The sequence below is a fragment of the Nelumbo nucifera genome, chromosome 2 (genome assembly GCF_055504915.1).
Source record: "Nelumbo nucifera cultivar China Antique chromosome 2, China Antique-T2T, whole genome shotgun sequence".
NCBI lineage: Eukaryota > Viridiplantae > Streptophyta > Magnoliopsida > Proteales > Nelumbonaceae > Nelumbo > Nelumbo nucifera.
In genome coordinates this window covers 63,073,765-63,145,853 of record NC_142650.1, presented here as the reverse complement: position 1 = coordinate 63,145,853, position 72,089 = coordinate 63,073,765, and the positions used below count along the sequence as shown (strand labels likewise).

At 37.8% G+C, this 72,089-nt stretch overlaps 3 protein-coding genes across 8 annotated transcripts in view; 1 reads left to right on the top strand and 2 right to left on the bottom strand.

Annotated features, from left to right (window-relative positions):
* Window positions 1-1,506, top strand: part of LOC104607683 (ACT domain-containing protein ACR12-like) — a 20,651-nt gene extending 19,145 nt beyond the window's left edge. Inside the window, exon 10 of the mRNA XM_010273369.3 lies at window positions 1,179-1,506. Coding sequence (XP_010271671.1) covers window positions 1,179-1,241 — 63 coding nt within the window. The 3' untranslated portion in view covers window positions 1,242-1,506. The remainder of the gene's footprint in view (window positions 1-1,178) is intronic.
* Window positions 1,507-26,855: 25,349 nt separating this feature from the next.
* Window positions 26,856-32,727, bottom strand: LOC104607684 (protein ABSCISIC ACID-INSENSITIVE 5-like). Of its 6 annotated transcripts, XM_088899358.1 has the most exons (8): window positions 32,281-32,707; window positions 31,361-31,589; window positions 30,742-30,946; window positions 28,862-30,003; window positions 27,851-27,922; window positions 27,719-27,748; window positions 27,459-27,589; window positions 26,856-27,284 (listed from the first exon to the last, which is right to left on the bottom strand). In XM_088899358.1, exons 4-7 carry the CDS (start codon window positions 29,885-29,887, stop codon window positions 27,485-27,487), a joined length of 1,233 nt encoding a protein of 410 aa, XP_088755484.1. In that variant the 5' UTR covers window positions 29,888-30,003; window positions 30,742-30,946; window positions 31,361-31,589; window positions 32,281-32,707; the 3' UTR covers window positions 26,856-27,284; window positions 27,459-27,484. The 6 variants fall into 6 exon arrangements, with proteins under 6 accessions (XP_088755484.1, XP_010271673.1, XP_010271678.1 ...); XM_010273371.3 differs by lacking the exon at window positions 30,742-30,946 and having other exon boundaries at window positions 32,281-32,727; XM_010273376.3 differs by having other exon boundaries at window positions 26,964-27,589.
* A 27,204-nt stretch (window positions 32,728-59,931) lies between these two features.
* On the bottom strand, window positions 59,932-62,061 carry TBL36 (TRICHOME BIREFRINGENCE-LIKE 36). The gene is made up of 5 exons (XM_010273377.2): window positions 61,636-62,061; window positions 61,224-61,395; window positions 60,942-61,123; window positions 60,593-60,751; window positions 59,932-60,506 (listed from the first exon to the last, which is right to left on the bottom strand). Exons 1-5 carry the CDS (start codon window positions 61,962-61,964, stop codon window positions 60,206-60,208), a joined length of 1,143 nt encoding a protein of 380 aa, XP_010271679.1. The 5' UTR covers window positions 61,965-62,061; the 3' UTR covers window positions 59,932-60,205.
* Window positions 62,062-72,089: the final 10,028 nt, after the last annotated feature.

Below are 72,089 nucleotides of genomic sequence, written 5' to 3'. Positions count from 1 at the left end.
GGAGGTGTTTACCCACATTTAAAGCTTTCCCACATGTGCAGCTAGACATACATCTTCTACTTCCTCTCCCAGCATTTCATCTTCGCTCCAAATCTCCTCTTTCAACGTGTTTTGTTTCTCTTCTTCATTTGATGTTTTTTTCCTTCCCTTTTCTGCCTTTCAAAGCTGTGTTGGAGAACTCTTGAATTGCTTGAATAACCTTTATCCCAGCCCGAGGCCTTTCTTCCTTCCAGGAAACAGTTACATTGTTTCAAACCTTCACCAAAACACTCATATATTCCAACGTTCCTCCCCTTTTTATTCTCTCTCCTTTCTGCAACATATTTTCTTCCTACTTCAGTACGGTAGTTTTTTTGTGCTTTCGCCTGTGAAGAGTTATTTGCATCTTCTAGCACACCCCTGAACCAAAAACAGTTTTTTCTGGAAGGACGAGGGAAGCTCTTCTTAGTTCAACTATCTTCAGTGCTTGGGCTCCCCTAGTCCACACCTCCTCCATCACAAAGGTTTTTGCTTCGACTTTCGACATTTTCCTCCACCTTCTTGCCGGTGAGAACTCCTCCATCTTTTCTCTTTTGTGAAATAGTTTCTTCACATGCTCAGAAGACAACCATCTTCACCTTCAGACATTCTCTTACCAGCTTTTCTTTTTTCTTGGTTAACCAACCTGTTAGGGCATTTAATAAGTATCCTAGCCTAGTGTTAGAGGTTCAGGTCTAACTGTTCAATCCCAGTGTTAGCATCCTAGCCCGAAAGTCCAGAATATGTCTCTATAACGTATATATAAAACATTAAAACTCACATTTTGTATGGAAATAGATTTATGGATAGGTGAGATTGGGTTGGCTCAGGCTAACCCTTTTTTTTGTGTGTGTGTAAGAGGGCTCCTTACCCAACTTGAGCAGGGATCCTAATTTTGTAGTCCAGCCTGGAGATCAAGCCTATTCTGTGCAGAAGTTCAGGACGGGCTGGAGAGGTTTAGGTTTTGTTGTCAAAACAAGACCAATATCCACCCAGACTTAGCGGTACTTCGAACTTCTTTCGGATTTTTCAGGCTTGTAAAATTGATCTTGCCTAATTGATACATCCACGCCCCCTTAACCATCTCTATTAATAATTCAACTTGATAAGTTTATTTTTGGTCTCTCTCTCTCTCAGGGAAAACTTATTTGCTTATACAGGTTTTGGTGAACTGTTTGCGATACTATCTACGAAGGCCTGAAACTGACGATGATAGTTACTGACACCCGGCAGAGGGAGAACGTGATGACGATATCGTGATTCACCCAATGGTAAGCCACCTTTTGAGGTCTCCAGTGTTGTGTCGAGCCAAAGTTAAATGTTACCCATCCTAGTGTAGCTAATCTTATGTTAGCACTGTCTGTATTCATGATATAAGTTTGGAGTTTGGACATGCAGCACAATAATCTCTCTGTTGTCTATGTTAATCTGTATATAGAAATGAAACGTTGGGCCAATATTTCTTCTAATGGTTGGACTATTGTATTATCAGCATTACTGGTTGGGTAGGACTTTTTTAGCATTAAATTTGTAATGCCTTTATTTCTGAATTTGACCCCTCCTTTTACTGTGAGGGTGGAAAATGCAATTTAAATCAAGGTTCAAACTATCAGAATCACAAGTGTATTGAAGAGGCAATTTTAAGAGATGTGTGAAATAACGCTTTGGATATGTATGAATATAGATGAAAAATCGAGATATACATGTATGAATATGTTTTGAATATACATGGATATAGATGAAAAATCAAGATATACATGTATGAATATGTTAGGAAAATAATTTAATCATACAAAATTATATTAATAACAATAAATATATGTTTTATGTGACTATAAATAAGTTAATTAAACATAAAGAAAACATACTTTAAAGGTATATGATTTCTATTTAAGGTTTACAATTGGGAATCGTGGAAAAAAGATAGAAGAATATATATATAAATATTTGATAGGATTTGATTCATTTTAGTAAGAACAAAACAAATAAGATTGATTATGTATCACAATTTCATTGAAAGAAGGTTTTTTTAATTTATTTATTTTTAGAGCCCCACCCATTCGGATGCCCCTGCTTGAAAACTGATCCACACAGTAGCTATCTATACAATGTCATAATTGATCATATATATAAATATAAAGACACACACGTGTAATTAAGTATATGTGTTGCACGTGAGAAATTTTTCTTCATATTAATTATTTGAATTTTAGATATACCATAGTTAAGTTAGAAATTGAAAATTAACAAAAGCAACAATGTGATTAAAAATAAATTTAAATGCGTGTAGCAAATAACAATTATTATTATTGTTAATTTGTTATTATTATTAAATTTTGTATTCCATTTCTGTCATAAATAAAAATAACTTTTATTTTAACAATTATTTTTATTTAATATGATGAATATATAACACTAGAAATGTTCTCAAATGTTTGTGATAAAATTTTGTACATTTTCATTTTTGGTGTTTTATCTTTTTTCAAATATTTATTATTCAATTATGACATCATGGGTTTCTTTGAAAACAACTTTGCTTTCTAATTAGTTTAAAATTAGTCTAAGGTTGGTCCAGAAACCAACAAAAATTTGATAATCGGCTTTACATTTCAAATTATAAAAACCTTCGCTATGTTATTAGAGGCTTATGTAGCTGTTGCCAACATGGGACTGTTAATCCATGTTGGGCACTACAAAAAGCTTATATCGAAATTGCCCTTTAATGCTAGTTGATTGGAAAATAAAAAAGGGTTTTTAGCTTTTTCCGTTCCCTCCCTCCTCTCTCTCTATCTCCCTCCCACTCTCTCACTCTCACAGTTGTCTCTTTATTCAACGGTTGTGTGATTTGAAAATAAATCAAAATGTTTTGTGGTTTCTATATTTACATTCTCTATATCAATTTCTCTCATTCTCTCCATACCTATCATTCTCCCTCAATTTCTCCCATTCTCTTTCTCGGTCGATTTCTCCTTGTTCCTTAATTTCTATCGTTCTCCCTCAATTTCTCTCCCACTCCCTCTCTCGTTTTTTTTTTTATTTTTATTTTCTTACACACATATATGATATTAATCAGATTGTATAAAAAAACATGAGACGATCATGGTATGGTTCAAAAATCATTACACCAATTTGATAAAAATTTACAAGAAACTCTTGGCTATGAAATTTACACAAACTTGATATAAATTTATAACTTGATTGTACAAGTGGTTGATCTCTTTAGTTCTTTTATACGGTCTAACTAATATTGTATAAGTTTGTAAGAAAAAAAACGAGAGAGGGAGTAGGTGAAAGACTAAGGGAAAATGATAGAAATTGAGGGAGACTGAGATATTGATCGAGAGGGAGAGTGAGGGAGAACAATGAGAGAGAGAGAGAGAGAGTGAGAGGTTTCGATTTTGCCACAGACTGAAGTTAAGAGGGTGAGAGAGACAGAGAGCGGGAGATTGAGAGATGATTGTTAGAGTGAGAGAGAAGGGAGGGAAATCGAGAGACAAATGGGGTGGGAGAGAAACTGAAAACCTATTTTTGATATAGGCTTTTTGCTATGTCCAACATGGATTATGAGTAGAGGTGTAATGTGGGTGGCCCGTGCAAAAGGCGGCTCGTGCAGTGTTGGCCCGCGGGCCGTGCCGCCCTCTTTGGTGGAAATTTTGGGGGTCAGCCTGACACGGCCTGGGCCCGTGCCATACCGTGTTGTGCTGCGGGCTTGGGTTGTGTCGGGCTGTAGGCCGTGTCGGGCTTGGCCACAGGGCGGGGCCTTGGGCCTGGGCGGAACCAGGCTACACTATTTTTTTTTTTGTTTTTTTGAAAATTTTGATTTCTTTTCTAATTAAATAAAATTAAAAAATTTTACAATAATTTAAAAAAAATAAAATTTCTATACAAGTAGTCAACTTCATGAATCATGACTTTCATCATCTGTTTCAGGTGAAATATCCGGTGTAGTATCATGCCCTCCTTTGTCTTGTAATCTATGCTTTGCATCTAGCCAATCCTTGAAGCAGATGCACATCTTTATGCTTTCATCGTTCATGCAACTTCTCTTGTCATACAACACTCTGGTACTTGCACTAAAATAAAACTCCGATGGAACTGTAGACACTGGAGGGGTTAGTAGATCACGTGCCATGGCGACGAGAAATGGATAATTTTTTGAATGTTCACTCCACCAGGCTAAAATATCAAAATAATTTGATCTTTCACCCAAATTAGAAACATTTGCTTGTAAATAAAAATTAAGTTCAGTAAATGAACTTGTTGTAAAAGTAACAGATTTCTGCATTCTACTTATTAAATAAAAAAGTTTTTCTCTTCTACTACTAGGCTCAAGGTCAGAAGTAAAAGATCATGTACAAGTTGTAGGACTCAAATTTATATAAATTGTACATTTCAAATAACAAATTATTAATTTCTTTTTTTTATTTCCTATATCAATAAACATATTTTCACAATATGATTTAAGTAAAATATCTAAACCATTTTTCCTAATCCTAGGGTCTAATATTGTAGCTAAACAATAAATGGGAGAAATGTTCTTCCAATATTTTTTAAATTTATTTTCCATTATTTCAACAATACATTGAAATTGTGGATTATTTTTATATTTTGCAAAACAATAACTAATTACCATTAATCGATAAGGTAAATTACAACTAGCTGGATAATAAATTCCTGATAATTCATTCGTTGTATCATAAAAATATTTTAAAAAGTCTCATATACAGACTGCTATTTCCCAATCTTCCTCAAATATCATATCATTAGGCATATTTGAATTATAAAAATCAATAAGAATTTGTTTATGAGAAATACAACTTTATAGCATAGCATATGTAGAATTCCACCTATGTTTTACATCTAATATAAAATGTTTATATTTTAAACCATAATTTTGACATAAATATTTAAATTCTTGTTTTCTTGCCCCTGAACTTTTAATATATATAAAACAATTTCTAATTTTAGAAATATGAGTAAAAAAATATTCAAGGCATCTTGAATACATAAATTTAAGATGTGACATGCACATCTAATATGAAGTAATTTACCATTTAAGCATGGTCTTAATTGAAATTTTAAAATATTTATTGCAGAATCATTATTGTTGGCATTATCAAAACGAATAGAAAATAATTGTAGCAATAGCTGGTTCAATATGTGGCCATTCAAGACTAGTAAAATTTAAAATTCTTTTATTCAGAAGCCAATTTTCATTGATGAAATGGCCAATAACATAAATATAACTTATATTAAATTTGGATGTCCCAACATCCGAAGTAATTGCAACTTTAGAATTAAGATTTGATAACAAAGAAATTAAATATTGTTTATATGAATAAAAAATTTTTAAAGCATCCGACCTAATAGTATTCCTAGAAACCTTTTTATATTTTGGGTTTATAGAATTACGCAACCATTTTTCAAGCTTTGAATTTTCACCTAATATAAATGGTTGTTCTGCATGTACAATATACTTAGCTAATTCTTGCCTCATTTTTTCTTGTGAATATTTGAAAGTGTCAAAACTACTCCCCTTCCCAATTTGTGTTTGAATTGTTTCTCTCCCTTCATCTTCTTCCTTTTCATGTGTGAGTGAATGTTTGGTCAAATGACCTATACCACCCTTGCTACAATAAGTAAAGTCCTTCCTACATTTTTGGCAAATTGCCCTTTTCCCCTTCCCCTCAATATCCTCTACTTTGAAAAATTTTCAAACTGGGCTACTCAACTTAGAGGCCCTCCTTTTTCCCCTAGTATTAGTACCAGGGGTGAAAGTTCCACTTCCATCGATATCAAACGCATCAGTGCTAACACTATCATTATGCGGTTGAATATCATCAAATGTGAACATGTTGGGGAATCAGTTTTCGAAAGAGCTGACCGTTTTTTTAATTCTAAAAAGATAAAAATTAATCTAATTTGACTTACCCGGATTGCCGGTTCAAAATCCCAACTTAATTTCAATGGTTGAAGCGTTTTAACGTCTAAGCCTCCCAAATTGAGATACTTGAGCTGGTTGAGCAAGCCTTTTTCTTGTTGAAAGTTGAAACTTCAATAAAGTTGAGACTTGAGAATTGGAGAATGCAGAATAAGACAATCAGCTAATCAAAATTACTCAGATTGTAGAGAATTGAGAATGTGTGAGTATGAGAGAGAGAGAGAGAGAGAAGAGATTAAGACAATTGTTGAATTGGTGTGATGAGATTGGTGGATGATAGGGCTATTTATAGGAATTGAACATAATTCAATTGTCAAAAATACCAAAAAACTAGTTGTTATTTAGTTGTTGGGAGGGGTATTTTGGTTATTGTAAAGTTATTTATAACTTTACCCAAAATGCCCCCTTAAACTAGTTGTTATATAGTTGTCAGGGGGGGGCATTTATGTTATTTTTTCAACCCCCATAAGCAAAATACACAAATACCCCTCTAATATGGCTGTTTATAGCTGTTGAGGGGTATTTCTGTAAAGTCCCCCCCAAAAAAAGCTAAAACTAGCCGTTGAGGGAGGGGGGGGGGCAACGACTATATTTTGGACGGGCCACACAGCCAGCTACGGGCCCCGCGGGTCGTGCCGTGTTGGCCTACGGACTTCGAATCCCTGGCCTAACTGACATGGACCTTGTCGTGCTGGGCCACGAGCGGCTCGTCCCAATTTACACCTCTAATTACGATGAGTCCCATGTTGGAAACAACCACATAAGCCTCCGATGACATGGTGGGAGTTTTTATAATTTGAAATGTAGAGCTAGTTGCCATAATTTTTTTTGGTTTCTAGACCAACCAACAACCTAATTTTAATGTACAACTGGTTTTGATTATAATTTTCCCTTTAAATTATATATTTCATTTATATTATATAAAATAATTTTTACTTATCACACTTAATTTTTGTCTACCTATGATATCTTTTGACCTAAACCACTAACCCACCATCTAGAAAGAAAAATAGTTTGATTTTTAGGTTGACACTAAATTTTGTATTACACTTCCATCATTGATTAAATTATTTTTGATGCATAATACTTATTTTTGTTCAATATAATGAATGCATAACATTAGAAATGCACCCAATATTTTATTTTTTATAAATATATAACATTAGATATGTGCCCAAATTTGTCTCTATCTTTTTTTTATTATTTTTGTGATTCTTTGTATTTTTTATTTTTAAAAATTTTATTATTTGACTATGACATCGTTTCTCTTTTAGGTAGATTCTAAAATTGGCATTCCATTTTCATCATTAATAAAAATACTTCTTACATTTCATACTTATTTATTTTAATATTTTATTATTTAATTATGACATTATTTATTAATCCATTTGACCCAATGGTTGAATTGCTTGCCCACCATTGGAAGGGAAGAAAATGATTTTGTTTTCAAAATATTTATTTTTATATTATTAAAATTAATATTGTAGATTTAATTATAAGCATTTAATGATGAGGAAAATATATCTTAAATATAGGATTTAATGAAAGAGAATAGGAAGATATTTTTATTTCCAATTGGTTTTAAATTTTACATTCCATTTCCATCATTTATAAAACATTTCTTATTTATAATATTTATTATTGTTCAATATGTATGTTAAAAATGTTCTCATTTTTTAATTTCTATTTTTTTATTTTATCTATTTTTGAATTTTATTAATTGTGGCAACATTGATTGATTCATTTGACCCAAAATGGTTTATTTTCTTACCACCACCTAAATGAAAATACTATTTTTTCTAGGTTGATTTTCAAAGTATAATATGCTATTGGAATTATTAATTTATTAAGTATGAAAATGATTAATAAAATTTAATGATGAGAAGAAACAAAAATGACTTAAGTATATGATTCAATGAATATGGATACAAGTTAATAACTTAAATGTTGGATTTAATGAGAGGGAATTGAATGCATTGAATATCTTAAAATTACATCTTTTTCCACTTATTTAATATCAATAACCGATTGCCCTATTTTCCCTCATTTTTTATCAATAAATTTAAATATAGAGGGGTAAATTTTGTCCTTAGAAAATGAAAGAGAATAGGAAAATATTTATAAGCACATTTCTTATTTATAATATTTATTATTGTTCAATATGTATGCTAAAAATGATCCCATTTTTTAATTTCTATTTTTTTTTCATTTTATCTATTTTTGAATTTTATTAATCGTGGCAACATGGATTGACCCATTAGACCCAAAATGGTTTAATTTCTTACCACCACCTAAATGAAAATACTATTTTTTCTAGGTTGATTTTAAAAGTATAAGCTTGTATGCTATTGGAATTATTAATTTATTAAGTATGAATTTAATTAATAAAATTTAATGATGAGAAGAAACAAAAATGACTTAAGTATATGACTCAATGAACATGAATACAAGTTAATAACTTAAATGTTGGATTTACTGAGAGGAAATTGAATGTATTGAATATCTTAAAATTACCTCTTTTTACCTCATTTAATATAATAACCGATTGCCCTATTGGCCCTCATTTTTTATCAATAAATTTAAATTAGAGGGGTAAATTTTGCCCTTAGAAAATTCCAAAAAATATTCTTGAGGCCATTTGTGCTTTTTAAAGTAGTATAAATAGATTGATAGATATTATAAAATACATATTAATATGACAGGTAATTTGGATATGATATAGTGTTAGACTTGCAGTCATTTATGATGACTCACTTGGGATATGCTACCCACTAAAAGTTCCAACATACCTACCCACGGAGCACCATCATGGTGTATTGGGAACAACTCCCGATGAATGACAAGGGAGATATTCCCAATACGCAGCTGTAATGTTTCATGGGTAGAAATGGGGAAACAGCTCGTAGGTAGCAAATTTGACTTCTGAGCCCTTAATGACTACGATTTAAATCTCTTTGTTTCCTAACTGAGAAAAATTTAGTGGCATGTAAAATTCAAATCCAATTTCAAATTGCCTTAAATATAGCCTTAAATGCAAGTCTTCCACAAAACTTTGGAATTAAAATAAATCTGTGCTCAATTGTATTTTGATCTTTTTATTTTCTTTTACCTTTTGTTTATTTTAAGGAATACCTAAACTATTTTATAACTTTACATAGCTTCATTGTACTTGGTCTTCACTATGAATTCTTATATCTTAGTACTTATTTGATCAATGCACCCCTGGCTTGGCTAAACTATCTGCATCTGTGTTAAGATTTTTTAATAATCCACTAGAAAAAAGCGTTCAGCACAACCTTGATGTCCCTAGCTTCAGTCAACAAGTAGTTGAATTTCGAAGGTCCCTGCTCTTGCATGTCCATCCAATTGATAACAATGATTGAATCTCCAAGAACATGAAGAAAAAGGAGATCCAAACATTTGGAAAATCTGAGACCAAAAAGAACTGCTAAGATTTATATCAAACTTCATGCATCCACAATTTTTATTAAATCTGTTCTTTTAAATTCATTTTTTCGTATCTATTCCTGTGCAATGATGGATAAGGGTGTCAACGGACCGGTTTTGGATTGGATCCCATCCAGTCCAAAATCAATTTGGACAGATTGAAAGGACCAACAAGACATTAGATTGGACCAATCCAGTCTAAAATATTTATTAGATTGGATTGAACTTGGTTCGTCCATAATAAATTTATATTGAATTGGGTTAGATTAAACCAATATCTGCTCCATTGATATGAGATAAGAATAGAGGTGTCAATGAATTGGGTTTGGGTTGAAACCAATTTAAATTAAAACAAATTTGAACAGATTAGGCAATCCAGACATTGAATTGGACCGGTCCAAAATATTCATTAGATTGGATTGGACCTGGTCTATTTGTAATGGACTCACATTGGACTGGATCGGATTGGACCAAATCCAGTTCAATTGACACCCCATTGATTGTTACACGGGTATCTTGCTATTAATAACAGATTTTAGTGCTGGCGTGTCGAAGGCCAGACAAATTTTACATTACTTTGGAAGTTTGGAATTTTGGAAGGAAAAAAGGGCAAAATGTCAGTGACCACCCATGGTTTGAGGTTTGGCACTTAACCCCTATTATTCTCTTTTTAGCAGATTTTCCTTTGCTTTGACAACTCGTTAAATGTTTATTTTTTGGGTAAAAAATGTTAATGGTAACTTGACAATCATGAGATTGCCCAGTTGTTATACATATGGGCAAATGGTGTTCGGATCTGGTACCCATAAGAATCCTACCCACATCTGTTCACACAGTCGCACATTGAGAACATCTCCTGTGTTTGCATATTATTCATGGGGAAGATCACATCTGTGCCCCACAGTGGGCGCCTCACAAATGCCCCACATGCACATGTCAGCATGCATTGGAATATCAGTTGGAGATGTTTCCAATACACAGTTGGAATATTCTGTGGGGCATTTGTGGGGTGCAGATGTGAATTCTTCATGGAGAAATATTTTCAACAACTTTAATGTCTTGTGAATAGACTTATTCATGGGCCATGCTCGGCCTTGGCTTTTGTCAAAATTCTAATGGGCTTGACCCGAAGCCCAAACCCGAGAGTGTAAAATTGGGCTCAAAGCCCGGCCCATGAACAAATCTACTTGTGAGTAAGTGTGGGTATTGGGGCAAATGACCCAGATCACAATTAACCTTTATAAAATATCACTTGCCTTCACCATCTCCTCCAATTTCAACCATCAAAATGGTCTCCTGAGGTTAACCAGTTAATCTCAGTCATTGCATTAAGACTTCAACCATCACTATTAGTGTCTTAATATCATGGCCCTCATCTCCTTCTATCATTACCCGAATACCATTAGTTTAATCTTTTCTTCCCCAACCACAATTAGTCCATTCGTGGTTTCACTTTGTTCATTACTTACCTATCTCAATTGTGCCATCAAAAATTCAAACTGACCTCCTGAGATCAACCAGTTAATTTTAAAGGCCATTTGATAACGGCAGAAGTGGTTGAACCGAAGGATTTAATGTTTTATCTTTTATAAAGTTGTTAAAGGGGTTGTGAGTTTTCTAATGGTTAAAGCTGAAATTAAATTAGTTACTATGTCCTTGAATATTTTATTATTTAATTGTTTTATCCGTTAAAAGACAATACCTCATATACTTTAGCCGTTATAAAACAACTATTATTAGTCATCCAAATGATGTATTAAGATGTCAGGCTTTCAGCAACCAACACCACCCATACAGGTTAGGGTGTTAAATGGACCGGTTTTGGACAAAAATCAATTTGGACGGATTTGACGGATCAACAAAGTATATTGGATTGGACCAATTCGGTCTAAAATATTTATTAGATTGGATTGGACCTGGTCCGTCCATAATAAATTTATATTGAATTGGGTTGGATTAAACCCATATTTGGTCCATTGATATAAGATAAGAATATAGGTGTCAATGGACCAAGTTTGGTTTGAAATTGTTGTTGCCAAATATGGAGTCGAGGGCAACAATGTAATTTCTAGTGTCTAGGGCCAACGGGTCCAACTTGTTGAGAGAAAGATGATGCTAGAGGCCCCGGAAGTTACTCTAGGGGCAAAGACTCCGACGGTCAAATTTGCCGAGAACTATGAGGGATTGGACCAAGCAAGAGAGGAAACTTAGAGCTTAAGTTTGTGTATGTTTGCCTCAATGTGGGAGCCCCCTTTTATAGCCAAAATTGCCTTAGAAGAGGGGCAGTTGGGAGCAGGTGGTGGCAGTTGGTAGTGGTTGACGATGAATGGCCAGGATATATCCGGTTGATGCCACATGCCAAGATCTGCAGGTCGGTTAGATATCCCTACATCACTTGCCCCCCACCCTTGAGGCCGTAGTGGTTGAGGTTGGTTGGTGGGTTGCGTTGAGGCCTTGACTTCGGTCAAAGAGAGTATGGTAGATTTGCGTGGAGGCGTCGGCCTTGGTTGTGGAGCTCTTCTCGGCGGCTGTGTGGCAACTGCTCCTCTGTCCACCTTTCGTGTTAGTAAAGGATCATTCTAGGCTGAGGGTGTGTGACCGTGGCCTGTACGGGCGTAGGGTACCTACGTGCATTATGCCCCATATGGGTGTTGATGTCATCCGTCATAGGTCCGTACACAAGACGGGCACCGTGGTTGACCGATTGAAGCCGTGCGCGAGATGGCATGGGGGGGGGGGGGTCTAGTTCGGCATGTCCTTGAGCCAGAGTCGACGGGCAAACCGACCCTATCTCTTGGCGTCATTTCGTCTCCCGAGGTCAATGCCACATGGAGCCCATCAGTTCGGGCTGTTAGGTTAGTCGATCTACGGTTATTGGATCAATTGAATTTGAGCCATGCATTTTCCTTTAAATAGGGAGGTTGGCTGAGCGAGATTTCACTATTTGCTCGGAACCCTAGTCTTGGAGCTGCTAAGGACACCCCAACTTTCCACAACCAGTTCCGTAGACTTATTTTTGCAAACAATTCTTAGGTAAAGAACCTATGCCCTTGACATGTCGGCCTCGGATTCTGGTCTTGCATCCATGAGCATTACCTTTACTTCGGGTTGCATTTTCCCTACACCCTCTAATCCCCGAGATTCTGAACCATTACAATCTCATCCTTATCCAATTCGTTCCCAATGCCATTAGGATGATAGTGGGTGTGTTGATGATAACCCATCTTTGAGATGCTTTTGTGACTTTGAACATATTTTGGAGTTTGTTCGCACTAAGGAAGCATCCCAATGAAGAAGGCTTGTGGTATTTCTAAGGCCGACAGGGAAAGGTGGTGGACAACCTATCATCTGTTCACAATTGGAAGAAGAAATTCTTTTTTGTTAATTGTCCCCAAGGCTGGTCCTTTCAGTTCGGTTGGGTGAACCCAAATACGTTGGCTGAGATGATCACGCCATGCAGCAGCGATGAGGAGAAGGCCGTAATGAATTGTCTTCGGCTGGCGGGACGATTCATGCCAAACCCTTGGTGAAGGAGGAGGATGCCTTGGTGATGGTAGGCCTTAGTCCTTCCCCCCTTGGTATGGACACTCCCGCTGTCTACTAGTTGCGACATTGCTTGAATTTTGTTGTCGCTTTTTTGACTTGTTTCTTTCTTTTGTTGGAATAAATGGACGATAAAAGAAAGGCGATGCTGCTAGCGGTTGCGACGTCCAAGAGGGATGCCACAAAGGGAGCTGTCGGGAGAACACTTCGATGTTCGCATGAGGAGGCATCCGCTAGACAATGGGTCGAGGCCGAGGTGGCCCGTAAAAAGATGATGGCGTAGAAGTGGCCCAAGACCCTCAAACGAAGAAACTTCAGCTGCGCAAGTAGTGCCGGTGTTGGCCGGCAACTAGCGGTCAGCATGGTCCTTCCCGACGACTGCCCATCCTGGACAAAGGATACTTTGGATTTGGTCTGGGACACACTTTTAGACAAGGCCACTGAAGTATGCGCATACTTCCCCGTCCATTGTGTGGCTGAAGTCTTCTTGGTGGAATGTGACTAACGGTTTTTCCTTTTTTTGTGTAGATGGTCTCTTATTTGGTTGGTCTCTGCGACAAGGTGGAGGTGCTGATCTAACAGCTTTGATAGCCACAAGAGGAGATCGAGCACCTAAACCAGTAGTTGGCAGAGGCCAAGGGGCGGGCCCGTGACAAGCACGAACGTTGCTAGAAGGTTGAGGCTGAGGTGACCGCCAAGAGGGAGCTCATGAAGGAGCTGAAGTCTTCCTTGGTGTTGGCGGAGCAGTGGTTGGAGGAGGTGGCCGCGAAGGTGGTCCAAAAGTATAAGGCCTCGGAGGAGCACGGGATGGACTTGACCTCATTTGCCTCTTAGTCTGACCTAAAGGGCTTCAACGATTGCAAGGCCCAAGTGTCGAAGATTCTTCCAAGCTTTGATGTTGGCCAACTGGACCTGTTCACTACTAAAGCTCAACAATTAATGGATATACTGGGGATGGGCGAATGCCTAATCGTCAATGCCATTGCCTAGGCTGCTGCTCAGACCAGAGGGGGCCAATAGAGAGTTTTCTTTTGTTTGGGCCTGCATGCCCCTAAAACTTGTATACTTTTTCTTTATTTTCTTCTTTTTTTATTTGGTAAGAAGCTGATGCCTTCCCCACAAGAGGCCTTTTTTTTGTAAAGACACTTGAGTTTCTTGTCAAAAGATGCTATTCTCCTCTTCTTCTCTTGTGCAAGGGGCTGATGCTTCCCCCGAAGAGGCATTTTTGTAAAGAAACTTTCCATTCTTTAATAAATTATCTCTTTTTTGCTAAAGTGTTCTTTACTTATTATTTCATGAAGACGTTCTGTATTAGAGTCTTTTAGGCTGAGGCCGATGTCATAAGTCGCTCGATAACAGTTGTTGAGGTCTCGAAACTTTTTTGCCTTAGTGAAAAAAATTCCCTTTGCTTAGTTTGTCATTCCACAGGGGTTCTACAGCCGAGGCCACAAGCAGTTGCCTTAGTGGAGAAGTGCTTGTTTAGTTATTGTGTTTTTCATCGTGTTTTTTATTAGTTAATTGGCCGACGTCGGCTCTTTGGCCTTCACAAAGACTTGCTTCTTTAAGGGTCTTTAATGCTGAGGTCGGGGTCGTGGGCCACTTATCTACAGTTGCTGAGGTCATGGAATCTCTTGCCTTAGTCAAAGAAGGTTAAAAGGCAAATAGGTGTATGACTCACAAAGTGTTGTATGTGCTGATGTCTGGTTTGAGTGTATAACCTTAAGGAAGGTCGTATACTGCGATCGATTGACCGAGGGGGTTAATGTCTGGTCCGAGCATATAACCTTAAGAAATATTGTATGTTGCGGTCGGTCAGTCGATCGGGGGGTCCTATCAGCTGGAGGTAATGAGAACATTTACACAAAGAAAGGTCTGAAGTGAGAGGAACTTGTACATTTCATTTACAATTTTCCACTAAGGTATTTACATTTCTATACCTTAGGAACATATAGCCTAAGGTTTTTACACTTTCCATACACGACACCAATTGTTGGTGCCAAATATAGAGCCGAGGGTAACAACGTAATTTCTAGTGTCTAAGGTTGACATGTTTAATTTGTTTAGAGAAAGAAGATGTCAAAGGCCCCAAGAGTTATCCCAGGTGCGAAGACTCCGACAATCGAGTTAACCGAGAGCTGTGAGGGGTTGGACCAAGCAAGAGAGGAAACTTAGAACTTAAGTCTGTGTGTGCTTACCTCAATGTGGGAGCTCCCTACATCAGAAACCTATCTAAATTAAAATGAATTTGAACAGATTGGATGGTCCAAACAATGAATTGAACAGATTGTAATGGACTCACATTGGACTGGATCGGATTGGACAAAATCCAACCCAATTGACACCCCCTACTTGCAAGTTGCTTTGCCCTCCCTATTCTCCATTTTCTGAGAGGATTCTACCTTTTAGTTCATGGTATTATGTCAATGAAAAAATTGTCATAAAATACCAATAAAAAATTGTGTTATAAATTGGATAAGGGCATTTTTGATTTGATCATCACAAAACCATTGGCATAATCCCTTGTAGGTTTGCATTGGGAACATTGATTGTAGTATCGGTATCAGACAATTTGGATATGGATACAAATATAGATACGTTTGAGAAACGCATGAATACGAACAAAAAATATGAAAAATGCTGGGATACGCTAAAGAAATACAATAAATTCAATAATTATATTAGTAACTTCAAGTTTAATATCAAAATAACTATAAATAATATATAAATACATAGGAATTGTATATTTTAATGATATATCTGAAGAAATGCATTACTATTGGTATAACGGGATGAATAGATATTATATAATTTTATTAATAATGTATCAATTTTTTTATTAAAAAAATAAGGACAAATTTCTTAAACTACTCCTACTATTTAGTTATTTGACAAATTGTACCCTTTAACTATTGTCTTAAACTTTCTGACAATGGTCACCACTGTTAAATCGTAACAAAATTAATAAAATGTCCCTTTTACCCTTAATCTCTTCCTCGTTTAACCTAATTCGAAATCTCCCCTTCCTCTGGTCCAGCTGTTATCGTCCCCAACCTCACGATGGGAACATTGCGTGCCACAACTCTTCCGATTTCTTTTATTCCTTTCATTAGACCCCCTTTTCTAATTCTCTCTCTCTGTTTCTCTGCTCTCTCTCAACGTTACCCCCAACTGCCCAACTCAGGTAAACCAACCCCAACCGTCTCATTGTTGAACCATTTCATCGTTGAACCAGATCTGGTTCTCGACCATCAGTTGTCCGTCCGACCATGACTCCAATGTGGACAAGGGCGTCAATGTCGGGAACAAGTTTTCAAATGGCTTCCGGAGTCAAGAAACCCTGAACTGCCACCGCCTGGTATTTACTTCGAGCTCACGTCGCCCCTAAAACGAGGAGATATTCAAGACATTGGTGGCGGTGGTGTAGGAGAGAGGATTAGAGAGATTTTTGCCCTGTATTCAAGACCCTGTACCTAAAACACCACCGCCTGGTATTCACAAAAGCCCTCATCGACTTACCGGCAGGTGGATTCTCTCTGATCGAAGACCTGGATCCTTGATTACCAACTCCATTTCAACTCCTCGGTCGAGAGGTCGTTCTATGGAAAGACAGCCCCTAGCGAGTGGATTCTCTCTTGTCGAAGACCTGGACCCTCGATTACCAACTCCGTATCAACTCGTTTATCGAGTGGTCCATTCTATGGAAAGACAGAGCCACCGGCGAGTGAATTGCCTTTGACAACAAATGCCCTCACCGATTAGCTCCCCTCTCTGTACCATTTCTTCATCTCTCTCTTCAGCTTTATACTTTCTAGTTTAAATTTAAGGGTAGCTATTATAGTGGGGAACAATTAATGGTATCAGCTAAATAGAGTTGTTCAACAATACGGTATCGATACATTTCTCTTCTTTTTTTCCACCTTCCTACAACTTTTTCCTTGCGGCCAACTCTCTCATCTCTAAAAGAAAATCTTGATTGTGAACTCAAAGGCAAAGGGGTGAGCAAGGACTGAAGGAACGGACTGCAAGAAGAAATGGGCGGTTTGTTTCCCTCCCATCGGATTTGTTTTTTTATGTTATTTACAACTTTATAGCTGATGACCAAAGGACACCTCCCAAAAGCCGTCGGAACGGCAGAAATCCAACGAAATTCAAGGATATGAAAGTTTTTTCCATTTTCATCATACAGTCTTTCGGTCTCTGTCATGGGAAGCTGCGTAGATGGAATTGGTTTGGAGTTGGGATGGAAAGCGAGTAACAGACGACATCGCCATAACCTGTTCTATTCTTTATCTCTTCATCATCTTCCTCTCAATGTCGAAGTTCTTGCTCATAATCTGGTACCTTTTTTTTTATTATTTTTTGGTTGGTTTGGTGTTATCCGATACCAAGAATTAACAAAGTTTTCTCTCTTGAGAACGACGAGAAGGATGTTGCTTTCTCCCCATTCCTCATTCTTCCGAGAGCCCGTAACAGTCCCGCTCACCAGCAGTGATTTTTACGAACAGAGAGGGTAGTATTGGGTTGAGAGAGGGACAGAGGGTAACAATAAGGATACAGTTTGTCAATTAACTAAACAGTAAGCGTAGTTTATGAAATTTGCCCTTAAAATAAAAAGGCGTAAAAATATACAACCATTATATTTGAATTATTATAACAATTATTTTTATTTTACTATTTTCAATTTTTAACATCAACAAAAAAATCAATTAAAAGTTAATTTGCAAATGTTCTATAAATAATACTTTCATTTTTGTAAACAATAAATACGTTTATATAAAATGTAAATGAAAATTTGAAGATGCATATCATATGAAAATTTATAAATTTTAATTACTAAAATAATTACATTATTAATATTTTTATTTTTATGATTTTTTAAAATAAAAAATTAATTTTTATTTAAATGTAGATTAGTGGATTTGATAGATTCAATTTATATTATATTCTCAAACATTTTGTAAACAATATTTTATCTTTGTAATAATAAATCCATTGTTATTTAATGCAAATTAAAATATTAATTAATAATTTATAAAATAATTATTATAATTTATCATGTCTACATAAATAATTCTAAGTATTAAAATAATTATTCTATTAATAATATTTTTATTTGTATAACTTTATTGAAATTAAAAATCATTTATATATATGTGGATTTGCTAAGTTATTTATTTTATTGATTTGTAAAATAATAATTTTAAACATTATTCATGTTAATATATACTTGGAGTTATTGAATATACTATTTGTTTAGATTAAATGTAAGAATTTATTTTAATAAATTCTTGCGCTCTTGGATGTTACGCGACCTGGGTTTTAGGGATCGAATCATGTTAAAACCCTTTTTCTAGTGAAGCACTTTTCTAGGCGATACACAGGTTCGATATGCCTATGCATCGGTGTGTATTGACGGATACTTTACGATACATGCCGATACACGTCTGTATTAGACCGATATGCATGACTAATACAATACAGTGCTAGTTGTGGAATATCTCGTATCTTCCCCTACCGATACCAATATGATACGCCCGTTACGATACTTTGCTCACACCGTTTTGCATTGAAACCAATCTTTGCAATTATAGGTATAGTGTAGGCCGTGCTGAGCTAGCATGACATGGTTTTGTTCGAGGGTATCGATTGTACCTGTCATGGCACAACACTATAGTGAACAAGGTTTAGCTGAATGCTTTGTTTGTGGCGGTGTGATAGCTATCTAGTACGAACTGTAGTTTCTTCTGGGTTTTCTCTACCTTCCTCCTCTCTCTCGGTTCTTTTTATTTTCAGTTCAATTTAGAAGTTCCTTTCCTCGTCTCCTTCTTCTTCCCTCGCTCTTCCGTTACTTTCCTTCTTCAGTTCTTCTCAATCTATTCATTTCCTTCATTTATGGATAATCTCCAAGTGCTTAATGAAGCGTTCCGGAACATGCTTCATGGTAACGTCCAAGATAGCATTGATATCGTCAACATCCAACCTCACGTCCCACCCAATACAGAGGAGTACCGAAATATAAAGAAGATGAATGGAGAAAATAATATTTCTGTGTATTTGAATACAATGGGTTACAACCTATTTATAATAGAGCTAGAAATACAATAAAGGAAATAAGGTTGGTGACCTTAATTAGGAATCAACCTATATAGGAAAATATATCAAACTGTAAAGGAAATGCATGTACAACTAATTAGGAATATCTCAACCTAGAATCAAGGAGCTAATAATGCTAACACTCTACCTTCCTCCTCTCTCTCAGTTCTTTTTATTTTCAGTTCTTAGTTCAGAAGTTCCTTTCCTCGTCTCCTTCTTCCTCCCTCGCTCTTCCGTGCCTTTCCTTCCTCAGTTCTTCTCAATCTTTTCATTTCCTTCATTTATGGATAACCTCCAAGTGCTTAATGAAGCATTCCAAAACACGCTTGATGGTAACATCCAAGATAGCATTGATGTCATCAACATCCAACCTCACATCCCACCCAATACAGAGGAGTACCGAAATATAAAGAAGATGAATGGAGAAAATAATATTTCTGTGTATTTGAATACAATGGGTTACAACCTATTTATAATAGAGCTAGAAATACAATAAAGGAAATAAGGTTGGTGACCTTAATTAGGAATCAACCTATATAGGAAAATATATCAAACTGTAAAGGAAATGCATGTACAACTAATTAGGAATATCTCAACCTAGAATCAAGGAGCTAATAATGCTAACACTCTACCTTCCTCCTCTCTCTCAGTTCTTTTTATTTTCAGTTCTTAGTTCAGAAGTTCCTTTCCTCGTCTCCTTCTTCCTCCCTCGCTCTTCCGTGCCTTTCCTTCCTCAGTTCTTCTCAATCTTTTCATTTCCTTCATTTATGGATAACCTCCAAGTGCTTAATGAAGCATTCCAAAACACGCTTGATGGTAACATCCAAGATAGCATTGATGTCATCAACATCCAACCTCACATCCCACCCAATACAGAGGAGACCTGGAAACTTTCCCTTATATGTCATTACTTTCCCCGACTCAATGATCAATTTGATGAGGTTGTTCAAGGGCTCTATAAGCTTTGGAATTTAGGTCTCAGCCGTCTGTTGTTAGTCCCCTTTCACCAGGGCATTTTTATTTGAACTTTAGGTATGAAGAGGATTATACAAGGGTCCAAAACAATGGTCCTTGGATGCTAAATGACCAATGGATTCTCATGCATTCCTAGGTTCTTGGTTGACCTCAATATGCTTGGAATTTGCAAGAAATTGAACTCTTGGTACAAATTCATGATCTACCGTTTAAGAATTTGTCAGTAAATATCAGTCGCCCCCTGTTTGAGGGTTTGGGCCCTACCTATTTTATTTTTGTGGTTCAAAACTATATACGTGCGAAGGTAAGTACACCAACCTTTGAAAACTAGGTGCTTTGTAAGTATCCACAATTGGATCACGTATCAATATATGTACCTTGGACCTGTTATCTTTGTGGAAAAATAGGTCACCTCTTTAGGCATTGTTCCCAACTATTAATCCACACCAATGATCGATTGATCAGTTTTTTAGTCAAAGGACAATGAACCTGCCAGGTCCTTGGTTAAGGGCTGAACAAGCCATGCGTCGCTTCTAGAAACGACTACAGTTTAGAGAGTTTGTGCATGTTCCTATGAATGCCCTTCATCCTTCGGAAAACTTTCTTGACAAAGAAATCCCTAATCCAGTGGTGCATGACCAGACTCAAGTTCAAAACCTTAACTCGTCAACACCTTTACTTGCAAACCCGTTGGCTGCCCCAACTTCGTCGCCTTTACCCCTTGTTTGAGTGTCTTTCCAAACTTTCCAGTTGGCTATCAATACACAGTCTCTCCTCAACAGACTAGTGGGTGACCAACCAAGACCTTCTTCAGTTTCTAGAGGAAAACATCTGCGTTTGGACCTTGTGTTGGGTCTTAAGATAGATGACACTCCAACTCTCACAGTTTATGATAAGCCTGAACCGTCAGAAGCTAGTACTCCTACAGAACAAATTGTCTCTATCATTCATGTAGAGTACCATGATTCTGAGCACGATCCTGATAGTCAACATTCGGTATGTGTGTTTTCTTTTTTGATTTATGATAATTTATTATTCTTATGGGCAATGGTGGCTGGCTCTTATCAGCCCCATCCCACTGCCAATGATCATAGTGAGTTGGAACTGCCTAGGGGCTGCTCGTTCCAAGGCAATTCAAGGTCTAAGGGATTTTGTCCGTAGATTAAATCCAGATTTTATTTTTTGTAAGTGAGACAAAAATCCCCAATGATAAAGTAGATATATTAGCAAACCAATTACATTATCCTAATTCTTTCATGATTCCTCCTGAAGGGAGAGCAAGCGGTCTAATGGTCATGTGGAAAGATGGTATTCAGGTTTCAGTTTTTTGACTCACTCAAGGTATGTCTTTCTAGAAATACATTCGGATTCTATCTCTTGGCTATTGGGTTTTATATATGATCCTTCTATTAATAGTCAGAGAAATAGATTTTGGGCAGGTTTAAATAATTGGCTACAATCTATCGATCTCCCCTATGTTTTAAAGGGTGGTTTCAATGAAGCAGCTTTCGTGGATACTTTAGATCATTCTACCTCTTACCCTCTTACATCCGAATAGTATCAGAATCTAATCCTAAATCAAAATCTGTTAGAGTTAAGCATTCAAGGAGGGGGTATATCATGGACAAGTAAGAGAAGTAAATGACATATCCAATGAACTCAAGATAGAGTTGTTGTATCTCCATATTGGATAAATCTATTTCCAAATGCTTCCCTTTCCTTAGGTTTTTAGATGGGGATCAGATCATCATCCCCTTCTTCTAAATTTAAAACCCCAAATCCTAAACCTTCCAAAACCTTCTTGATTCTATGAAATGTGGTTAGTTGATAGTTCCTACAAGGATGTCATGAAAGATGGGTGGAATTTACAAATTAATGGTTATGCAGCTTATAGGCTAACCCTCAGACTAGATAGGATTAAGAAATACTGTCATTTGGAGAAGGAAATCTTTCATGGAACCAAGATAAAAGTTAAAAATATTAGAGGATCAAATTCTTCAGGTTGAACAAACTGCTATTGTGGACTCTCCTAATTTGAATAGCCTGTATAAGGAGTATGAAGCAACTATGTGGCAGATTGAAAGCTATTGGAGACAAAAATCCTGCCAAACTTGGCTGCACTTGGGTGACAAAAATACAAACTTTTTTCATAGAAGCACTCTATTTAGAAGGAAAAGGAATCATATTGAGGGCATAAAAGATGATCAAAATAACTGGAAATATTCCCATAAAGACATTGCCCAAATCTTTGTAGATTATTTTTTCAAATTTCTATACGTTTCAAGATCCTCAAGAAATAGAGGAATTACTGTAGTTAATTAATCCTATAATTATTGAAGAGGAGGATAATATGCTTTTAAATATTCCACCTACATATGAAGTCAAATCATCCCTTTTTAGCATTGGAAGTTTAAAATCTTCGGGCCTAGATGGAATGCCAGCCATAGTATTTAAGGAATGTTGGGATATGATGGGGTCAGAAATAGTATAGGTAATCCAAGAATTTTTTCTAAAAAAAAACTTTTATGAAGGCTCAATCATACCATTATTTATCTTATTTTAAAGAAAGTAGATTGTACGAAAGTACAAGACTATCGTCCTATCAGTTTATGTAATGTCATATACAAAGTTATAGCTAAACTGATAGCTTCTAGACTTTGTAACCTTTTAGATAAGTGTATTGCCCCAAATCAGTTAGCCTTTGTCTTAGGTCGTCAAATGACTTATAATTCTATCATTACTTGGGAGATACTCCACTATCTTAAACATAAAAAAAATTGAGGTATAGGCTATGTTGCCCTAAAGTTAGATATGTCTAAAGCCTACAACCGCCTAGAACGGAGCTTCCTCCTAAAAGTTTTATCTCTCCTTGGTTTTTCAGAAGACTTCTCTCACATGATAAAAGAATGTATTTCTACGGTCTCATTTTCAGTCTTAATCAATGGTACCTCAAAAGGACATTTTTGCTTCTCTAGAGGCCTTCGACAAGGAGATCCTCTTCCTCCCATTTATTCATCTTGGCTATGGAGGTTTTGTCCCGTCTAATTTGGCATGCAGAACAAGAAGGAAAATTACAAGGCATTCAACTAAACCCTTCATCCCCAGTAATTTCCCATGTATTTTTTACGAATGATGTTATGTTGTTTCTTCATGCTCATAGAGAGGAATTTGTTATGTTTGTGCTTTGAATTCTTTGTGACGACTTGTTTCATGAATCCACTCCAAATTATTTTGAGAGAAACCCGAAGGCAAAAGCGGCGGTATGGACCCGACCCATATTCATCTTATAGGTCCGAACCGAATACAAAGAGTTATGTATTTTTAGTGGTTTTCTCTCTTGTATATAGAGTCTTAGTCTTGTGAGAGACAAGCGAGACACTATTTGGGGCTTAGGATTTTATGTGAGGGCACAACTCTATATTTCTTCTCTATTACCAACTTCAAAGTGGTTTTTTGTTCCTCCTTCGCTTGTGGACATAGGCTATAAGCCGAGCCAAGTAAATTTGTGTGTGTTCTCTGTGTTTGTTTCTCTTTATCTCTATTTTACTTTCATTTTTGAGTGTCATTCGAATTTGTTTTCTTGGGTTTTTCCACAACAGAATTAGATAATTTAAACCAGTTCATTCTTAAGTTCTAGTCAACCTCTGGTCAACTGATCAACTTTGTAAAATCGGGTTTCTATTGTAGTAAAAATATTCATCCAAGACACCAAAGAATGGTTAGATGTCAATTACACATAGGCCCCCTTAATAGAAACTCTAAGTACTTGGGTATTCCTCTTTTTTGGGCTAGAGACAAACACACTAAACTGAATTAGGTCCTAGATAACTTCAGTTCCAAACTTAATAGATGGAGAGGTTCTGCTATTAGCCAGGCTAGAAAGAGAATACTAATCCAATTTGTTCTTCAAGCTATTCCCCTCTATTCTATGAGTCTGTTAAAATATCCTTAGAAAATGATTAATAATATTGAAAAAAATTATTAGAGATTTCTGGTGGGGTGCCTCTAATTCTCGGAAGCATCCTTACCGCTGGTGTTCTTGGCACACACTTACCTTACCTAAAGCTTTTGGAGGATTAGGATTTAAAAATCTGAAACTAGTAAATCCGTCCCTCCTAAAAAAGGTTGCTTGGAGATTCCTAAATGAATGCATAAATTATGGGCTCAAATTTGGAAATCAAAATATCTCAAACATTAAAACCTCATACCCTATTCAACATCTTTCTCAGGCTCCGTTTATTGGAAATCCATAAGCCCAAAGATTACTGAACTTTTATCAGAATGCAGTTACCTAGTGAATGAGAACGCTTCTTTCTATGTGCACCAAGTACCTTGGATTCAGTCCAATAATGAATTCTCTTGGATCCCTTTCCCTTTGGCTCCTCTCTTTAAGGAACATGAGTATTTCAAATCTCCTTACCTTAAATCAATGGAATGTCAACGTCATTCAATGTTCTCAACTGAAGAGCAACAAAAATATTACAAAACCCAATCTTCCCTTCAAATAATGAAATCACTTGTATCTGGTCTATTTATAAATTGGGCAAATACAAGATGAAAGAAGAATATAAGAAGAATCAACAACCTTCCCCATCTTTCCTCTAATCTCAAATTTTTCTTAACTAAAATTTAGAAACTCTATATTCGTCTTTGATATCAATTATTCTTCTAGAGAGTTATTAACAATTAATTCCAGTAAAGGACATGACTTGTGCAGATCCTCAAGATAAATTTTGTGTTCTTTGTAATGAAGCAATTGAATCCTTTTCACATCTCTTTATTGATTGTCAATTTACTTAAGATTTTTTTTTTTTTGCAAACCCCTGGAATTTACATCTTAATAATATTTTTCAAGGTTCTTGGATCTCTTGTATAAATAATCTCTATAATTTGATTGCAGACAATCAATTATTTCTAAGAATTTTAGGATGAATTGTTATTGCTTGTTGCTATATTTGATATGCACGAAATGAAAAATGTTTCAGAAATAGGCAAACACTTCTCCAAACCCTCATCAATATCATCAACCAAATAGTCCAGCATACCTCAAATTCCTTGAATGAGTCTCAAGATTGTAATGTGTTCCCTCCTCAAAAAATGCAGCTTCCTATTACTAATTCTATGGATTTAATTATCTTTACATGCAGGAAAAATTTCTGACTCATTACGCAGACCTTAACGGAACTCCGAAACTAGTATGGTAAAAGTAATTTTAGGGCAATTTTAGGGCCCTAATATCAATAAAAGTAATACTTTTAAAAAAATTTCAAAAATAGGTTAACTTTTTAAAAATAATATCAATTAAGGGCAAAAACACTGTTCATCTTCTTCCTCTTGCAATCTATTCATCAGTGCCATTGTCCACCGCCGTCTGCCGCTGCCTCCGGCAACACCTCCGCCCACCTCCACCTCCGGCTCTGACAATGTTGCCGGAGGTGGGCAGAGGCAGAAACGGCGGCAGTGCTGGTGGTCATTCCTCTGCCCAACACTGCCACCTCCTCCGCCTCTGCCTCTGCTCACCTTTGGCAACGTTGCCGGAGGCGGAGGTGGCAGCGTTAGGCAGTGGAATGACCACCAGCGCTGCCTTTGCCTCCACCCACTTCCAACAACGTTACTAGAGGCAGAGGTGGCAGCATTGGGCAGAGGAATGACCACCAGTGCCGCCGCTACCCGCCTTTGCCTCTGCCCACCTCCGACAACGTTGCCGGAGGCGGAAGAGGGCAGAGATAAGCGGAGGCAGTGAAAGACGGCGGCGCTGATGAATGGATTGAAAGAGAAAGAAGATGAACAGTATTTTTACCCTAAATTAATATTATTTTTAAAAAATTAACCTATATTTGAAATTCTTTTAAAAATATTACTTTCACTGATATTAGAACTTGCCCTTTTCTACTATAATCCCAAAATTAATTTTAATCTGTTCGGATGCACAACAGATAATGAGAGCTTTAAAGAAGACAGCTGATCTGCCCTGGTCATACCATTGGAACTTCTGAACTTTTCAAAAATACAATTTTGTTATGTAAAGCGTACTTTTAATAGTCCTGCCCATATGGTATCCCAAAAGGCTAAAGTGCATTCTCAAGGGTAGAGGACTGTGTAATAATTATATCTATCTAATATAATTGCTTTACCTTTCAAAAAAAGTAATAATTATGTAAGATATCTAATATATAGTAAATTAAGTACGTTAACTTGAGCATAGCCCACATGGTGCCAGGCCATGCCGGCCCATAGGCTAATTGGCCCGTTTTACACCTATACTTGCAATGTGTACATTGACATAATGGTATGAAACAAGGTTTTCGAATCACTATTAACTCAGACGGTCAGACCATTCAGCCCAGGAACCGTCTAAACAATCGGTTCCATTTTACTTTAAATCTAGTTTTAACCAAAAACTGTTAAAAAAGTCAACAACCTATTGACCTGAATAATCAAACTATCGACTCATTGACCCATTCAACGGTTTTGACCGTTTTTTATTTTTAATTATTTTTTAATTTATTTGTCAAAATGAACTGTTCATTTGAACCAGATCGTTAAACCATCGACCTGAAAACCAATGGCCAGAACAATTCCATTTCCGGGTCATTTTTTTAAACGTTTATAAAATAGGTTATATGATCATTGTGTGAAAGTAGGGGAACTCTGCCACAAAAAATGGAAATAGTTGGGGTTGTATTTGGTACAATTGATGTTTTCAACCTGAAATGTTTTGAATTGATGGATGCAAATATATGTATTGTACTGTTGCGATGAGAGTTACTTCAGCAAGAATGATTAGACTTCACCCCTAAAACAAAAAATGGTCTACAAACAGCTTCCCACACTTGCATTTTTAAGATATGCGTTTTGTATTTCTGTTTCAAAAAATGGTCTACAAACAGCTTCCCACACTTGCATTTTTAAGATATGCGTTTTGTATTTCTGTTTCAAGGATAAATAGTCTCAAATAACAATTGTATGCCAGTTTTTGATTAATCATCCCAAAATGTTTCAGGTAGCTAAAGCAATGGTACCAAATACCAACCTTAACAGCCAAGATGAAAATGTACTCACCATTGTCCATTGCAGCAAATATTACATCCTATAAACACTGACACAACTCCTATTTGTTTTAAATTCAACCACCTGGTGATATGATTTTTGACCGAATGGCTGGCGTGCTCATGTTTTATTGGGCGGTGGCAGGATTTTGCTGAGATGCAGAGCTATGGGTCTCATATATACCAGAGAAGCGGTGACCTTTTTCTTTATTCTTGCTCTGGGTATATAAAACACAAGTAGCACAACACGACAGATTAGTTAAGGTATAATACCTATAAAATATAAACAAGCCCTTTTTATGATTTATGATTTATATGCATATACAAATACATATTTCTGCATGGACTAGTGATCTGTATGAACTAATTAATAGGATCGTCACATACTGAACCTTGTAAATGCAACTCTGCATCCTTTTTAAGAGAACCCATTGGAGCAGCTCACAGTCCTCCTTATTGCCTTCAGCTTATCGGCAGCTTTCTGCGCCTTTGTTGGAGGCTTCACCTTCATTTCTTCCTCCATCTGCATGTGCAGAAGAAAGAACAATGAACCAAATGCTTGAATAGAGAGGGAAAACAAACCCATATATAGATACTACTGAGGAACCTCTAAATTCTACCAGTGTTGATTACACTACTATAATAGAATTACCTCTTGCCTTCTTTTCTTCTCTGCTTCTGCCTGTTCAACAAAAGATAACAGAAGTTGGAGTTTAGCACAACTAAGAGAAGCCCTGCAAATCAGAAATATCGCCTGAGCTATTATGGATATCATTTCAATTACCAGAGTCATCTTGAGCCGAGCATTCTCCTCTTTCAGATGGTTCAACTCTGCTTCCAGCTCCACAGTATATGCCTGCATATAGAATAACTTTAGTATCATGTACACAGTGAACAATGGAATCATATTGACAATTGGAATATTGCAGACTTCTCACTTCTGGCTGCTTTTTGTTTCTCTAATCTCCAATATAATTACATTAATTATAGTCAAACTCTCTCCATTTACATGGGAGAAACTTAAGTATCACAGAGACAGACACTGAGATACAAACTCATTATTCGGAGAGGGATAAGTCCAATGACACCTATCTAGGCATACCTGTCTCCAACAGTAATCAGATATGTCTAACCTCTTCCTCTTAGCGAATTCTCCTTTCATTCTCTGTCTCTCGTCCTGTGACTGTGATGGTCTATGGGTTTTGGAGTTCGGAATGGCAGTGAATATGTACCCAGGGGTCAAAGAGGCTACACAGACCTTAATAGGAGGTGGGTACTTGTTGTCCTGCCGCGTTACTGTCCGTGGAAATCGACTGTCCTTGTTTTTCGACATCAAGTCACTAACTTGTCCAACAAATTGGTCGAGCTTAAATGTACGCAAGTTATTATACGCAGGTGGAATCCTAGGCTCGCTGCCTCAGTCCAGGCGGTGAGTGCCTCGAGATGCGTCTTTCTCCAACACCAATGGCGGTCATCATGATCATGTGGCTAAAATCCAATTTGTTTCACTAAAATAAAGATCACTATTGCACATAAGGCTTTTTTTATGTCGTCAGATTGGGATCCACCAATAGATCCATACCCCACCATGTAGCTGGGACAGAGGAGATCATCTTGGTCATAGTTAACTTGATTCAATGACAATTTCGACCACTAATCAATCACATCATGTCTAATTGACTTAAATTCTAGAGAATAACAACATTCCCATTAAGAATGAGAAGTGTGATTATCACCGTCTATAAGACTTCTCCCATCTATGTTAAAAACTTAAAACTTGAAACTGATCTCATACCTGTTTTCTGGCTCGAGACCTGGCCGCTGATTCTCTGTTCTTGATCATCCTGCGTTGCCTCCTCTCCACCACTTTCTCTATTGGACCGTCCAGTATCCTCTTCCTCCCCCTTATTCCATCTCCACCCATATCCATCCCGTACTGAGTCGCTGCCGTGTTGTCCACTTGATTCGTGCATATCCCATCAGACGTCGCCGAGTTCACCTGCGACCCCAGCGTATTTGTCACAGCTGTTGCATATCCAGCTCCATTTCCCTCTCTTCCTCCAAAACAAACTCCTGTTTGCTGGTAATCGCTGTTCCTCTTTCCATTCGCCGTATAGTTTGATGGTTCTCCTGAACCACTTTGTGGGAATGTTTGGTACGTTGGGACACCGCTTTCTACGCCGTTTCCGGTGCTCTGGTGGTCGGAGTACCCATACTGCGGTGTCGCCGTTGCAGGTGGTAGACCAGTAGCTGGCGTCATCAGTCGGTGTTGCTGAGAGGAGGATCCACATGTTTCCCGGACAACCCCAGCTCTGATTAAGAAATCCTCCAAAGTCATCTCTCCAAAAGTGATTTGACGCTGGGTAGTTCCAGGATCACCAGAGTCCTGCAGTTGTTGACCCTCTAGCTGTTGCTGTTCTTGGATTTTGTGGATTTCAGCCCATACCTCGTCGACGGTTTTGTGGCAGAGCTGTGCAGGGAGAGTGAGCGAACCTTGGCGGAGCAATCCGGGTTGGTTGCACCTTAGCTTACCGGCTCTGACTTCGTCTGGGTTGGTTTGCGAATTCTCATTGTTGGAGTGAATAGCTTGGTTTTCTTCGGCGGTCCAGATGTTATTGAGGAACTCGTCCATGTTCATGGACCCAAAATTCTTCCCGTTCTCGCACAGTGCGTGCTGGAACTCGTCGAGGGTGAGGGAGTAGATGGAGGATTGTCTTCCAAGTGATGACAGGGAGTGGGTCTTCGATGCATCCTCGGGTGGCTGTTCTGCTGTTGCTTCTACCTCTCCACGGGCATGAGCTTCCGACTCCGGAACCACCATGGTTTCACCTTTTAAACTTCGAAGGTTTATTCTGCGATTCTGGGCTTCTCTGTTATGGGCGGAGATGGAGGGGTTTCGATTCGATTGTCCAGTCCCCGGAGAGAGAGTTGGAAAGCCTGAAGCAAAAATGTTAGGGACTACGGTAGTAAAAATGGATAAAGTAAGAGAATATTTATAATTATGTTATTTAATTAAAAGGGAGATTAATGAACGGGAAAAAGGTGTTCAGATTCTAAGTTCTAACAACTAACAAGCCCAAAAAAAAAAACCAAAAAGCCCGAGCAGTTATTTCTTTATGGTGTGTTTAGGTTGGTAGAAAATAAGAGTAAATTCCTTGTGCTTCCACCTTTCTGTTTCTCTCTTATATCTATCAAGCCAAACATAACTTTAACCCTTATGCTATATTTGCTTTGAACTTTGAAAGAAAAAATAGGAGAAGGAAGGGAAAGTACATTGTATAGGTTTCTCTACCTTTCCCCGGTTCACCATCTTTATCACTCGGGATTTCCTGTTCACTTCTCCTGCCCACTCTATACTCGCCGTGAATTGGAACCACACATCTCTATTTTGAATTGAGATGTATAGCTGCAATTCACGGCGGACAGAGAATCAGTAGAAAAAGTAAGTAGGGAATCTGAGCTACATCCTTATTCCTTCAGTAAGCCCACAAGATAGATACATCCACTGAAATAATAAGTGTGCTATTCGACGTATAATTTTATTCCGCACTCCCCATCTGATTAATCGGATGGGATAAAAAATCTCGATCAGACGGTTGCATGTGTATGATTCAACTTCAATATATTATTTCATTAAAACAATAGTGTGAAGAGATGTTACCACCAAATCCACACCTCAAATCAAATGTTCCAGAATCATCTGATCATGCTGATCATGATCGTAGGGCAATCTAAAGTTGTGGGTCCCAACAATAGCATGGGGACACGGCAGTTTTAAGCAACTTGGAGCACTGATCCTCGGTACAGCCTGGCATAGAGTTTAAAAATGCTCCTACGTCAATCCTCTTTCTCGTTCCGGTACGTAAAGTCGACACGTGGTCTGCATGCTTGTAGTGGGGCCCATAAATCAGCAGCAAGTCGTGATCTAATAAAATTTTGTACTTAATGATGTGATAGACTATGCTTGTAGAGGCTGACGCGTGGGGCCAACACTGAGCCCCACCGAAGTCAAACACTGTTGGTCCAGATTTTCTGATTGTCGTCTGAATTTACGGATAGGAATCTGATAGGAACATCTCTCCCTTGTCATCATGGAAGATGTTACCACTGTGCGGTTGCAGTCACCAGTTGGGTTACAAGAAAACCGTCTTAACACATTTCCAACATTATCCGTGTCCCTCTTATCTCACCGTGAGACTGGAACACCACAATTAGAACGTGGTGGAACAGCTTTTTGTTGTGAGCTTGTGCCACTCCTGAAGACTCTACAGGCTACAGGGAATCGAAACATTACCTATTGTCGCGGCCGAAATGTTTCGAGAAATTCGGTTGCATATCGACCGAAACGAAGAGTGTCCTTTTCGAAGCGATTCATGAATCATGAAAGGTCTTGTCTCATTTCCTGAACTGGAAAGAACCTCCTGACTGAACAGACGAAAGCTGCTTTCCTCTTTTGAGAATGAAAAACTTAGCTGGCATCGTAGTTTACGTCACATTGCGTGCTAAGAAGTCACATCGGAGACCTAATTAGCAAGAAAAAGAAAAGTAATTAGAGGAAGTATTGGTCGTTGGTCACCGGTTCGACCGTTCAAATCGAACGGATCAGCCCCTATTATTGGTCGTTGGTCAATTGTACGATGGAGCTAGGAGGTGGACTGAACGGTAAAAACCCCTATTATTTATATTTATAATTCAATTTATAATTTTTTATTTATAATCGGATCGAATGGATCGACGGTTGAACCGCCAGAGTCAGATGGTTTCTGACCCAATCAACGGTTTTTGACGAGATAACGGATTTTATGCAAATCAGACGAAACCAAACCCAAAATATTTGAAAGAGTAATGGTTCGAACGGTTCAACCGGTCGAAAAACACTGGAAAAGAGAACCGTATGGAAGTTGTAGCAGAATATCGTTTTCAGAGAAAATTTTAATTGCAACGGACTAATTTAATGAAATTTGATTCAAGAACAGTGAAAATTAGAGAAAGAGAGAAGCGATTGAATTCTGCAGAAGATCGCAAGAGGAAGTTAATCAAAATTAGGTCACATTTTTTTATCAGTGAAGACAGAAAATATCACCATTTTTAGATAATTTCCCCTTTTCTTATTCAACCTGAATAAGAAAAGGAGGAGGAGAGAAGAACAAGAATAGAAATCAAACCTTGGCAGAGCTACTCAGAGAAAAATATGCAAGCGACCATGACAATTACCTGATTGTCCTCCTCTTCACAGGAAAAGTAATGATCGAGGCAAGAAGAAAAGCTTGAGAAAACAGAACAGAGCTCGACCAGTGATCTGCGAAAATGCTGAACCGCAGCTCCCTATCTCAGGCACCCTCGGGAGTCCCTCCAACCGATCCACTGCACTCAAAAATCATCCATCTTATGTGGCCGCCATTAAAACAGGCATTCTAAAGCTGCAAAAAGAAAATCACAGAGATCGAGAGAGAGAGAGAGAGATTTTCTATTGTTTTCAAGAGCTCGACTTTTCTGTAGTTCTCAGTGGCGAAAGCTCTGTGAGAAGAAAAAGAAGAAAGAGATGGCTTCTGCTTCACTGAGAGTCTGAGACAGAGTCGGTTCTTCCCGGGCTTATTTCTTGCGGAGTTATCCTCCGGTTCCTCCCCAGCCACCGAGCCACGGTGGCGGATTAATTTAGCTGGATTTTATACAGTGTATCGATTCCGCTGTTTATTACAAAAGCCAGGTTCGACGATCTTAGGTTGACACGTGTCAGAAACGTGTCCTACGCAGACGCCTCTTTCCCGGATTTCCCCACCTACGCGTGTCGCCTCTCCTTTTGAAGTCCTCAACCTCCAATGTCCAATCGACCAATCCTCATGCACGTGCGCCTCTACTCCCCTTGTTCTAGGTGACGTTAGGAGCGGGTTGTTTGGTTGGAAGAATGGATTTTTGGATTCCAATTTATAGATTTGTCGTATTAGTTGAACCGGACAAGCCACATTCTATCGATATTTTGGAATGTCTATTTTTTTTTTTTTAAATCTAGGGCTGCAAAGTCTATCCGTTTCATATGAATTCGAAACAGTTAAGGGTGATCCGGATTTGATCCGTTTATGATTGGTTTGGATTCGGATAAACCCATGTACGAAGTCAACCAGACCCAGTTCAATATGAGTCCATTATACAGATGGACTAGGTCCAATCCAATTCGATAAATATTTTAGATTATTTTGGATTAATTAAGTCAATGTTTGCACCGATTATTTTGGATTAATTAAGTCAATGTTTGCACCGTATCTGTTCAAATTGATTATAAATTAGATTGTATCCACCCAAACTTGTTTCATTGACATTCATACTCCTATCTTTTGTTAATGGATCAAATATTGGTTCAACATTACCTAGTCCAATATAAATTCATTGCAGGTGGAACCGTGGAACAGGTTCAATCCAATCCAATTGATACTTTGGACCATTAAGTCTACAATGGTCTAATTTAATGTGTCTTATATGTCTTATTGGTCCATCCAACCCATTTAAATTAGTAGTGGAGCTAGGGGTGGCGGCCACCCATGCCTTGAAACCCTGCAACACCCATTTAAGTCTTACCTATATTTTGGTCCGTTATCAACTTTTACTTGTTTTTAGCCTCCCTCAAGAAGAAAAAAAAAATCTTAGCTCTACCATTGGTTCAAATTGATTTTGATTCAGATGGGGTCCAACCCAAATCCGATCTATTGACACTCCTACCCCATTCAATTTATGTATACTTTAAATTTGTATTTTATGTACAAGTAAAGATGTTTTTAAGTATTGTGTTTTTACTAAGGCTTAATTTTGGAAAGAGTGCAAATACAAGGTTTAGAAATTAGAGAGGCTGTCATGGGGAGTCCATAAGCTCATTTTAGAGGCTGATGAGAAGACAATTATTGATGTTGAATAGTCTTCATCCCAATGAGTGCAATCCCCACCTTGCTATCCTTGGATGATACCATACATTTGCTTTCTAGTTTTGAAGAGATCAACTTCACCTTCTGATGGGGTTGTACCCTTGAATGGTTAAATTGCCACATGGAAGCTGATGTGGCCTAAGGCTTGGCCACAATCTTGGTCAAATGAACACCGTGGAGCATGGTCAAACGTCATTAGTGATGGTTACGATGCACACTGAGAACCTCAGACCAGATGGGGCACATGATGAACAATGGGCTCTGCTCAACCTCCCAGGAGCACGAAACTACCCTAAGATCTTGGACAAGGGCCACTCCGGCGCATGCCACATGTTCTAGAAAGTGAGGAGCACAACGGCACTCGCCACAAGTATTTAATGACACGTCACACGAGGTATTTTTTTTTTCTTTCCACTTCTAGCTTTCACTCTCTTGCTCTTCTAAGCTCTTCAGTTCTACTCGACTACAACTACCTTGGCCTATTTGACTTTCTCTCCTCTACTTATTGACTTGAGCGTTTGAGTGCTCCTATTTGGGGATTTATCTCATGTAGTGATTGTGACAACAAGCGAAAGGGCCATTTTTGTACTTTTAATTTTCCTTTATTGTATATTTAATTACTTTGTATGCTATCTTCTGTATTCTAAGGGCAGATTTATCTTTTTACATTTCTTTAATATAAATATCTTTCTTAAGGCGTCCACAGTTGCTAAGACACACCTGCCAAACTGGTGTGCTCTCTTTTTTTCTCTCTATCACTCTCTCTTTGTCCCTTTCGATCTGATTCTAACATGGTATCGGAGCATGTCTTGATTTGACCTACAAAAACTCCTTTCTTGATCTGTGTTGCCTCTTCACGTGTGGGGTTTCCCTAACAGTATTGGGAACCCTTTGAGTGCCTTTGAATCCTCTCTCTTGATCTCTTTGTAGAATCATCTTGATTCTCTAGATCTAGTGCCGCCTAGAGGAGACCTAGACCTAGGGTTTCCCCTTGTTTTTGGCTTGGATCAGTTGTGTTTTAGAAGGGTTTTGATCCACTTCTAGTTTGGTAGATTGTTGTAGTTTCCTTTTCTGGACATCTACTGAAAGGTACTACTATTTACCATCTGTTTTAAAGTGTCCACTTCCTTCCTTTTCTGGCATTAGAGATAATGGAAGTTCTTCCTATTAAGTTCAATGGTACAAACTATGCATTGTGAAAATTTAATTTTCAATTCCATGTTGAGGCAAAGGGATTTTGGGGATATCTGGATGTGTCTGTTGCTAAACTTGATGGTTCTAACATTAAGGCCCTTAATCAATGAAAAATTGACAATGCAAAGATTGCATCCTAGATATTAGGTTCAATTGAGTCTAATGTTGCAATTCCTATGAGGGGATACCAGACTGCATATGAGATGTATGAGTATCTTAAGAAAGTATATCAATAGTCGAACACCTCTAGACAATATCAAATCGAAGTTGATATATTTTCTTATTATCAAGGAGAAAGAAAAGCTCAAGAATATTATGCAAGCTTTATCAATCTTTGGGCAGAGTATGATAATACATATGGTAAAGGATCCCTTAGATTGTTGTGTGAAATACATGAAAGAGCACTTTAATAGAAAGAAGATCGTGCATTTTCTATTACATCTTAGACCTGAATTTGAAGTTGGCAGATCCAATATTCTTAGTCGAAGGACCCTTCCTGATCAGGATACTATTATTGGAGAAATATTGAGAGTAGAAACCAAGATTATTATATAGACCACTCTTGATGGAAAGAAATATTCCAATATTAATGTTGCTTTCCTTGCAACAAAACCAAAGGGGAAGAAAAACTTTTCCAGAGTACAATGCTATAAATTTAAGGAACTTGGGCATGTTGTCTTCCATTGCAAGAAGTATATATGCACTTATTACAAACAGTTTGGCCATATAATTACAAAATGCCCTACATGACCCTAGAAAGGTGGTGAGTCAAATCAGAAGAAAGGAAACTATAAGGCCTATCAAACAACTATAGAGGGTTTAGATTTCTCCTCTTCTGTTTTTTCAATGGCTGGCCAAAATGATACTTCTGGTGACATGTCTGAAGAACGCATTCGGCAGCTTATGTCCTTAGTCATATTTTCAACATTCTCTACAATTGGTCTGCCTGGTAAGTCCCCGACCTATTGCTCTTCACCAAATCATCTTTGGATTATTGACACTAGAGCCTCTAACCATATGACAAGGGCCATATTTGGTCAATATCTCAAACCCTATCTTCCTAATAAACACACTGTTACTAGAAATGGTGGAAAGATAGAAATACTTGGTTGTGATCATTTGTATTTATCTACCTCTAAATCTTCTTCTTTCACTAATCTAAAACTTTATTTGTGCCCAAGTTAACTACCAATTTGATTTTTGTTGGCCAATTTTTAGAGGAAGGTAACATTGTTTCATTTTCTTCTAGTGGTTATTTTATATTGGACCAACAAACTGGGGAGGTGAAGAGGAAGGGGCTTAGACTGGGTTGGCTATTTGCTTTAGAGTTTGAAAAGAAGAAGGTTGATCCCATTTTTAATTTGTGTTTGCTTTCTACTACTTCCAGTTTTGAGTATTTTAATTGTAATAATGATTGGCACTTGTTGCATAAATGCCCTGGTCAGCCTTTTTATAAGAAACTTGATCAATTGTTTGCTTCCGATAATTTACTAGTTTTTACTACTTTTTTAAAAAATGTTAATAAAGCTTGAATTACTTGTGGTTTATTTAAGAGCCATATTTTACCCTTTCCTTCTTGATGGTACGCGATTTGGTTGCTCCCTGTTGGAAGACAGTTCAGATGTCGGACTAGATAGGTCGCTTGGTCAAGTTACAAGGAAAGAGAGAAAAAATCATAGTACCTGGGCTACTTTACTCGATGTGGGCACTCCGATGCTTAAGTTAGCGAATTGGAATTTTTTGAGAGCTAGAAAGCAAGAGAGAGCTTGAGAGTTTTAGTGCTAAATCGCACGTACCTTATGAGGTTGGAGGTGAGGCCCTTATATAGGCGAGTTGCTATGAGCCTCATGAAACACATCCGGGATCTCTGGCCCATCTAATCTGGAGATGGTTTCACGCCTAGAGGTGGGCGTCATAACCAGCTCTTCCAATGTGGCATCGTGATCCTAGGGAATTCAGAGGTGATAATCCACTTAAGGGGGAGGTCATTCGGCATGTTAGGTATGTCGCTAATTAGAGTCAGGTCAAATTGGTGGAAGTAGGTCACTTCTTATGCCGACTTGAGGTCTTGCCTAGCTGTTTGTAGTTTGGTCTACCGTAGTGGTACCGAGGTCATCAATGCAGTTGTGAAGTGTCCAAGGTACTCTTGGGGTTTACTTATGTGGTGTCAAGGTATCACTCTGTTGTTTTGCAATGCCACGTTTCATGATATCATTAGAGGACCAAATTACCCCTCATTAATTGACACCCACTCCCAAGTCCAACGTAATCAGTCCGATGAGGGAGTAAGTCTTAACCTAAGGTTATTTGGTCTGAGTTCCATCCTCAATTGTGGTCCAACCAATGGCTCGGGATAGGGTTGGTTTGGTCGGTCCAGCTTAGGCACAAAGAAGCACATCGGGGATGCACAGATACCACGTAACCATTATGTCACGCCGGTGTCAAAAGTAGGCTAAACTTATTTTGCCTTGGAATATGAACCGCCACTTGTGAACCGTTGTATCCAATTGATCTTAACCATCCATAGTTCAACCCATTTGTCTATAAATAGGAATTTCGAGGGCCCATTTCTCTCATCCCTATCATTGGAGTTCTGGTGAGATCACGGAGCTTGGCGTTGTTAGAGTTATCGGTGTTGTCGGTGAGATTGGTTTTTTTTGTCCTAGGTGAGTCATCTCCCTTAGTTCTTATTTGTTCATAATGTCTGATAGTGAGTCCGAGGAAGAGAGGGGTCTGTCCTACCAGGCCGAGGAAGGGACCTCGTCTCAAGATCAATGAGGTTCTCATAAGAGAGTCCCGTCTTCCCATACGGCTAAAGCACCGAACTAGTTTGGTCCCACCGGTCTCTTTGCCAAGAATGTCTATGAGCTCGCAGGTCAATACAAGATTCTGAATCAGTTCGGATATTCCCTTCCCCTTGGGCAGTACCCATGGGAGCACGAGGAAGATGAGGTTGCTATCCTCAAAGAGGCCCTGAAAGTGGGTCTTTGGTTCCCCCTTCATCCACTTATTTCTGAGGTGCTGAAATATTATAACATTAGCTTAGATTGACTTCAACCCAACTCTATTAGGACCCTGGTCGACACCATCTCCTTTTATCACTACATTAGCTTCCCCATGCCGGGCTCAAGTGCCATAAATTTCATGAGTACCAGGTTGCCAACTCAAAATTGGCGTCTCTTAATTCGGGCGTTATAATACCGACCTACTCATTGTTGGTATGTCGCGGTCTGGATATAGGCTATGTCACAGACTTCTTCCACCAGGTTGAGTTGGTTTGTAGCTCATCCTCATTAGCCTACTCATCATGCATCTTAGACCGCAAGGTTGGCACCTCGATTAAGTTGGAATAACAGCCTCCACCCCGTATGTTTGGTTGAAAGGAGTCTCGCCGATAGCCGTCTTGATTATAGTTTGGTAAGCCCAAAGGACACTTGGTAGCTCATCCACCCACAATCCCTTAGCTCGGGAGAGCTGAGCTTTGAGTTTGTGGAGTATTGCCCTATTCGTCACTTCGGCCTGATCGTTTTCCTTAGGATGAGCCACCACAGTGAGATTTTGTTGGATTCTCATCTCGGCACACCAATTCTGAAATTTTATTTCTTCGAACTGCTTCCCGTTGTTCGATATCAACTCCTTGAGGAGTCCGAATCTATAGACGATGCTCTTCGAAAAAACGTTCTACATGTTTTGAGTTGTGATGGATACTAGTAGCTCAGGTTCCACTCACTTTGTAAAGTAGTAAACTGCAACAACCAAGAACCTTCTCTGCCTGGTCGCAGGTGGGAATGGACCAAGGATATTTATCCCCCACTACGCGAATGGCCATGGGCTGGTAAGGTACCTCAGGTCGGCAGCGGGTTGATGTGGCATGTTAGCATATTATTGGCACTTGTCGCACTTCCAAATTAATTTTAGTGTGTCCATCTTCATCATGGGCCAATAATAGCCTTGTCGTAGCGCTTTCTGGGCGAGCACCCTGCCCCCCCAAGTGTCCTCTGTAGAGACCTTCCTGGATTTCGCATAGCACCTAGTTTGTTTCAGCTAGGCATAAGCAACGTAGGTAGGGGAGCATGGACGATCTGCGATATAGTTGCTCGCCAATGATTACATAGCGAGCTGACTGCCGCTCTACCCTCCGAGCTGCATTGCACTCTACAAGTAGAGCCCCATGGTGCAAATAGTCAATGAGCAGAACCATCTAGCTCGACTCTACAGTCAAGACAAGAGTGACCTCTTCTGCCACCCTTTCTATGATAGGTCGTGGTAGGTTTTCAATGTAGATTGTTCTGTTCGTAGTATCCGTCACACCGGCCAATTTCAAGAATGCATCAGCTTCAGTGTTTTCAGACCATGGCACTTGATGGATGTACCGGGAGTGGAAGTTGAGCAGGAGTTTTCTAACCTTGGCTAGGTAGGTCAACATGGCGGGCTCCCAGGCGTCATACTACCCATTCACTTGGTTCACCACTAGCTGTGAGTCACTGCACACAACGAGATGTTTCATGCCAACCTCCTTCGCTAACGATAGCTCGATTATTAGCACCTTGTACTCAGCTTCATCGTTCGATGCTCGAAATGTGAACTAGAGAGTATACTCTAGCTTCACTTCGCTAGGTCCATAGAGTATTAGCTTAGCTCCGCTTCTGCGCTGGTTGGATGAGTCGTCCACATGGAGGGTCTAAGGCTCCTCGTGTCAAGTTGGACCAGGTGCCGCACTGACTAATGCCTCTGAAGTGGTCACGAGCTTGGCAACTTTAGGTGTCGGCGTGTTGATCATTCACTCGGCGACAAAGTCAACCAGGACCTACACCTTTATCATTGGGTGCAACTCAAATCAGATGTCATACTCACTAAGCTTGATTGCCCATTTTGTCTACCTACCCAAGACCTCAATCTTTTGCAGGAGTTGCCTCAGGGGTCAATCGATTAAAACCACAAGAAGGTCAGCTTCTTGATGTTAGGGTACCTGGTCTCCGTGGCGTATAGGACTTTACTCACATAGTAGATAGGTTGCTGCACTCTATCCACCTCGCGGATTATGACCGATCTGACTTTCTCGTCACTTGTAGAGAGGTAGAGTTTAAGCTCATCCCCGAGTTCCGGCCTGATTAACAAAGGTGGCGAACTGAGGTACCTCTTGAGCTCGTCAAATGCAAGCTGACACTCTTCAGTCCACTTGAAGTCTTGGTTCTATTTTATGATCCTGAAGAACGGAAGGCACTGCCAATCCGATTTTGACATAAATCAATTTAGGGCGACTATCCGATTTGTTAGCCTTTGTACCTATTTTATTGTTCTAGGAGGTCGCATATCTAGGATGGCCTGAACTTTGTCTGGATTGGCGTTGAAACCTTTTTGGTTTACTATATACTCGAGGAGCTTTCCCGACATGAAACTGAAGACGCACTTATTCGAATTGAGCTTTAGATTAAATTTTCTAAGTATGTTGAAGACATCGGTCAGGTTGGAAATTAGGGTTTCATGGGATTTGCTCTTTGCGACCATTTTCTCTACATACACCTATACTTTGTCGCCAATCAAAAGGACAACAATTTTATTTACAAGGCACTAATAAGTTGCCCTAGCGTTCTTTAGACCTTAGGGCATGACCTTGTAATAATAAAGGTCGGTCTCGACCATGAAGGCTATTTTCTCTTGGTCGGTAGGATTCATATGGATCTAGTTATAACCGTAGTATGTGTCCATGAAGCTCAATAGCTCAAACCACGAGGTTGCATCTACTAGGTTGTCTATCTTGGGAAGTGGGAACTATCCTTTGGGTAGGCTTTGTTGAGGTCAATATAGTCGACACACATGTGCCACATCCCGTTGGCCTTCTTCACGTGAACTAGGTTGGCAATTTATCTTGGATATTCGATCTCCCTCACAAAGTCCGCCGCGACGAGTTCTCTGACATCCTTGTCTATTATTCTCCACCTCTCCTAGGCAAAGTTCCTTTTCCTCTATTTTATCAGTCTAACTAAGGGGTTTACATTCAGTTTATGAGTTATCATAGAGGGGTCTATGCTAGGCATGTCAGCGGCCGATCAGGCAAAAACATCTAGATTATTAATTTAAAATCTTACAAGTTCAGAGCATAGTGGTTCCTTGAGGTGTGCGCCGATTTGCACTATCTTTGAGGGGTTGGTACCTGATACCGGCACCAAGACAGTGTCTTCCATTGGGTGAGTTCTTTCCTCGTTGTTCCTTGAGGTGTGCGCCGATTTGCACTATCTTTGAGGGGTTGGTACCTAATACCGGCACCAAAACAGTGTCTTCCATTGGGCGAGTTCTTTCCTTGTTGTTCTCTTGGGCCGGATCCAATCGATATTGACCTACTTCCCTTTATGCTTCAATGTCGCAATGTAGCACTTCTGCAATTCAAGTTGGTCACCGCACACAACTCTTATCCCGTGGTTGGTGGGGAACTTCATGGCGAGGTGGTATGTTGATAACACTGCTCTGAGGGTGTGCAGTATTGGTCGACCTAGAATGGTGTTGTATGGTGACACCGTTGCCAACACCAAAAGGTTGTGTTGCAACCTCATCCCTTCGATGTGGTTCCTACTATCACGGATAGGTTGATCCAACCAAGAGCTCAGGTCGCCCCACCGCCAAAACCGACTAAGGGCATATCGGCTCAATTCAAATCTTCCCTCCATAGTCCCATTTGCTCAAAAGCTCTAAGGAACATGATGTTTGTCGAGCTGTCAGAATCAACGAGTATCCTTTTTACCTTGTAATCGTGGATCACGATCTTGACTACAAGGGCATCACTATGAGGGTAACAAATCTCAATTGTATCATCTTCATTGGTGTAGATCACCTCTACTCTTCGTCGCTTTGGTAGGTTCTCCCCTTTATGGTCCAACTAGCGACCTAAAGTTCGACTAGCGGGGCGGCAGAACCTGCTGCCTCCAACTCTCATGTGGTCATGTTAATTACAACGCATGTTGGTGGGTTGTCATATTGCTGCGTTTGTAGATTTGTGTCACGGCTGCACTACATTAGTTCTTAGAGACGTTGGCCACCTACTCCTATGGGAGCCACAGGGGGCTCAACCTGTGGGGGCAGCTCCACTATCTATAGGTCATCAACCCAGACAGGAGCCTTGAATGGCCCGACCCACGAGGGAGACTCCACAGTCTAGTGGCTGCCGACTCCCATGGTACCTACAGAGGGCTTGACTTGTTGAGGCGACCTCACGATTAGGTCTGATGAGGCTGGTTTGGGTTGGTCGTTCTAATTCTGCCCCCTACGGGGGTTCCTTCTATCCATGTGTTGCTACTATTGTCCCTAGTTAATCCCATTTCTTAATACTCAGAGAATGGGTGATAACTTAGTTTTTGTGTAACATGTTTCCATAGATGACGCCAATTGATGGTGTGCGATCTGGTAGCTCCCTGTTGAAAGACATCTCAGATACCGGACTAGATAGGTCGCTTGGTCGAGTTGTAAGGAAAGAGAGAAAATATCAGAGTACCTGGGCTACTTTACCCGGTGTGGGCACTCCAATGCTTAAGTTAGCGAACAAGAGTTTTCCGAGAGCTAGAAAGTAAGAGAGAGATAGAGTGCTAAATCGCACATAGCTTATGAGGTTGGAGGTGAGGCACTTATATAGGCGAGTTGTCGTTAACCTCACAAAACGCATCCAGGATCTTTGACCCATTTTGTTCGGAGGTGGTTTCACGCCTGGAGGTGGACTCCGTGTAAGAAGGTAATGTTTATTCAATCATGCTCGAAGCGGGCAGGGTGATAACCAGTTCTTCCAACATGGCGTTGTGATCCTAGGGACATTGGAGGCAATAGTCCACTTAAGAGGAGGTCGCTAATCAGAGTCAGGTCAGATGGTGGAAGTAGGTCAGCTCTTACATCGACCTGAGGCTTACCTAGTTGTTCGTAGTTCGGCCTACCGGGGTGGTACTGAGGTCATCAATGCAATTGTAAAGTGTTCGAGGTGCTCCTGGGGTTTGCTTACGTGGTGCTGAGGTGTCACTCTGTTGTTCTGCAATACCATGTGTCGTGATCATTTGAGGACCAAATTACCCCTCATTCTGAGCTTGCTAGAGTTCCTTTTTATTTAATACATAGTGATGTTTGGTCGTCTTTGGTTATTTCTAGATTCAGATATAAAGTATTTTGTAACTTTTATTGATGGCTGCAGTTGGTTTACTTGGGTTTACTTTATTCACAAGAAATCTGAAGTTTATTCTATATTCAAACAATTTCAATCTTATGTTGCCACCCAATTTGATGCGAAAATATGTGTGCTACAATCGGATTAGGGGGAGAGTACTTTGATGGGAATTTTCAAACATACTTGAAATAACAAGGAATTCAATCCTTGATGGGGTGTTAAAAAGAAAGAATAGACATATTTTGAGTGTAGTCAAAACCCTACTATAAGATTCCCATGTACCCTCTTGGTTTTGGGTGCAGGTGACCAACATTTTTATGTATCTTATAAACCATCTTCCTTCATCTATCCTAAACAATATTTTTCCTTTCCAATATATATATATATATATATATGCTTAGAGTTTTTTATTGTGTTTGTTTTGTTCACCTTCCACCCCATGAACACACAAAGTTGATTGTACAAACAGTTTTGTATGCCTTTGTGGGATACAATTTTGAGCACAAGGGATTTATTTGCTATGATCCTTCAGTACATCATATTCGAATTTCTTATAATGTAATCTTTTTTGAGAGTGTGTCTTTCTTTGAACATATGGTGAAATTCCTAGCTCCATCTACCTCTTTGTTGCATAATTTTGATTCTACAGGTACTTCAAATACACCAACGTCATCTTTGTAACAACTTCAAACTTCAGGAGGCAACGGTCTACATTAGTCTTAATGCTCCTCTCCTCTCTACCACCAGCTGTTGATCAAGTCACTCCATCTTCCCAAGTAAGTGTACCTGATTGTCCCCTTGAACCCATTGCATCCACGTTGCATTGTTCTTCTAGAATTTCTCACCCACCTGACTGCTATGGTTTTTCATCGGATTATAACTCCCTTTTATTGTTTTATCTACCATAGACATTCCTATATCTTAAGAGTAGATTGTAGTTATACTACACTGGAAAGATGCCATGGTTTCTGAGATCCGAGCCCTTATTAAGAGTGACACTTGGGACTTGTTTAAAGCCCCCACCTAGGGCATCTTTCATAGGGAGTCAATGGGTCTATTATGTGAAACTGAAGTTTAATGGGATCCTAGACAAATACAAGGCTAGGCTGATTGCACAAGGTTATAAATAGGAATATGGGATAAATTATGAGGGGACTTTTGCTCATGTAGGAAAAATAACCTTTGTACGACTTCTGATGGCTATATATATAGCCAAACAATGGACAATTCATCAGATGAATGTAAAGAATGCATTCCTCTATGGGGAGTTGAAGGAGACAATGTATATGAAGTGTCCTCCTAGATATTGCTTGGATCTACAGCTTGTTTACTGCTTGAAGAAGTCCTTATATGGCTTGAAATAAGCTCCTAGAGCATGGTTTAAGAAATTCAGGATTGTAATCACTTATGCTAGATTTATTCAGAGTTCTTCAGATCATTCCCTATTCACCTTCCAGTAGAAATAGGGTGTGACAATCCTACTTCTTTATGTTGATGGTATTCTCAGGGTTACTTTGTTAACCAACATAAATATGATGTTGATCTTGCTGAAATGGCCAAACTCAGTGATTCTAAGATTGTGGATACTTCATTGGAACCAAATCTAAAACTTAGCAGGGATGATGGTTCTCCCCTTGAAGACCTTATTGTTTATCGTCAATTAGTAGGCAATCTAATTTATCTCACCATTACTCGGTTGGATATATCATATGCAGTTCAATTTGTGAGTCAGTTTGTGTCTTTCTCAAGACCACCACATCTATCTGCAATTGATCGAATTATTAGTTATGTGTGAGGAACTTTATCACACAGAATATTCTCCTCCTCTTCATCCCCCATTAGCCTTACTGCCGATGTAGATGTTGATTGGGTTGGATGCCTTGACACCTGAAGATCCACTTTCGGCTGGTTTGTATTTATAGGTAACTCTCTTATTTTGTGGAAGTGAAAGAAATAACTTACTATATCCAAATCTTCTACGTTGAAGTTGAATATAGAGCAATATCCTCAGTGTGCAGTAAAATTATATGGCTCCAATCTCTCCTACTTGGCATCATTGTCGGTTCCTCTCAGTGTAGACAATGTTAATTAGTACAATCAAAATTGCTTCTAATCCCGTCCTCCATGAATGCACCAAACATATAAAAGTTGATTGCCACTTCATTTGCAATCTCCTTCTTGAAGGTACCATTTCTCTTCCTCATGTGTTATCTGGCCTCCAACCTATAGACCTATTAACAAAGGCAATGACTCGGACCCAAGACCTATTTCTCATGGACAAATTGATGCTCATTCCTAGACATCAGTTTAAGGGGGATTGTAGAGACGTTGAGAACTAGTTGAAGGGCCATTTTTGTACTTTTGCTTTTCCTTTTTGTACATTTGATTAATTTGTATACTATCTTTTATACACTAAGGGCAGATTTATCCTTTTATATTTCTTTAATATAAATATCTTTATTAGTGTGTCGACGGTCATTAAAACACATCCACCAAGCTGCCCTGCTCTTTCTTTTTCTCTCTATCACTCTCTCTTTGTCCTTTTCGATTTGAGTTTGACACCTCGGGGCCTCTGACTTCGGTTTTTGCACATCATGGGACTTTCATCAGCTCGTCCTACATAACTCATCCAAATAAGCTCATCTATCACATCTCGTCCACTGCAGCCCATGCAATTCACTTCAATCCGGACAGCCATCATCTTCATTTGCTTAAGTTTAAAATTCTATTGCCCATGGGCTAGCCGCCTTTTGCTTAAGCCTAGAAATCCTCAAGCCTTTGTGAGCGTCTTTGGCCTTCTTGGTTTTGTAATAGCCTTTTGGCTGGCTCCTTTTAATCCATGGGTTACTCTTTTATCAAAAATGAAGGAAAAAATAAAAGACTACTGAACATATTTGTATGTGCACTCGTCCCAAACTGAGCTTAATGATTAATTATTTCAAATTTCATACAAGTTATTTTTAATATTGTTTATGTTATCAAAGCCATTCTTTATTTCTTTTATTAATATTATATAACATTTTCAACATTTTTAGCTTAATTTACCAATGCTTTGATATCTAAGTACTTTCCAAATTCGATTTATATATATTCCATGGTTAAAATTCAACTTGAACTTGGATTTAAAGGAATCAAATTTAAATATTCTTTCACCATATTTGATTTGATCCATTTAGATAAATCTTATTTTATATTCATTAAAGTTGTGTTTGGTTTGATAAAAAAAGGAGAAATAAAAAGTTGTGTGTGAGAGAGAAAGAGAGAGTCCAGGTAATCAATAATTGTGGCCTAAACCTGTTCAGGGAAATTATACTTTAGAAAAGAGTACACTTTTGCTATCACATTGTGGTTGCGCTGGATAAAACAAAGAATCATGCTAAAACCAAAAATCGTGGCCTTAGATGTATCGCTGTGGTCCCATTAAGATGTCATTTTATCTAATTTAAGGTGGGGCCATAGCAATATATCAAAGGCTTTGATTGGTTGTTTTAGTTATGCGCGAGGACATTGTCATAGCCAAAGTGGTTTTTTAAGGTTTTGTTTGGTTTGAAGGAAAAAGTAGGGAAAGGAAATGAAAGGCAAGGAAACCTTTACAAACCTTGTATAGGTTTTGATGGATAAAACTTTATAAAACTCAAAGGTAAAACTACAACTTTAAACTCCCTTCTTTTGTTGTTTATAAAGTTTGTATTCTTTTTTTATTCCTGTATAAATCATCCTCAATTGTAACTGCATGGGTATTTTGGACATTTTTGTGCCTCTTATTAGAAAACTTTTACAGAGAAGATCTAATTGCAACTGTCAGAAAGTTTATGGGAGATGACTGCAATTACCAACCTTAAGAGGAAATTTCAGCAACAGTCAGAAACTTCAAGAGAAATTTCAGTAATTTACCCTTTTTTTCTGTTGATAAAAGTAAGAGATAATAAATAGGCAACTAACTACTGTACCGCCCCTCCTAGTTTATTTTAAACATTTGTTGGTCATTTAAGAACTCATATCTGCTCCTCACATGGGGAAGAGTCTGGATCTCCCGCCCACACAAACTCTGCCCATGTTTATCGCAGCCATACATGGAGAACATCTCAACCTCTGCATGGTATATTATGCAGGAGGAGATGTTCCCAATTCACGGGGGGTAATGTGTTGTGGGTGGACGTGGGCAGAGTTCTTTTGGGTAGGAAATCCAGAGTCCGCTCTGAACATATCCTTTGTCTAGGATTTCAATTAGGGTGGGTCCATCCTGACATTTTGCACAAGTTTAGTCCGAGTTTTCAGGCTGTGCATTAGGATTGGGCTAGAAAAATTGGGCCTGATTTAAATTTGGGTTGAGGCCGATCCAACCCAATTCAAACCCGCCCAAACAAATACATATGTATATGTATTATATTTATACAAAAATATATTTTTTCTAATTATATGTGCATGTATAAAATAAAAATCTTACATTTACAAATAAAATTTATACATGTTTCCAATCAATTCTATTCTTAAATTGGACCATAAAATTCAATGAAAGATGACTATACAAAAATATACACAAAAATGTTTTCTAACCCAACCAACCTATCCAAACTCTCAGCCCACCCAAGCTGAACCCAAACCCAACCGAAGTTGTGTTGTGTTAAGCTTGGGTTGAGCCAAGCCTAAACCCGATATTTGCACATTTAGGGTTGGACTTGGGTTGACCTTCAACCCAACCCTCACTCGAGTTTTACCCCTACCCTTGTCTAAAGAGAAAAAGAACAAGCACTCTTCTTTTTAATATAAAAATAAATTTTCCTTATCAATATGGTTCTCTACAGTTTGTCAATAACTAGTGAAATCCTCCACTGGCTACACATGTATCTCTATTTACTTATTACTATGTTTCTATTTTTTATCCTTGTTAAAAATTTCGCAAAAAAATAAAAAAAAAAGAAAAATTTAAACATGCATTATCATGCTTTTCAGCCTTTTACCATTATAATAAGCATTAATAGTCCCTTTTAAGGTAAAAATTTAAGAGAAGAATTAATTGTATAGGGACGAAGTTTACTAAACCATTTATCTTTTGGTAAAATTGAATGCAAATATAATTAGGAGGAAGATTAAATAAAAAGCTATCAAATGGCCTCAAGTTATGTATCAGTATGCGTGTAGTTAATTGCTGCAAGCCACCTTTTGATTAGTTGCTTCAATAGTTCAATCTAGTGGTGCAAATGGATCAGATCATGATCCGATTCGTTTCTATTTGGTAGAATTTGGATTATTCCTGTTCGAATCTTTGGATTGGATTAGATAATAGGATTCGATTAGAAATCAGATCAGATTCGGATAATCCTTCTATATAAATAATATATATATATATATGTTATTTATTTATTTATAAATATATTTTTATATTGTATTTTATAAATTTATTATATTAATTAATTATTTTTTATAAAAAATGTATATATATGATGAAAATAATTAAAAAATACTTGTATTTTTTGTTTTTTACTTTATTTAAATCAGTATATTTTATTTTTCCTTTAATAGTTTATTAATTATTAAAGAAAACAAGTCGGACTGGAACAGATCCGAAGATCCAACTTGCTGATAGGGTTCGAATTTAAATCAAGTCCTATCAAATCCAATCAGAACTTTGGATCAAATCGGATCCAATGTGAACAGTATTAGATTGGATTTGAATATACCTTAATCCAATCCGATCCATTTGCATCCCTGCTTCAATCAAAAACTATTTTGCTCATCATGGTCGGTAACTTTATATTTGGTTCCACTCTCAAATCCAAGTAAATATGCAATTACCACAACATTTTAATAACTATTTAGGGTTACAATATGATACTGAAAAAATTTATAACCAATCAACAAAGGGTGGAATTAGGATTTCTTTTTGAGGGGGACCAAAATTAATAAACATGGATAGGGGCCAAAAACTACTTAAATATGAATAAGAGTTAAAATATAAATTGGATTTAAATGAGTGTTGTGGGGATTTAGGTATAGGGGGGGCATGGCTCTCCCTCCGTCATCCCTTGGCTCCGCCCCAACAATCAATTAGAATCATTGAAGTTGTGGGTTTTACTTAGACGGGTTCGTATTGGAGTTTTATCAAAATTTGAATGGACCTGACCGGTTCGTATTATCTTCTTTTTACGGTTAAAATTCCCCTGTAAACATTTAGTTTTTACCTACGAAAAGGAGATAAGTCCTTGAAGAAAGAAATGCCAAATGCAGCCTAAAACAGCATAAAATGCAACTTGGACCAACCTAATAAAGGGAGATCATCGAGAACAAAAGTGAGTTATAAAGCAACTGGGAGACCTCATTAATTTAGATCAAATGGCCATATTTTATACACAAGTTACAAGTTACATTTTGCATAGATGTAATGATATCTAAATCAAAGCCGAGAGTTGGCTGAGGTTTGGTTGGGCTAGGGTTTGGCATTCAACAATATCAATGGGATTTTGACAAGGAAACAACGTCAACGGGTTTGGTTAGGCTCATTTTGGCCCAACTTGGATCTAGTTTCACTCTTACCAGGTAAATGTAATTACTTGGGTAAGTGTTTTTTTGGAAACACTTACCAGGTAATTGCATTTATCCATGTTCTTTTATTTCTCATGTAAATAAGGCAATGACCATTTTATCCATAGAAATCCATTATTAAAATAAGCATTTTTGTTTCATTCAAGTGTTGACAATTTTCCCATTTTGTGGGAAAGTTATTTATCCACCTAGAAGATGAATATCACTTTTTTGGGTAGTTGATAATAGGAAAATAAAATTTCCTTGATTCCCACATAAAGCTGAAAAAAGAACATGGGATTCTTGGTCAATGGGAACCAAAATCCCATTAACCAACTTTCCCCCCTCTCCAAATCTAAAAAAAGAACACCCCCTTAAGGCTATATTTGACTGGTGGTCATTTATGTTCACTTGTTAAAACCAAACAGGTCTATGTATCTCTTATTTTTATCAAACCAAATACAGTTTAAAAATAGTTTATATTCACTCGTTTAATAAAATACCGATGGATGCATAATCAGGTTGAATGTACCAATTGATGGTGGTGACTCAGTTGATAGGATATCTGACTTATTGTAACCGGGATCAAATCCCACTGCCCTTGGGGGGTTAAGGGGATAGGAGATGGGCATGGAATGTCACTTCATTAATTATAATTCGGGTCTTAATTTGCGTTCTGACTCCTATTTCAATCACATGGAGGGTTGATATGAATATATGATAGATCTGAAGCATTCATCATGTAGGGGCAGTGGTTAGCCATGTTTTTAATTTTCTAATGTTCATTAGACTTAAGTACTTTAACTTGTATTAGTGATTTCCACAGCAAGTTTTTCCATTTAAGTTCAGTTTGGAAAGAATAAAAATATAAATATGTACAATATAAATACATACAAAGTAATACAAAATATAAGGTTTTGCCCTCTACATATTTGTATTTATGCTCCTTCCAAACTGAGCCTTACAAATATAATTTTTCAATACAAAATTTACCCAAAAGTTTCCTTATTTAGGTCAAGTGACAATTATGAGAAAATAAAACTTGTAAACAAAATACATATTTTTATATATAATTTATCAAAACTCTAAAAACCATCAACAACAAATCAAAAAAGATATAGATTGAAGTAATGTAAAAGGATTTAACTTTTCATAATTCAACAATGAATATGACACTAAATAAAATGAAATTGGATTGGAAAAGCTTAGAGGAAGAAGATGATGTATAATTTATGAAACTCTAAATTGTAAACTAATTCCTTGAATCGACTCTATTATTCCCTGGTTGATTTGGGGTTGATTCCATAATTTCCATTACAAATCTAGCTGAGAAAGATCAAAAACCCGAATCGGTTAGCTGTGTTTTCAAGATCTAAAAGCATATTTCAGAAAAGTGACTTGAGTTATGGGACACAGGACCACTTGTTGCATTATAGGTTAGGACATGATAGATAGTCAAAAGATGATCAGGAAAATTGGTTAGGTCCCGCCAAAGAGATGTCTTACACCCCAAACCAACATGATCCTGTCCTTACACATTGCAACATTTTCAGATCAATTTAAAGAGCTGAAATAGAACTTTGGACCGCCATTCAAATCTTGCACAAAAAATTATAAGAGTTTATCATTTTAAGGTTATTATTGATCTAGTTAATTTTAAAAAATAATATTCCAAGGTGGGACCCTTAGATGGTTTATTATCATGAAAAATGACAAGTGTTCGGGTGATGGTTTAAATGGTTAAAGATGCCATGTGGCAACTTCCGTGGCCGTCCTTTCTCTTTAATTATGTCGACATCACGTGTAACAGAAGAGCACGACTAAGAAGGAGTGTCCTGTACGGACAAGGAAGCGGACTTTGTCAGGGAAGAGGAAACCTCCCGAAAACCTTGGCGGACGACCTCATCCCAACAACCCCAGAAGCCCTATCCATCTGGGACATGGACATTCAAATATAAATAGGTATTCCCCACTCGAGGTAAAGGACTTTTCGAAGAACATTCTTTGAATATCTCTCAACACTATCTCTTCGGCTCGGACCAACGTTATTTCAACCTACTCGGCTCGGCCACCTCTTTCTCTACCAAACTGACTTGAGCATCAGAGTACCTATCTGGGGAATAACTCCTCGGGCCTCTAACAATTCTCCTGGTTGTAGATCTTAGTGTGTAGTTTCATCCTTTCACCTTGGCCTTGTCCAATTGGCAAGATCATTTGATTGTGTCCTCGGTTCGAAACACTTTGGATCAAACAACATCAACAAGTAATGGGGGTGCAAACAAATCAAATATCCCGTGTCCCCTGACCCAAGCTTTTGCCTTCCAAAAATATCTAGCAATAGAGGATAAAGTATCATTTACAGACCACCTTCTACAATGTCAAACTGACCTAAGGAGCTCTGATCAATGCCATAGCATTTGGTTTTAACTAGGGATAGGGGTGCAACTGAGCCGAGTTAGCATTTTATATTACTTCGGGCTTGGTCTCTTGGGCCAGGCCCATTCAAAATTTGACAAAAGCCTAACTTGAGCCCGCCCCAAATTGCACTCCCTAACTAGGGATGCTAAAACATTGGTTTTGTTACAGGATTGTTTTAATCCAATCTCAAACCAATTTGACCAGACCCAATTTGGACCTACTCCATACCATAAATAGGGTGACGTAGGGGTGTCAACGAACCAGTTTTGGATTGGACTCCATCCAAACCAAAATCAATTTGGATGGATTGAATGGACCAACAAGACCTCTTGAATTGGACCAGTCCGGACTTAATGGTCTAAAGTATTTATTGGATTGGACTGGACCTGTTCCGTCCATAATAAATTTATATTGGATTGGGTTGGATTGAGCCAATATATGGTCCATTGATATAAGATAAGAATATATGTGTGTCAATTGACCAGATTTAGGTTAGAACTTAGAGTAATCTAAATCAAAACAAATTTGAACAGATTGAACAGTTCAGAGTCCAGACACTGAATTAGACTGATCCAAAATATTGATTAGATTGGATTGGACCTGATCCATTTGTAATGAACTCACATTGACTGAATCGGATTCGACCAAATCGAGTATAATTGACACCCCTAGGTAGGCGGGGCAGTGCTGTTATATTTGAGTGGCACATCATCACAGATAATCCCCTTCCCAAATTTTGGTGGTAGCTGGATTCAAATCCCAGTGTCTACTGGAACAAACCGGCTAACATACCAAGTGAGCCATTCCTCAGTTTATATGTCATTTCATATTATATTTTACATTTTATATATTTAATATTTATATATGTTATTTCATAGGCCTAGTGCGGCTGAGGCTTGGGCTTTTGTTTGGCCAAGCTGGGTCCCTATAGCCTTTATCACAGGTGGTAAGGCTGGCTTGGACCATGATCAGTCCTACAAGTCTCCATTTACAGTGACTCATTTGGAAGGAGTACAAATACAAATATATAGAATGCAAAACTTTTAAATTTGTATTATCTTATATGCATTTGTATTGTATATATCTGCATTTGTACTTCTTCCAAACTGAGCCATAATTTCAGTTCACTTGTACTGGTACAAATGCATAAGATTAAGTTCTGGCTTACTTTTAACTTGGGTTTTACTTTGTTTTCCTGTATGTTTTATTTTATCCCATCTGCATTATAAGACAAAATAAAACCTAAAATAAAAGGAACTAGAATTTGCACTTGACTCATTTACACTGCAATATTTTTGCAACCAGTGCAGAGTGAAGTTGCACTGCAAATAATTAAGGCCTAAACTTCAAATTATTTACTAAAAAAAGTGAAATTGTCTACTAAACAATTCATATGCCAATAAGTGGAGAGATCTCTTTTTATGTGAAAGTTCCAAATGTTCCGCCTATTTGGTATATATATAGACCGTATCACCTTGGGTGGGTTCTTTCTCTAGAGAAACTACACTTTTGCCACGTCCAAAAGTGATGCGATGAATTTCAACTTATCATTAGAAAGAGGTTATCTGAATTGCATGTTAAAAGTAGGAGAAATTAGGGGTGCAATTTGGGTGAGTCCAATCTGAGTATAAATCGATCCAGTCTGCATTTTTTGTATGGGCTAGGCTTGGATTTTTTATCTTTGGGCTGGGCCTAGACTCAACATCTTAGGCTTTATTTTTTATTTTTCAAGCTGAGCTCAAGCTGAACCCCTGTGTACATTGGGCTTATCAGGACCACTTGAGCCCAATTTACCAACCTGAGCCCAATCCGAGTATGACAATTTTCAGTTTGGGCTGGGCCTAGATTGAAAAGATCAGGCTTGATATTGGGCCCCATCCAGGCTTGAGCCTTAGCTGGGCCTAGATTGACCTTGAACCCAGTCCATCCAGCCGCACTTGCACCCCTAAAAAATAACTTGCTTTGAATTGGATTTTACAAAACAGCTTGTGTTCAGAATTTGCTAAAATTTGAACGGACCCTGCCGTATGGCCTGGGCCTGGTTGCTGTGTAAATTAAAACACTTAGGGCCCGTTTGATTTGCGTAATTAGGGGTCTGGAATCAGAATCTGAGTGGTTGGGTGGAATCAAAGTTCCACTCCCATTTCTGGTGGAATGGTAATCACTTATTTGAGGGAATGGCAATTCCCTCCCCTGGTTCCTGTATGAATCAAACAGATTATGAGAATAGACCATTCTAATTTTGGTTTTGAGGGATTTCAATTCTCATTCCTGACTATGAAACAAATGAACCCTTAATTCTCCTGAGACCCAGCAGGTAAAATTATCAAAGCAGGTGGCATTATTACTTTATCCAGCTTGGTAGTGACCTACTACACTAAGACAACTACCATGGTATTGGGCAAGAATGTGTTCCATAGGTGTTTTGCTTCACCAAGAATTTATTATTGGGATCCATCAATTTATTACTGTGGTGGAATATTATCATTGGTTTTACAGCCCGCTGAACAGCTAAAGCGATGGATTCCATGAAAATCTATTTGGTGGAGATGCTTGTTGATTGGGTGCTAGTAAGGTTTTAAAAACTGACCCGGAGTCAGAACCATTTTGGCCACTGGTTTCTAGGTCGACAATTTGACCGCACAATTCGAATGGCGGCCCGTTTCAACAAAAAATTATTAAAATAAAAAACAGCCAAAAACCATTGAATGGGTCAACAGTTTGACTGCCCAGGTCAGCAGGTCATTGATCAATTCAACGGTTTTTGGCCAAAAAACGGGTTTGAGATAAAACAAAATTGATTGCTTGAACAGTTCCTAAACCAAACGGTCCAACCGCCTTGGTCAACAACAGCTCAAAAACATTGGTTTAAAGTGCTTTAATTGCTATTTTTATAATAATTTCATTATGACAATCGTGAAATTAGATTTACTCCTCACTACAATTGTATATGAGGAACATCTTCACATTAATGACCACATCAAGTACAGGAGATATTTTGTGAGTAGAAAACCTGGTTTGACAAGCATATAGCATCTCAGAAAAGTCACTTTTTTTTCTTTTAATTTCAATAAGACAAATCACTTTGGTGATTCAAGATCACCAAGATTATTCAAGTAGCGTCATTTTGATGATTCAAGAACCTCTCCCTCTCATGAATCTTAACACTACTCATTGCAGTAACGTTTTTCATTAACATTTTCATTTTTTTTTCTTGATGTAAGCTGATTAAATGGAAAACTCATGCATCGGTGCTAAGCATCCACCAAAACTATGGAAGCAGAAGTGAAGAAATATGGAGCTATCATCCAAGTTAGAGTGATAAGGTGCATGGAATGTGGACCCGAAGAAAAAAGAAAAGATAAGCTACAGGGAATGGATGATGCTAAAATTGCCAGATTGTCCCGGCATGCTTTATTTGACATCATCTAAAGGGTGTTCACATTTTGACTGCCTACTATTTTGTATAATTTGCCCTTCGGATGCAAATGGATCGGATTGGATTTGAATTAGGGTATATTTAAATCCAATCCGATACTGTTCATGTTGGATTCGATTAAATTTGATAGGACTCGATTTGAATTCGAATCCTATTGGATCTTTGGATCTGATTTGATCCGACTTGTTTTTTTTTTAAATTAATAAATTATTAAAAGAAAAAAATAAAATATACTAATTTAAATAAAGAAAAAACAAAAAATATAAGTACTTTTTAATTATTTTCATCATATATATGCATTTTTTATAAAAATAAAATAAATAATATAAAAAAATTATAAAAATAATATATTTATAAATAAATAAATAACATATATATATGTATTATATATATTTATAAATATCTAACACATCGGATCAAATCTTCTCAGATCGGATAGGGAGTGATCCGAATCCGATCCAATTTCAAATCGAATCCTATGATCCGATCCAAAGATCCAACCATGGGTGATCCGAATTCAACCAAATAGGTTCGGATCATGATCTGATCCATTTGCACCCCTATATCCAACTATTTATTCTTCATACTTCATTGTGCCAGCTATTTCTTCGTTGTCTCATTATATTAATCACGTATCACTTGGGTTTCAGATGTAACTAGCTAATAGTAAGAGTGAACATTATTCGGTTAAAATTAAGCTGGAAATTTAGGGGATATCAATTGGGTTGATTCAGTTTTGGGGTTGAAATTTAGTTATTTCAGTTTGGTTTTGGTTTTTGGATTTGAAAATTTGATTAAACAAAAAAGTTGAATTAATTGAATTTCATTTTATATATGCATATCATCATCGTCATCATCTTCATCATCATTCATGTCTTATCCCAACTATATGGGGTCGGCTACATGAATCCTATTTCACCACTGTTCTATTTAAGCTTTAAAGGCAATATCTACTATTAAATTAATGGGAAACTCTATGATGCTGAAGAGATATATTACCAGAAAGGCTTTTACCGATCACAACCCCCTGTGAATTTTGATGAAAATCCATCTGATTAGTTATACTCTTATGATGCCAGTTGATTTGTTGTAAGTTTTTCTAATATCACATTTTACTGTCATCATAGTCAAACCTAGATTAATAGTGTTTAAATCATTTCTTACAATTGCCCATGTCTTTTTTGGTCTACCACTATCCTTGCTAGTCCCTTCAACTTGTATTTTTTAATCAGTGTTGTTGATGGTCTTCTATGCATATGATCAAACAATCTTAGTCTACTTTATCTCATTTTATCATATTGAATCTATTCTAAAGTTTCTATGGATGGCCTCATTCCTAATTCAAATCCTTTTTTAAGGATCTGTTCATGAATCCAAAACTTAACCCAAACATGATATAGTTGAAATCTTCAAATTAGGCAACTTGTAGCCTTGTTAAATGATAAGAGAGGAGAGGAGAGAGAAAATATGGGGTGAGATAGGGAGAAACTAAAAGAAAATTTATTAAAAAAGGTGGAGATAAATATTACGTCAATGACCCAGTAGTTGAGATTGAGATGATCGTCCCTCCAAATAGAGAAGCACAGGAAATCTTAGGCGTGTTCAATGGGCCTAAATGTGGACCATGTAATACCGAAAACCAATATTAAGAGAGAAAATGGACAAGTAAATACAAGATATGCATCATTTCAGCTTTAATCATGGATCATTATTATCATTCAATGTCCACGTCATGACCATCGGATTACATGATTGTAGTCAAATTTGAGAAAAGTAATAGCGTTCGGATGGTGAAATGGAGGATCAACCATATGGCTCATGATCAGCATCACATTCACATTAGATGCTTCTGGTCACCCTGCTTTGTCATTTTAGGGAATTAGGGTGTCTTTCGGTTTGAGAATTGGGGAGATTCAGTATAAAAAAACATAAGAGAAGGATAAAGGAAAGAAAGGAAAAAATTTGTCTTTCACTGAGGGGCATTTTCATCATTATAAATGGCACTATGATGACTGAGTGCATTTATTTAGGGTCCACACGCTGCATGGTGGATTTGAGTATGAGAGACTCAAAACCTTAGATAGCTGGACCAACGTTCAACATTGAGTAATGGCTTTTTTTAGGGCCTGTTTGGTATTTTTAAAGTTTTTTTTTTAATTTTTCAAAGACTGTTAGACCGGAAAACAGTCTTTTTTCATTTGACAACGAATATTGGGAAGCCGGAAAAAACTGCATCCTAAAAAGTTCACAGAATCCGAAACGACAAAAAAATCAGGCCATCCTTCCGTGCCTAAAATCTTTTGTATAACAGTTCGGTAGTCTACGGTAGATTAGAATACTAACAAACAGTTGATCTTTAAAAAATCGATTACCCTAAATACTAAATACATTTTTTGGCCATCCAGACTGTCATAAGATCTTCCTAAAAAGACTTGCCAAGGGATACTTAATAATTTCTATATTTAATTTACGATAGTTGATTATATAAGGCTATTGGCTTGGTAGTAATTGAATATTCTAGACATTGCTAATGATCCAGTAGTTTGGATGCATGGTCACTTAGAATCCTTCTAAGGCCGAGTTCGTTTTTTAATAAATAGGGATGGGTAAGTTGGTCAACAGAAGAGTTGATCAATTCACTTGTATTCATGTTTTGGTATTAATGGGTCCTATGGAAAAGAACGATTTCCGAGCTGTTCAGTTACTTAGATAAATATTAACCTCTACCCATTTACTAAATAACTTTCTCATTTATGGGGAAATTTGCTAATGCCTGATGAGACAACATTACCCCTTCAGTAATGACATTTTAATGGATAAAATTATTATTATTTAACTGTACTTCATAAACAAAAGAACATTAATAAGTGTACTTACCGGAGTAAGTGTTTCCCAGGAAACATTGCCTAGATAAGTGCATTTACCCAGGTAAATGACTTCCTGAAAAATGAACTAGGCCTAAAAGAAGAGGTAGGAGATCAAACTTGCGTATCCGTGCAAGGCTGGTTCATAAGGTATCCTGCTGGTTGTAATGGAGGCTTGGGATGGAATCTTGCCTGCACAAAAAAAAGGGCTGGTTGGTGAGGTCAATGAATCTCACTTGTGACCTACTCTCAGTCCTCACCCCATGAACCCCCTGTTATTTGAATCATCATCATCATTTAAGCCTTGTCTCAACTATATGGGGTCGGCTACATGAACCCCGTTACTTCATTTTATTCTATTCTCTGTCATATCCATTGTCAAATTATGGAAACATGATAATATATATTACTTAAATTTGAATTAGGACACAACATGTTTTTATATCTATATGTGGCCCACATTATTTAGTCCTCTTTTTGGGAGGGAGGCCTACCCAATTGTGTGAAGGAGAAATCCCCATCTCTAAGGGCTTTCATTAAACTTATATAAAATAGTTATGAAGGTTCTGGTTGGCCACAGGCCAAGCCCTGGCTGGCCCTATGGCCCTCATGTACCCTTGTCAAAACCTGTCCCATGCGCTGCTGGCCTCACCCCTATTCTCACTTTGCCCTACAAGCATGGAGGATTTCTCAAGAGATCCATGCATGGGCGTTTTGTTTCTATCTGAACAGTGTATCTTCAGTTTGAAGAAGGGTGCAATTCAATGGATAACTTGGCTATGCCATGTGCTTAGTTACAAATACAATGAAATGAGGGACAAAATGAGGTAAAAATTTGCTAAATTTTGGACTGAATGTCTCACTGGTAGCCTTAATATACCTGAAACTTGGATGAGTCTTCCGGCAAATGGTTCAAGTTACTGACCCATGAATGACCCTTTGACAGGTTAAGAGACAACCTAATTAAGTATACAACTGATCCGAATGGATTGGCTGATCACCAAGACCCACTCTGGTTAAGGCAATCCCAATATGATCTGCTCCAATCTAAATCCGATAATATTTACCTTAAAACTTAATATGCATCAATTACTAAAGTTGGTTTGAATATTTTATTGCTAAATAAGTAGTCATAGTTTCAAGTATCATAAAAGTTAGTATTAAGTCATCTTATTCATTACATATGATATTAAAGTCACTTATAGTTTATTTTATTAACAACATATAATATTCTCATAATTTAAAGTTTAGTTTAGTTTACTAATGGTGTGCAATATTCTAATCCAATGGATAAAATTTCATTTCTATCTAAATATTAATTAACATGAATATTGATGGATCTCAATTGTACCTAGTCCAAGATAGCAGACAGCATCAAAGAATTTAATTGAATTCTATATATGGTCAACAGATAAGAAAGCACTATTGCCATCATACTCATATCACATCTTAGAACATCATTACAGAGAGCTCTTTAAGGAAGTCTCATAGTACAAAACTCAAGACACTGATAAACACCTATTTTGATCAGTTGATCTAATTAGCCGTACTTCCATCTAGTTGGCATGAACAACAGACAGACCCTAATTTGGCAGAACAAGTTATTCTTCTAACCACCCTAGCTATGTTTTACTTTCTTTGTACAAGATTAGATTAATACGTTCAGCATCTCATTCCATATATCAGGTACCCCAGGAAGGCACCAGTGGCTACAGTCAGAGGTGTAGTCTGTTGGGTGCTGCCTCTGCTGCTCATCCAAAGCCCTGGAGTATACTGATGGATGGGCGTCTCTTCGAAATGCAGACATTCTTGTGATATCATGCAAGTAGACTGGGAAGCTCATTCTCTCTAGTACTGCTTCTAGAATTGGCAATTGTTCAGGAACATGAGGTTGGTGATTGAAGTTCCTCAATGGCTCCCTCTGATTGTAGCATTTCCAGCCATTTTCTCTGCAAGGCACCCAAGTGTTCCTCCAGTTAAAAAACCAACTGATGTTTGTTCAAGTATGAGCAGTGAATCAGTGGAGGCATCTTACCTGTTATGCCTAGGCGAGATGCTCCGAAAAATGACTCGGGTTCGCTTGGGGTCTAGGTTTAAGTCTACCCATCTAGCCCATGTAGTTAGACCCTTCTCATAGGCAACCATTGGGTTCAAGCTTGTGATCATACTGTTTCCCTCCATGTAAAAGTCCACCCTGCAACAACCCACAGTTTGATGATGCAAATAGCCAGGCTGCCAATTATTCAATCTATGCTAATAATATGCCCCAACAATCATGTCCACCTACAAATCAAAGTAATATGAAGCATCCAGGTGCAGCAAGTTTTGACAAGAACAGAATTTAATAAGGGAAAAAGAGAGTGATTGTTGCAGGATCCTCTTACGAGCTCCATTTCCCAGAGTGTGTCCACCAGTGAGCTGAATCAAACACAAGAATATCAACTCCTCTCCAGAATTTTGCATTCTCTTCAATCAAATCCAAGTGCAGAATTCTTTTGTTTTGGGGTCCTTCCTTCATTTCAACCAGATATGGAGCCCAAGAAAACTCAATTGACATCTCAAAATCCTGCAAGTATGAGCATGTTACTACTGGATAGATAGTGAGAATCAATCTGTACAGGGAAAAACTGAAACTACAGGAGACCATCTCTGCACAAACATCCTACCAAGGCATGGAAGGCCATAGATGGACCATTATAGGTAACTGTCTTCAGCTCAGTAGGAATAACTGCTTCCACAAGGCACACAAGAGACTCCCATTGATTCCTCATTATGGAATCTCCTACCAGCATTATCCTTTTCCTTCTCATCCTTGCAAGAAAATCCAATGCATCAAACCTGAATCATGGTAACAATTTCTATTTAATAACTTCATATTTCTCAGAGGCTGCAAGAAGTAATACACAACAAACAGAAACAGAAGCACCCATTTTCAATTTATATCAGTTCTGCAGAGAATTTAAAATCCTTAATTAAGATGGTAAAATACATGCTTAATTATTTTCCAATCTTCCAATCACCAAAAAGCTTCAGAATGCCAAAATTCTGGGCTCCTCAAGAGAATTATCTTTCATTTACCTGGGAATTGAACATCCATGAGGCTTCCACTTCCACTTCTCATAGTCAGAATCCGGCCGACCATTTCTCCGGCAGCTCACCGGAATACTAAGATAAGGACATGTTGTATCATAAAGAGGGTACGATTGATCATAAACCCATTTCCCCTCAGTCATATCACAGCTGTTCATGGAGGTCGGCTGACCTTGAACCATGTTTACTTCATGGTCTTTTTCTTCCAACCATGAGTCCTTCCCTAGGCTGGACTGAGAGCATTCTCCATTGAAGAATCTCAGAGAGAAGATGAATACGAAGAAGAGAAACCAAGTGTTGGGTGTAATTTCACCCATTGAAGTTACAGACAAGTTGTTAGAAGAAACTAAGAGGGAGATTGGTTGAGTAATATTGTGTGAGACTGTCCTGTCCCATAACCCAAACCAAGGGCCAAAGGGCCTCACCACTTATACGTCTCCTAAGTTGACTAGATGTAATTCATTTCGGCATGAGTTACGCCGTGAGCTGGACCATGTGATGCAACTTTTTCTTTATTTACCTGAAGCCATGATTTCCTGCAATTGATTTTGTTGGCCACGAGAGAGAGAGAGAGAGAAAGAGAGAGAGTCTGAAACAGTGAAATGTAGGTGGTTTACCAAAGCCCCGTGATACAAGGTTGTACTAAGGGCATGCGCATGATTGTTGTTTTTCAATGTGAAGAAAAGAAAGGGATGACCACTTGTGAGCGTATGAAGAAGACGAGTAGCAGAATAATGGGGAGAAGTGGTGCCCCTTCAATGGGGCCGGGGGATCCATCATGTATTTCTATTCTAATCTACAATATTTTGATTAAGTCAGATCAAGCCAAGCATTACGTTAATGGCACCTTCCAGTGGTCCCGTAAAGGGTATCGGTTTTGGATTGGACCCCGTCCAAACCAAAATCAATTTAGTCGGGTTGGACGGACCAATAAGGCATATTGAATTGGACCAGTCTTGACTTAATGGTCTAAAGTGTTTATTGGGTTGGATTGGACCTGGTCCATCTATAATAAATTTATTTGAACTGGGTTGGATTGAGCCAATATATGGTCCATTGGTAGAAGATATATAAGAATATAGGGGTCAATGGACCAGGTTTGGGTTAGAATCAATCTAAATTAAAACAAATTTGAACAGATTACATGATCTATATATTAAATTAGACCCATCCAAAATATTTATTGGACTGGATGGAACATAATCCATTTATAATAGATTCATATTGAACTGGACCAGATTAGACAAAATCTAATCCAATTGACACCCCTACCCCGTAACCCGAGTCGACAATGAGCCAGGGCCAATTTTAGCTTGGGTCCAGGCCTGGCCCTGCCTACACAGCTACACTCCGAGCCTGGCCCTACACCGGTCTAGGTGGGGCTTCTGGTCTTATAAATGATATAATATAATAAATAATAATTTAATATTATACGTTATATGAAAACTGCCAATGTTAGGACCGTGTCCAATCTACCTCTCTTAAGACCCCACATAATTGGGACCAACATTAGGTAATGGCTAGGGTGCAACTTGGGTCGGGTAGGATTAGAAATTTGTTAAAGTTTGAATGGGCCATTAAGCCCGAAATCCCGAGCCCGATGTAGGGTAAGTTCTTCAAATCGGATACCTGACTTACTAGTACTGACCTATAATAGGACACATATGTTAGTCATGTGTCTTAAACCCAATAATGTAATACCATTAGGAGGGGCACTCTTTGTACTATTTACATTTAGTATTAATAAATGGACATTTTACATTCATATCTTTTTCTTATAATTTACATGAATAGTTCTTAGTGGTATTAATACTAAATGTACTATTTACATTTAGTATTAATAAATATATTTATTTTGGTACAAGATTTTTAAATAGTTCTTAGTGGAAAAATTATCAATACGGCTTTGATAATCTAGATAGATTGATACATATTATGTTTGCTTTTATGGGGTGATGAATTTCAAATTACTTGTATGGAAACATTGAAGCAAATATGTGAACAATAAGGTTGTTCATAATAAGACCCAAATCGACCAACACAGATCGATCCAACCTGAGTCGGTCGGGTTTTCTTTAGCACTGATTGGTTTTGGGTTATAAAAAATCATAAACCAATGATTCGGTTTGGTTTCAGTTTTCATGTGTAAAAACCAAAACCGATCCGACCCGAACCGACTTAGTATTTAGTTTGTAGTTAATAATGACATTAATGGCAAGTTAATGTCTCTATCCTAGTTAATTAAGTTGTCTCTATCCTAGTTACAACCTAACTTAATTTTTAGTCTTCTAGTTAGGAATGACATTAATGGCAAGTATTGTAAGACAAGGAATCCCTAGTTCTACTCCCTACACCTTTCCTCCTTGAGATGATAACTTCTTGCATCTTTTGGAAAAGTTTAAAGAAAATAATCAAAGGGTCCTAGTTTCTAAGGTCTTTTACACCAAATAGGCAATCAATTACAATTAGAATTATGTGTCATTTTTTACTTAGATTAGAAGGTTTCTTGAAATATACAAATTTTAGTCTTCTTTCTCTAATACAATTTGACTTTCTATTTTCTTGATAACTTCTAACTTGGTCTGCCCCCCTTAACCCCTTAAACTCTGCTCCCTCCACAACTGGATCCATGGATGGGCCACAAAACATTAAAGAAATGCTGGTTTCCTTTGGGAATGTAGAGTCATAAATGAACACTTGAACAGCAACTGAGTCACCACTAAGTAGAGCTGAAACCGACTCAAACCGGTTAGGTCGGTTTTGCTCAACACAGGGTCGGTTATGGTTTCAATTCCAGGTAACCCGACCAGGTCGGGTCAGTTGAAAAAACATCAATAAACCGATCCAACCTGACCCGCGAACAGCCCTAGTGAACAAGTTCACTAAACTTGACTCATTAATAGAATAATTACATGCAATCTTTTGTCAATAACCGATTTTATCACTACAATTGTGTGGATGATCCTTAGACTTAAGACATCATGGCTACCTTATGCAAGAGTAAATACTTGTACCCTAATGAGGTGATATAAGCATACACATGTTGTCTATATATGGTGACTTGTACATTGAAGTATGTAAATGTACAAAATGGAATTTGTAATTCTCCTTGAGGAGAGAGAATGTCCTATGCAACTAAGATTGATGTGACTTAGTAAGTCTTTGGCAAGGCAAAAGAGTTCCAAGTGTTATTATATGAGTCGTCATTAATTCAATAGGGCATATAATTGAGCCAATAGGGTTTGACATATTTACCATGACCCTTTACTCTTTCGAGATATTGTATAATAGAAAGATCCTATTACACTATACATGGAAAGGTTTAATATGCCAAATTCAAATTATTAAGGTAGTCATGACTAGACTAGTTCATGGGTTGGGTAGCCCAATGGGCTGGTTCGGCCTGACCCATTCTAAATCGGACTTGAACAAAGTTTTAAGCCCGTAGGTTCAGGCTCTAAAAATTGGGCCTGACTATTTTTTCAGATTGGACTTGAGCTTTCCCAAATAAGGTAAGCTTCATAGTATTATATATAATAAAAAAAAGATATATATTATATAATAATAAAATTAGTTGTGAAAAAAGTATTATATAATATAATATATAGAACATTATATAATATAATGTATTATTAATGATATACTATTAATATAATATTAAACATCTACCTTGATTGGGCTTTATATAGGGCCAAACTCGAGTTTAAGATTTAGGCTCAATGGTTAGTTGGGTTTGGGCTTAGGCTTGGTCATTTTCTATTTATAAAGAGATAAAGTTCAAACCAAACCTGGCCTGGCCCAACCCTTGAACAAGTCTAGTCATGACATACTGATAAGTGTCACTAATGACATGTGAAACTCTTGTGAATAAAGGTCAATTGTTCACATTTAAGAGAGAATTAAAAGAGTTTTAATTTAACTTAATCGAAAGAGGAGTTCCATTTGGGATAATGAACAGTTTAATATCATGTGTCGCTGTAGAATAGTGTTGAACATAAGAGGTCACACACATTAAGGAGCAAAATGTAAACAAAGTATGAGTCTGATCACTAAGATCTAGGAGTCTTAGTGGAGGGAATTGCAATCAGGAATGGCCATTTTCCCCATCCTCCACGGGTACTTGACTTCCCTGACCTAATGGGGTCGGGCATGAGGAATGAGGTTCCTGTCCCACCCTGACCCCGATTATATATATATATTTTAAATTTTTTTATTTATTTTAAGTAAATTTATTTTTCAAAAATACTATTAATTAAAAAATTTCAGAGATTTGGGTCTCCATAGGGAACCTGAGATGGAGATTTATTTCAAAATCAGGGTTAGAGACAAGATTGACTTCAGTTAGGACAAGCCCATGCTCACACCATCCCAACAGCCTCTTGTAACCTTGCATCAGGAATATCTCCCCGTGAAATAAAGCACATGAGTGGGGAGATATTCCCAATGCAAGGTTCTAAAGGCTGCTCAAATGGGTGTTGCCCTAACGGAAGCCAAACTCGTTGGAGACGTGGAATATGATCCTAATTGCAATTATCCAAACCTTATGAGATAAGTTTCCTAATTGAAAATAGAACAGAACTCTATATAAGGAATGCATGGGGCGCCCTTAGGGTTTAAGATAAAAGCTTTTAATGCTGCAATTCTAAACCCTAGAAACATATAGATTGCTAGCACATTTTTGGAGCCACCCCTTACTCTCCCTCTTCCTCTCTTGGATCAGACTCTATGAAAGGTTTAGGAGCTTTGATCAATTATTTCTTTGTGTGGAGAATCTTCAAAGCCAAACAATTGTGTGGTTGCGAAAAGGGAACCAAAGCAATTATTTGCACACCTTTATTGGAAATCGATCTAAATGGAGGTATACAATTTTTTATTTATTTTAATTAGGGTTTTATGTATTACCATGGACGTGATCTAGAGATGGTAATTTGACCCATTCCCTTAAGGCCCCACCCCAGTCGGGCGGGGTTTTTTATCATTGACCGGGGTTTGGGGAAACCCAAAACTCTAGGAATTGAGGACGGTGCGGGGTTGGTATTTGTCCTCCCCACCTTGACCCCGGCCCCAAACCTGCCCTGACTATAGTATATAACATACCATAATATTATATTATATAGGGAAAATTCTCAATTAGTACCTATACTTTGAGCCTAGTGCCAATTTGGTCCCAGAACTTTAAAACGAGACAATTCAGTAACCGAACTTTCAAAACGTACCAATCCAGTACCTGCCACTAATTAGCGTTTAAGTGGATACAAATGCCTTTTAGGTATTATCTAATTTTCATTATCAACCATCCATCTTCATATTTTCTTTACTTCTTTAACTGACTCAGGTTTAGTTTTCTCCTCAGTCTCTTCCCCATGATGGTGACTCTCAAGCTTCTCCTCTTCGAGCTGTTTTACCTGATTTTTTTTTCTCAACAGAAGACTCTAATAACTTACTCTGCTCCACACCCTCCTCAAACTTATTTTGCTCTGCAGCCTCCTTGCCACTATTAAGTTGTTGCAATTCAAACCCAACAGTCTCTGTAATAGAGGTCACAGTTTCCTGATTGATGATTGCTACTTTGTAGTTAATTGTTTCATGTTACCGGGCTGTTGTAATTCATGTTCAACAGCTTCCCTAACCATAATTTGAGATTTTGGACTTTCTTCTACTTCCACAGAAGATACTAATTCATTTTGCTTCTCTACCTTCTCCTCACTGTCAAGATGTTGCAATTTCAACTCAACAGTCTCTGTAATAGAGATCAGAGTTTCCTGATTGGATTTACTGAATAAAACTAATAGAACTTTACGCCAACATTTCGGGATTTCGTCCAATGCATTACAGCCAATTCCAATTTTCCACTAATTAATTTTGCTGGTATATGAATTCAGAAAAAATTGATGAACCAAAGCACATGATTCCATACCTTCGGGCAATCGGGCGCTTATCAACGGAGAACTTAAGAATTGTCTCAAAAGGCAACTTCACTGCATCCTAGTCCTCCAGTTCACAGAAACCTCAATGATTTTATCAGATACCGCACGGTTTCCGTCAATACAGTTTCTTGCGGTCTATTTAGTAGCTTAACAAGTACTATCACGGCCTCACTCACCTTCGACTGGGGCACCGATTCCAACGGAACAAGAGGAATCAAAATAGAGAGTAGCGAAGATAGAGCACCAATAGCATCGGAGTCTAGAGTCTCAGAAGCATTCGTTAATAGCTGTTATCACTGCAGCGAAATAGGCAGGTGGAGTAAAGGAGAGACCTTCGTCTTGGAGCATGGCTCTCATGGTGGCCGTAGAAGAGGAGCGGCGGATTTACCGTATCGTTCCATTAGTCTCTGACAGAGGTCTGTATTTCTGTCGAAGGTACCGTTTGCAACTTCTACCTCTTCTTCATCTTTGCCTTCCATGGCGTCCATGTCTTTTACTGGTCTCTTCTTCATTGTTGTTGAAGAGCTCAACACCTCAATTTCAACGTTTTGGCAGCCAGGAGGATCAGAGTTCAAAGTTCGAATTATTAATGGCTTCCAAGCTGTTCCAATTCCAACTCTATTTGAGTATTTCACGTTTCTCCTCAATTGAAAGCTTTCCATGGTATCACTATGGTTGGAAGGCATTTCCTCGACATTGCAAGTCCTCTTTACACAAGATTTATCTCCCTTTTGAACACTCAATTCTTCAAATTCGACTAGTTTCACACCGCTTGAAGAACCACCATCGTATTCTGGAACTGGTTTTTCCTCGACTATAGGCTCCGTTTCCATTGCTTCATCCAAGATCCTGTTCTACGAGATCATCAGAAGTAGAATCTGCTCCATTGACAAAAACATAAGAAGCATCGGCGTCGTCCTTGGCATTGGCATCAATCTCTTCTGCACCGTCATGCACAATGCAATTGTATTCAGAACCGATCTTCCCAGCGTCCTAAAAGAAAAGTTGAACGTAGGCTTTGGTGTTTATGACAGTTTGGGCTCTGTTTTAACTTCTTAGAAGAAGATGATGAATAGTATTTTATTTTTAAGGGTAATTTTGATATTTTAAAAGTTTTTAAGTTACAAATATTTCATTTGATACAAACTGATGGTTTGTAAACACGAGGGTACTGGATTGACATGTTTTGAAAGTTTGGATACCGAATGGTCACATTTTAAAGTTTGGGGATCAAAGTGGCACTAGACCCAAAGTATAAGGTACTATTCAGAAAGTTTCCCTATTATATATATATAACTGTTAATATATGTTATATTATATTATAATATTATATATTTTTATACTATATTATATTACATAATATAAAATAATTCTAGGTAAGTTTAAAAAAATAAATTTATAAGTATACAAGTAGGAATGATTGAGACGGAGTAGAGTAAATTTGGGGATTCCCATTCCCCGTGGGGATGGGATGTAGATAGGATTTCTAGCCCTGCCAAGGTTTGGAGTAGGGCATTTGAATTTAGGGTCGGGGACGAGGTAGGCAAAAACCAGCTTGCACCGCCCTATTTCCATTCCTAATGTGATCTTGGTTTTATCAAATTTCTTGAAAATTTTAAATTTCCATTGCAAAATAATTTAAGAAACCACTATCTCTTTATTGCAAAATAATTTTAAATTTCCATTGCAACTATGCATATTCTTTTGTTTGAGATTAATCTAATTTTGGGTTTCTTATTTAGGGTCTGTTTGGTTTATAGTTAAAATCAGAATCAAAATTGGAATGGTCTATTCCTTCCGCATGTTTGGTTTATACAGAAATTGAAATCAGAATTAGAATTAATTGGAATGGATTCTCATTCCCAAGAGAGGGGGAGGGAATGGCCATGCCCTCAAATGGGGGAATGCCATCCCACCAGGAATGGAAATGAGATTTCGATTCCACCCAACCAAATGGTTGGACCATTCCAATTCCCTATTCCTGTGAAATAAATGGACCTTTAACTTAGAAAATTAGATCAGGTTTAATTTGTAATTGGTGACCTATATTGAAAGTCTTTGCAGTGAATCTTTTATTTGAATTAAGAAAATTTAGTATGGACATCATTTGAAGTTTCTTTTAGATGGCTGCATGCTTGAAATGAGTACTGGTTTTAAGAGTGCAGTTAACTTCTCTCTAAATAATCTGAATGTTTCCTTCAACTTTCGACCATATCAATTGCTATTTCTACTTTAAACATTTTGGTTGATCAATACAAAAGGTATGAGTTTTCACATCACATGTGAGAATTACTTCAACTATAATGATTAGACTTTACCCCTCCCAAGAAACACCAATTTGATGTTTCTAGAAACGGCCTGTCGCACATGCATTTTCAAGGTATGCCTATTTCAATTATAAATAGCCTCAAATAACAATTGTATGTTAATTTATATTAATCAAACCAAAACATTTCAGGTATAAAGAGTAATGATACCAAACACCTGGATTAGGTGATTGAGAGGGTGAAGGTGGGATTTGATGATCCCCAGGTTCACCAATCAAGCCAACTGGTGCTTTCTAGTAAGAGCATTATGCTAACAAAACTCATCAATGCTTCAAAAACTGGTGCTTTATACATCCATAGTACAAAATCATGTATTTCTATGTCAATACCAATAAAAACTAGAAGTACGGACAGGCCCAATGCAGATTTCTGATTTCCATTAGCAGATCAATTTGGATTTGATATACAAGAAATCAGATTGGCGCCCCACAACACCATCCACCTGTGTATTGCGAACATCTCAAGTATGGGAGTTGTTCCCAATGCATGCTGAGATGTGCATGTGGGGTGCCAATCTGATCTCAGACTAGAACTAGATGACTTAAACCTTCCTACTATTGAGAGAGTCTGGATCTCCTGCTCACAATAATTCTATTCACGTTTACCTACATATTATCGCAGCCACACATAGAGAACATCTCGTCCTCCTACATATTATTATGCATGAGGTAATGTCTTGTGATTAAACGTGGGCAGAATTATTGTGGGCATGAGATCGGGAGTCCTATTTTGATTGAATTGGTGTGTATCCATCAAAAATCAAAATTTAAACAGCGCCTCTTAAAAGCTAGGTGGTTAGAGGTGACTTTGAGTAAGGCTATATGCAGCTGGCCTAACTTGAGCCCAACCCGAACTTTTGCATGAATTAGGCTCAGCCTGAAAGCTCGGGCTCAACCATAACTCATGTTGGACTTGGGTAACTGGAGCTCAGATCGGGTCTGATCCAATCCTACCCAATCAAACCCAACTCAAATCTGACCCACCTTCTATGACTTGCACCGGAACCAAAACAAATATTTGTTTTCAGCTAAAAAAACCCATTTAAAGTCTAAATGAAAGGTAGAGGTGCTAAAATGTGAACGAGAAAGCTTTTAACCCCGACAAATTCATCCAAGCCCAGCCAATCTCACCCCACCTGTATAAGTCCGAACCCGACTTGAACTATGTTGGATTTAATTTGGGCTGGGCTTTGCCAGATCCAACTGGCCTGATTCTCTTGTAACGTGAACTATGTAATTCCTAAAAATGGTTGAGACCCGTTGAAAAGTAATTAAATTCTCAACTTAACCCGACCCAAGTTGCACCCAAAGTTCAACTATTTAGAGTTGGGGTAGGGTTTACTGCATCCCAACCCAATCCAACCTGAGTTGCAAGATTACCACAGATAATGCATACATGCATGACAGTCTGTCACTCGATTCTGTGACACTTGGGTCATTTGCTAAAACCTAACCTATATGGCTTGCGTATCACTAACACCCCCATATAATTTGTAATTGCTTTATTTACGCGGGCCTTGGCAGAATTTTTGAGAAATTCGACAAAAACCTTATTTTCGTTTATGGGTGTTAACGGTATTCGAAAATTCGATTTTCGAATTTGATATTTGATATAATCGAATCGAATTCGGATAATTCGAATATTTAAACGGTCGAATTCGGATATCCTATTTTTACTGAATAGTTAATCGGATTCGAATTCGGATATGACCTGATTTGATTCGATAAATATCTGAATTCGATTGATTATTTAATTCTTATATAATATATAATATTTTATATAATTTATATATAATAATTAAGTTACATAAATATAATTTATATATTTATATACTTTATATCAATAAAATATTTATTTTATATATTTGTTAATTATATAAAATAATTAATTAATCGAATTCAAATCAAATCGAATATTTGAATATTTGAATATTTAATCGGATTCGAATTCGGATATTAATTTTCAATATCCGTCGGATATCGAATCGAATTCAGATATCGGATTTTCTAATCAAATTCGAATTCGGATATTGCTTGATTCAATTCGTTACCTTCTCAAATGGAAAATATTAGATTGATGCACCATTATACCTTGTATAAATTATTTTATGTACAAAAGCCTTCCATTCTATCCTTTTTTAAATCATTTTGCATACAAAATTACTGAAATAACTTTGTTTTAACTCAAG

Bases quoted from the DNA above. Each gene is read 5' to 3' on its own strand.
- LOC104607684 (XM_010273371.3), bottom strand. From the start codon at position 31,448: ATGATTCATGAATCGCTTCGAAAAGGACACTCTTCGTTTCGGTCGATA. The intron at 30,004-31,360 runs GTAATGTTTCGA...TTTTTGCTTCAG, and splicing joins CATTTCGGCCGCGACAATAG to GCTTTCCAACTCTCTCTCCG. The intron at 27,590-27,718 runs GTAATTCTATTA...CTGCACATGCAG, and splicing joins AGAAGAAAAGAAGGCAAGAG to ATGGAGGAAGAAATGAAGGT.
- TBL36 (XM_010273377.2), bottom strand. From the start codon at position 61,964: ATGGGTGAAATTACACCCAACACTTGGTTTCTCTTCTTCGTATTCATC. The intron at 61,396-61,635 runs GTAAATGAAAGA...ACCATGATTCAG, and splicing joins CATGGATGTTCAATTCCCAG to GTTTGATGCATTGGATTTTC. The intron at 61,124-61,223 runs GTAGGATGTTTG...TCATACTTGCAG, and splicing joins CTATGGCCTTCCATGCCTTG to GATTTTGAGATGTCAATTGA.